Raw genomic sequence first — 72089 nt, forward strand, 5'->3', positions numbered from 1 at the left:
TGGTGGGCAGCGATTGACCGTGACCCGCCAGCGCCAAGACGCCCGAGGCAAGAACGGCCCCTGCGTGTTGAGTAAATACAACCGTGGCGTGTTCGAGTCTTGTTTTGTACTCGTGCCGTTTCGTCATCTTTTGTTTTACAAGCTTGAGAAATTGACTAAAATCCATAATGCGTTTGTAAAACAATTGAACTGCTAATTCACGACCCTCCATTTGGGAAAAATATAGTTTACGTTAAAAAAAAAGAAAAAAAAAGTTATATACCGAATCCCGCGATTGTAGACAGGTGTGGGGGGACATTTATCGATCCCGTTTCATAGTCGGGTTTGGCGAAAAGTAGCGATTTGAAAGCGCGCATTTCATCAAATTCCGTGGGCACTCGTGCAATGCATAAGATAATAAGGGGGTCCACCAACAAGTTTTCCAAATCGGGTGTAGTCTGAACGGGCTGTGTTATCACGCACGCGATCGTGGGGTTGTCGGGAGCGGTTTCGGGATACGCCTTTTCAGCTTCGGGTAACGTGGTGGGTTCGTTGTCGGGTTTGGTCGCGGCCCAGCGAAGCCGCAAGTGATGGACCGAATAAACGGTGCCGGAACGCTTATTGTACCTTATCTGCAACACGGGATTGGTTGGACCGATAGACACTTTGTCAAAATCGAGTCTAACGATAGCGCGTTCGGTATCGCCGATAAAGTGAACGGGGTCGCCGCCCGTCCACACGGGCAAACGGTGCTCGACGGGTCTCAAGGGTAGACCCGAGCCGCCGCTCAGAGATAGGGGCGAGAATTTGCGCCAACCGACCATCCTTTCCTCGTCGGCCGGACCCGGCGGGCCGGGGTTGGCTCCAAAGACGACGAGTCCCCACGGTTCCACGATATACGAGTCGTGGAGGAGTTTCTCCCGACGGGTGCCGTCGGCGCCCAAAACCCACAGACCGACGGACGATGCCGCATCACTGGCCGAAGCGGCCTGGTGCACGGCATCGTGGTGGCGGTCTCCCTCGGCGGTTGCACCCAAAGCCCTTCTCGCGTGCTCGAGCGCCCCACGGTTGTACTCGTTGTAGTGCTCGTAGTCGCCGGGTTTGGGGAGAGAGAGGCCTCCACTTCCCGCTCGGCGTCCAACATTATTTGGCGCAATGCTTTCTTCACCACGGGGAGTTTTGCATCACGGAGGGATAGGGCAAACACGTGGCGACCCCATCCATTCCAACTCCCCTTGAAAGCCCACTTGGGCACTACCGTATCGTGGCAAAAAAAACTCAGGCCGGTAGCTGCTACATTTTGCGGCGGGCGATGCCCGTCCACATTTACTGGTGGGGAAGTGGTGCGGCATATGATGATTTGCGGAGCGGCATTGTTGGTGCTGGTGTTGGTGTTGGCGATGGAGTTTTTCGAAAATCGCACCTCGTGCGAGATCCCGGTTGTTATCGGCATGGCCCGAACGGGTACTAGGACGCTTTGCACGGTGACCGCGTCGTCGTCTTTTACGCCATCCAGTACCACTAGACCGGTGGCTCCCGGCACTACTGCAGTTTGCGTTTGCTCGGTGAGTCCCGTACGGGGTACACTCACCGTGGCGCGGACGGGCAACGGCGACGACGACGACGTTGTACAAATTACTCGCGTTATTCTCAACAGGGTTCCCGAAGAGGAAATGGCCACCAGGTGATCGGGTGGCGGCGGCGATAACGACGTTTGGGTTCGACTCGATCCTCCTATGACTGTAACTGCGAACGGCGGCGGTGGTTTATGCGGCGGCATGGGAATGGGGGCGAGCGCATTGCGGGGTAGCAGGCGGGTTGGAGGTGCCGAAGCAGCAACGGGCGAATGGACCAGGGCGATCAACTGTCCCGTATCCGGCCTCACGACGACGAAAGGTACCATGCCCGTTTTGAAAAATTCGGGAGTGATGCCGTCGCCGGTACTGTCATCGCCATCGCTGTCGTTGTCGTCGTTTGTAAATATCCCCACGGCAGTTTTCGTATTGTGCAAGGTAGTGGATGGCGCGTCTTTGGCTAGGGATTCGAGTGATGATGATGATGATGATGATGATGGGAACACGAAATTAATCCCGCCACCGTCCGGGCCCGCGAAACCCACGCTCCAACCTAGTAGTATAACATTTGGTGGGGGAGAAGCTTTCAGCACCGCATACCTCTCGCCGGGTCGAGCCGGATTCTCGATTACAAACACGCGAGTGGGAACGGAACTATTAGCCTCGGCCAAACTTTTGTATGTGGTTCGATTGAAAGGCGTTGCCGTCGCGGCCGCCGTCTCGCCGTAAATGAGACGAGTAAAAGGTCGATCCAACCCATCGTCCCTCGTGACACACACCAATTTCTGTTCAACGTGTTGCTTCTCTTTGGGCATGCACATGGGAAATTTTTTGATGTACTCGTCGCCGGACGGATAAATAACGGAACCCTCATGTGCCGAGATTTGTACAATCACAGTATCACTGCTAATAAAAATGGTCTGTACATTTGGCGCCGAGGATTTTACAGCGACCTCGCCAGAATAGTAAGTTGATGACGAGCTGGTGATGAGTACGTTCAAACGCGTGTCGGGATCCAACAGATGGTGATCTTGGATCGTGTCTAAAAGTAGGGGGGTGGACAGTGATTCTACCACCAAATCCTTGTATAAAAGTTTGCTGTCTGCTCTACCGTCCGCGGGAGAGAGACTCACATCTAGATTGAGAGGTAATTTTTCGTCGGGCGGAAGATTACCCTCCAACACGTACAGGGCCGCCCTGGCGCCTTGCGATCCGGGATCACCCACCCTGATTTCTATATCACGGAACGGCCATGACGAATTGGTGCCATTATTTGACGAATCGGTGCCATCATTGTTATTATTATTATTATTAGTCTTTTGCTGTGTTGCCGACAACGACACGACAGCTATGATGACGACGATTGCCAAGACTAGAAAAAGAAAAAACAAAACCATTTCTAGGACAATTACAAAAGGATTGCAAAAAACACCTGATTTGAAAATAAAAAATTTATTCCCGATGTGGACTACTTTCCTTACTCCATTCATGTTGGGCCGACAAAAGTATTTTTTCCATTTTTTTCGATGGGCCATCGAACTCTTCGCATTTTGAAAACCATTGTTTGAACGCCACGGCTATCAGTTCACCCCATGACAGCCAGTTGGCAAAGGACTCGTGTCTGTCACCCTCAGCTAGCGTCTCTTGCCAATGGTCATCTTCGTCTACAAAGGCGGTACGAATCGCGTGGTAAAAACCTCTCGGGTCTCTGTCCCCCTCCGACTGCAGGGACGAATAACGACCCCAACGAAAATGGTAGGATACGCCATCTGTGTAGTTACGTTCATACCGATCCTCGGAGTCCCTATGAACAATACAAAAATTTCTAAACTCATACACGGTGTCGGAATAACCATCACAACAACCACACGGATTATTTCCATCGTTGTCAATACTCAGAGGATATTCTTCCGGCTTCGACATCAAGAAAACAAAACTCTTTATAAAATCCCACTCCCCACATATGTATTTTGACAACAAATCTACTATTTTTGTATTGTCACGAAATGCGTTCTGAACTTCTTCCACAGAGATCTCTTCCTTGTTTTCTTGGAAAAATGTATCATATATTACGTTATATAGTTCTCTACATGCATCGATATCGTAGTCCGAGTAATATTCTGGGTTACAACGAAAATAATGTTCAAAGTTTTCAATTTCAACGACGGCGGCTTCTCTACACAATGTGTGTAGACTGACAGAGTCTTCAGTGTCCATGATTTTGCACACTGATGCTCTACACTCGCTGCATATTATATATATATATATACATTGTGACATCGATAAGCTTATATTTCAAAGACTGGGGTTTTCTCACCCGTTGAGTGAATTCAACCATTCTAACGAGTCCGTAGTTTTTTTTGCATTACCAGCCGCCGAACCCAACACCATTTTTTTCATGGCCGAGTTTCCCGATATGGACCACTTTCCCAGATCCGGTCTTTTTGATTCAAAGGCCACTGCTGCTGTTGCTGCTGATGTTGCTGTTGGCCCAACATTCTCATTCAGTTTTTCCAATACAGAAAAGAAATGGGGGTTTGATAATCGCGTCATGTCGAATACGGATCTCAACGCCGTCAAAATGCACAGGTACGCGATATTTCTAGCCGTCCCCTGTCTCGTGGGGTCCTGCTGCTTTAGATTGACAACTAGAGAAATGGCAGCAATGACAATGAGTAACACTTGCCCTCTGACAAGATCGCTCCCGTTCTCGGCGACAGCAGTGATTAGCGTGTCGTCGATTTTTTGGTCGCGGGAGGGGAGCATGTACGAAAGGTACTTGCGAGAAAAGGAAGATACGAGAGCTTTGGATATCGTCGACGGTGGTTTCGAGAGAGACCCGAACGGTATTTCATTACGGCAAGTTGCAACAAGTGTGTGTGGCCGCAATTCTCTAACGGAACCTACCGCCATGGCGGTGATGCGTTGCAATCGATTTACGATGCAATCCACCGTCTTGCCTAGGGTTTCGATATCTATCGTTAATACCCACAATTGTCCCCCCTCGTTCAAAGTCGATAATGTTGTCGAAGGTCTGAGAGGCGAACATTTATGAAACGTTGACGACAGAGGGGTTAACATGGTGCACATTTCGACAACGTGTAACAGACCAGAGGCAAGTGACACGAATGCGGTTAACCCATCGTCGTCTTCATACGAAGGAGGGTTGCCTTCCATTATTGTTTCCAAAACAGTATAGCGACCTTGTTGGTCTGTCGTGCGGAGAGTAAATGAATTGTTTACGAGTTCCCTAAACTCGGGTGCACTATCCACACTCTCCGCTATCGATGTCCACTTCAGTCCTTCCCGTGCATCGCTCACCCCCGGTTTGGGAAGGATCACTTTATTTTTTGTTCCCTCTTCTATTTCGGTCACTACGGCAATCTCGCCGAAATGACTATTCTTGCCGAACGGAGAAAACGTTGATACGAAGACCGGGAGCGTAACTTCAGTGTTTTCTTTAACTACACTTATAGCTTCCAACACACCTTTAGCTATCAATACAAACAATTTGCTAACGTACTTGAACACATTGTTGGTTCTTCCATCAAAGAGGTCAACCAAAAGGGTTGAAATTTCAGCATCTTTAGCAGGCTGGAACGAATTAGGACCGATGCTTTGAATCAAATGATCCATTGTATGATGGGGTTGTTGATCCGCGTAGACTCTAGCCAGTCTGTACCTGTCGCAATCTACATTTGGCAAATCTCTAATCACATCCTTATAATCCAACTCTTGTACAATCGTTTGCTGCCCCTGTCGCTGCCTCCTGTGGTGCATTTCTTGTTCCCACATCCTGTTAACCAAATCGATGAGACTCGAAACCAATTGACGAACAGTCAGAGAAGCTCTATCATTGTCCAAAATGTCATTGGCAAATGTTTGCACGTCTTCAAACTGACCTTTCATTATCAATTTACGCATCTCCTCCCCAAAAGAGCTCGTATCTCCGAAAAACCCACCCGAAGTAACCATCAATCGGTCTACAGCTACACCTTCACTCGCGTCTTCGTCCTCCTCATCGGAGGAGGAGGAAGAGGATTCGGTATCCGCCGCCACGCTGATCCTTCTCATAGGTACGGGCATGGGGTGGATCCGCCCGGTCGTACATTCCAACACCACACATACGGCAGAAAATAGTCCGGGACAAAACACGCCTCTACGCTCGAACGATTTGACGGCAGCTAGATATCTCACGACAGCCAGCAGGTCTGGCGCTTTCAGTACGAGATCTTTGTATACAATTCCGGGTGCCAGCAGCACATCGGAAGCCGTTTTGGGTTTAGAGTATAGCTCGGGCATGTAACCCGGCGTCCTGCCCGGTTGTTTCTGCAACAAGTACAGTTTTTTTAAATCAATCCCGGGAGGTTGTAAATGGGCAAGGTCCGGATCGGCGGATACCGAGGATACGAGGTGAATATTGATGGCCAACAGGAGAGATCGAAAATCGTCTCCGGGAAAGTCATCGTGGATGCGGTAAAAGTCGGCGGTGGCCTCAACAAATCGCACACTTTCGGTTAAGGCGTACCCGATCAACGCTTTTGGATATTGCAGCAGCGACTCGAAACGCGTACGAAAAATCAACGCGGCTTCTTTCCTGAACGTTCCCAGATCGCGGATATGCTCGGACTGCGGCTGATGATTATTTGGTGCACACCGTGCGATTTCTTCGTGCATCAGTGTGTCCAGATTTTCAGATAAGCCCATTTCTCTTGCCATGCCAAACCGCGATACCGCATTCCGATAGGGGTAACTACGAGACAAGAGGGTAGAGACTGCATTTAGAGCTGCTCGAAGCGTACGTTCGCGGTCCCTTCTAAACAGGTCTAGCAACCCATCCTCGTCCTGGCCTATTCGTAAATTTGAAAGGTATACTGCCAAACCCCTGAGGGCATTGTTCATTGACACCATCCATTCGGTGTTGTGTTCTGCCGACTCCAACGTCGCAGTTTTCATCAAATAGTCCGACATGGCTCCACTCATTGTTTTCATCATGTTGATTTGAAACGCCTCAACAATGGCCTCATCCAAATCTTTTTCGGATGGAGGTGGTGGTGTAGACATTTCTCGGTCCATTTTTTCTTTATCCAAATACTTGTTTTTATACTTCTTTTTATTTATTTACTCCAGGTGGAAATAAAAACGCTAGTAAATTTTCAGACAAAAATTTTATTTGACAAAACCCTCGTTAACCTATCGTCGAAATCTTGCCCGCTAAAGGGCTAGAATCACCCTCTCCAAATCGTCCAAATTTATGCGATCGTAGGCCGTGCACAAATTACCGGATCCATCCTCCTCCTCCTCCTCCTCCTCCTCATCAGCGTTTACAATAATCTCTTTGGACGCTTTCGTGCGCCACGCGTCCTCGTCCACCGCCACCAACCTGTCATTGGCAAAAGACTCGCGTCTGTTACCCTCGGCTCTGAGTTGTAGCATTTCTTGCCAATGGTCGATATCACCACTACCGCCGTCCGTCGATGAAATAATATCTTCGTCTACAAAGGCGGTACGAATCGCGTGGAAAAAATCTCTCGGTCCTCGACCGTCTCTATCCCCCTCCGACGGCAGGGGCGAATAACGGCCACCGACGGTCCACTCCGCGGTGCCTTCAATCACGGGACGGATGAGACGATCGTGCCAGCCGCCTCCGTCACACGAAGGTTGCGAACAAAAATCGGCCAGCGCGAGTAGCGAGGCGTCGCTGGCGGGATCGGAAAGCGACACGTGCGCCGATTCATGGTCGAGGGAGAAAAATAGGAATCGGAGCGATCGGCAGAAGGCGTGGCGGCACGTCTGTCGATACTTGCCGCGAGCGGCAATAGATTTGAGACCCGCAATGCACGGCGGCAGGAGCTGGCTTCGTAATGTTCCCACCGGCGTCGTGCCCGCCTTGCGGTAATCGAATTCTGCCTTATCGCCCTTGGTCATCAAACGCTTAACCCCCTTCCGCGTTTCCACGAGGGTGGGCAGGTCGCCGTCCACCAAACAGACCGTGACGGCGTTCATGTACTTGACGATGTTGGTCAGAATCACAACTCTCTCTAAAAGCCCCCCGGCCCGGTACAGGGCGGTGAAAACGGGATTCAGGGCGAGGGCGGTCACCATCAATTCGTTCTGCAACACCCGTTCGGCCGCGGCGGAATCCTTGACGGCGTGGACGGTCGGGGGGTCCATGCAGAGCTCGACGAAGCGTTCGGCCATGTGCCCGGGGTTCGACGGGTCGTACCCGCCGCCGTCCGAAGAGTTCTTGCTTTCCGCGATGACGGCGTCCCGCGCCATCGCGTCCAAAGTCGATTGCTCGTCCGAGTTTTTCCAGACGCCCTCTCCCGTGCGTTCATTGAGATGCACGCTGTCGAGAATCGTGCCGCGCGTAAGACGAAAGGCGGTTTCGAGCGTGTTCATGATGACTTTGATGGTCGCACGCGCAAACGCCACGTCGGTCACTCTGTCGTCCGCATCCGCATTGCTACGCATATAGTTGTACCTGGCCGTCAGTTTTTCCTGTATTGCCCTGATCGTGGTCCGACGCTGCTCGTTCTCTACGGTTACATATGGTACTTCTCGTCTCGGCACTCGACCGCCGTATAGATCGTCGTCGTCGTCGTCGTCAGATTCGTTTTGCCGCTGCCGTTTTTTTCCGGCGCGTCTGCTCTCAGCTACGAGTGCGGAACGGCGCAAGTCGCGGTTATCGGCGGCGGCTTTATTTTTGGCGTCAAACACTTCGATGGTGCGAGAGACTAGCACCTGCAGCACATCGAGGTCCGTAGCCAACTTGTTGGACACACTGCCCATGTTGACGGCGAACGGGATGGAGGCCGAAGCGTTCAATTCTCCAGATAGGGAAGCGGGATCGTATTGACAATAATTGCGAGGCGGCATGGGCACGCTGGAAATCTCTCGAGTGCCGACGGTGGTCGTCGTCGTCGTCGCCGGGGCCGGTATTGGAGTCCTGTTCAATATGTTGGCCAACGTCTGGCCACCGGCTTTTTCTCGCAAGAGTTGTAGGTTTAAAGCCGCGTGTCCAAAAGTGTCCGTCAAACAACTGTCTCTCAAAAAGATGGCAATCAGGGCCGGCATCAACAGTTTGAAAACGAGCGTGCGATGAGCCTCGTAACCGAGCAGGTGCAGTATGTTAAATTTGATGATGGAGAGTAACGAGTGCATCAGGGTCCATGTCAGGATGCGCGCAGGTGCGTACAGCACGGCGTCGGCCAGGCCGGCGCGGGAGGCTGGCAAATTGTTCAGGTTGCCCATGGCATCCCGCTGCTGTGGCGTCAGCACGGTGCGCACGAACGACAAAACCGACTCGCGTTTTGAACCGGCGCTCACGTGCTCGTTTATGGCGTTCAGTAATATGTCTTCCCCCGTACAACGGCGGTGGTAATGATGATGATGCCGATAGCCCGAACCCTCGGTAGACTGTAGTAGCATTTCGCGCCACTCGTCGGCGGCCGTCTCCGGAACTCGAGAGTGTTTCCACGTCTCGCCGCCGCCACCACCGTCGAGCCGCTTGTATTTCACCACCGCGGAAAGCGCGGTCCAAAAATCCGACGTGCGACCCCCCACCACGATATCGGCGAATAGCACGCTCTCCTTTGAAAACGAATCTCCTAAAAACAAGAGGTTGTGATCGTGCTTTGTCTTGACGTGCGTTTGCAACACCTCGGAACCGAACCTCAGCGTTCCCACCGATAGCGGGTTATAGTGTAACATGCCCGCTCGCTGGCACGCCTCTTCCACGAAATCGAGCGATCTCCAAATGCGGGCCCGTTTGTGCGCATTCTCGTCTTCCAGCAACGATTCTGCACCCGCGTGTTTAGACAGGATGGATCCCATTTCCATTGCACTCCTAACCATCGTGAGCCAATTGATCGTTTCCGACCCTATGGGAAACACGATGTGTCTCGGGACGCCACCCGTGTATTTGAACGCGACCATCTCGCCGGCACCCTCCACGGGCGAAAGCGAGAATCGGGTTCGATCGTGTAGTCCGGCGCGCTCTAATCGGCGCACGACGAAGTCGTGGAGGGCCGGGTTGTGCGCCAGGCACCACGGCGGTGCCTCCGCCGTCAGCGCGTTCCGATACTCGTAGATGCAATGGTCGGGGGACGACCATGACAATACCATCCTCTCGCGATCGGACGGGGCTCCGGGGGACACGAGAAACGTGGCAGAAGATACACCGCCAACCGTATGAGTAAAATCTGTAAACATTTGGTGCCCCTTTCCCTTTGTTCTGAAACCGGCAAGCACTGCCGCTCCCCGGTGGGAATCACAAAAAAAACGTTCCATCGTTGAGGTCGAATGGATTGAATGCGTATTTCTTTCTTTTTTTGTAAAAAAAAACTTACGGGAGGTTCTGGAGGAGGCGGGGATCCCCCGCGCCTCGACCCTCGGACGAATAAAACTTTTTTTTTCGATCGATGGGAGAAGTGTATATACAATAATGGAAGAACAGAGAATGAGGATAGCGGCGGCGGCGGTGGCGATTTTGGTGGCTTACGCGATGCTAGGGGCAGTGGGGGGGGTGTTGGGGGCGTGGTCAACTCTTCGTCGCTGTGCGGCCGAGTGAGGGCTGCCCCCCCCCCCATTTTTTTTCGTGAAAATTGGATACCCGGTAACGGAAATAAAAACAATTTTTGATTTTTGTAGTTTTTTTTATTCAACCAAAGCATCGAGAGCTTTTTGAGCCATACCATGTAGTTTCAACACGCTGGTTCGCCCTCTATTTTCATTCTTCTTCTCCCTCGTGTACACGACATTTCTTGGTCTTGACATCACCCCACGGGCCCACGCCATCCACTCCAAACAGTTGTACCTACTAATCTTTACAGCACATTCCGATCCAACTGTTTCTACAAGCATCTTGTGCCTCATACTGGACGGATCGGGTAGGTGAAACAAAAATTTGTTTCTCGCTCCGCGCACATTGCCACACCTCGTGTGTGCTCGAAGAGAACACTTGGCCATATAATTTTGTAACTCCAAAATGGGAAAAAGTACATTTTCATCTCGAAAGGACGACACAATACCAAAAAGTCTAAACTGATTATGTGGTTGGAATTTTTTGGCATCACATCCCTGAATATTGAATTCAACAGCGGTTTTTGAACAATACCCACTCGCTAGGCACAAGTTCCCGTACGACCCTAAAGTGGAAAAGAAGACATTTCTCAAGGCTCGTGGGCAACTCTGGGCCTGTTGAAAAGTCGCCACGACCCCTTCCGGCGTCCTGCACAATACCTTTCGCTTGGGTGGGTTTAACAATAAAATGATGTTTTTTCCATTTTTCAACTCTGGGCACTTTGTCGCATCAAATACACCCCCCATAGACTCGATACGCGAAAATGTCATTGGGGTTACGTATGCGCCAACCCGAGAAGCGGTAGTTAGTAGAGCCGAAACGCAGCCGTCCACTATTCGTCCTAAATTTAAATCTCTCACCATTTTGATTTCTTCTCTATCGAGACAAAGCACTTCGGCTAGACAGCTGGGAACCATGACTGCGCACAGTATGGTTTTCATTGTCGCAAAATCCTTGGCCGCCGATTTGTCCAGGGCACGTTCCAGAGTGGTTTTGGTTATAGCATAGCACGTCGACTTTTGTACCAAACCAAGCACTCGATTACAGCTGTGATCCCCTTCGGGATGAAGCGAGTTGGGCTTGATGAATGTTGATTCAAGCTGGTTTCCTCGCAGCATCAATCTGACGGAATTCTCGGAACACTCTATACCCACCCATGGTTTTGTCCCATCAAACTCTTGCATAAGGCGGTTAATGGTTGGCCGTAAAAGTTCCGTCATCATGGATCTAAGAAGTCCAATAAAAACGCAAGCACCAATGTGTTCTTGCAAAAATGCTTTAACGACAATGTTGTTGGATAAATGCAAAAAGTAACGTTGACGTTTGTTGCTATCCCAATAGTGGTCTAACGTGGGTGAATGAAAAGGTTTTCCCATTTCTGCTGCGGCGTGAAGACAGGGTCCAGGAATGTCGAAGCCCGCGTTATAGGCATCTAGAAAAATATAGTGAGGCAGTAGATTTGCGGCCTCCTCACCATATTTTTGTTTCGCTGCCAAAACGGCAGCACCTCGCGGCGCGCCAACCAACCAACCGTTCGTCAACGGCGCGTCCATCCGTGTGACCCCCTTCCGTGCCAGGTAGCTGAGAAAGAATTTTTTTTATTTGGAGAAAACAAGGAATTGAGGGAAGGACATCATAATGTTGGCAGTCGGCACCCCGCATTTGTTGTACGCAACTGAAAATTCGCTACTCGAAAGAGATCCAAATCTGTCGTCAAGCCCATCATTACATGTAGCCGTGTCACATCGCACCCAAAACATACAGTTTTCACGACCGTGTCCATGCCATTCTTTTCTTTAGCGTCGAAAATATTCTTGAAAATTGTACTGGCAAAATAGTCGGCAGGTAAACGATCAGGTTTTCTCACGGTGGCGCCCATGGCCCTAATCGGATGAAAGTTGATCATGAGCACTTCTCCGCCCTGGCGCCATGGCGCGGTTGACACATCACCGTCCGTGCGCGTAAAGATTGCGAGTTTTGGCACCAACGTGTTTTCGGTAATGTTGATGGCCTCACTGCAAACCGGTGAATCATGCTTCGCCGTTGCCAACCACTGGCGAAACGCCATACACCAGGGGCCGGCTCCACTGGCCAACAACGGGTTGGATGGGCAATCGAGGTTAACGATGGCATATTTGATGTTAGAAGGAGGAGCTTCGGTCCTACAAAAATCCCACAAGTTGGCAGCACGAGGCATGATAACGAGCGGGTGATGGGGTTTGTTGTCCTCCCCCTCTTCATCTTCTTCTTCTTTTTGTGTGAGACTTTCCAATATTTTTGCCCCCTTTTCAGCCCAAAACTTTAAAAGACTTGCCTTCCATTCCCAGTGAATGTGGGGAGAAAGCAGCAATTCCAATGCCGCTTTCAACAAATAATCTGTTTTTATTAGCGACGTGGGGGTAGAAGAAGGGTATCTGAGAATATGGAACGAACGTCTCGTGTCGCAGCTGCACACCGCTTCCGCAAACGTGTTGTCTTCACACGGCTCCCCGATACACGTCATTCTCAAGTCTCGATCATCGTGGTTTAGAAGAATAATTTGTAGTTGTACGGCTTTGCGCAATACCCTGGTAAATTCGTAAACTTGTCGGAAACGGTTGAGCAGCACGGGAGCTTTGGGGTGTCTAAAATAATCCTTCCTGCTTCCACTTAGCGACCATATCTTGATCAGATTGCTGGCTGCCCGATTGATAACACTCGAAGGCACTTCAGGCAACGGATTCTCTGGGTTGCAACAACAATTCAGGATTGTCGTGCGATCGTCGTCTGATAACCATTTGGTCGTTTCTGCATCCCACTTGCCACCCATGGTGTGGTGCACCACGATCCAGGCGACAGAACGCATGTGTGCATCCTTTCTCCCACTCTTCACCGATGTCAAATGTTTTTCCCATCTTTTCAGAGATGCTGCAAGTGGATCCAGTAATTTGTGCACGGCTTCTGGCTTGTTTGCCAAAGCTAGATCAAAATGAGGAATCTTTTTCTTTTCCTCAACAACCGGGGCGATGACGTCATCATTCTGCGCCAACAGATACGCGATGGCTTGACGTGTTTCCTGTAACTCTTTCAGATCCAACATATTTTGGTATGGGGTGGAGGGACGGTGATGTACATTATATAGACACGGAGAAGAGGCGACATTTTCCTTTTTTTTTCCTATCCAAGTTTTTTCACTCTCTTCTTGGTCCGTTTTTTTTTGTTTCAAAGTCAAAGTCGACGACAACAACACAAGTGATGGCGTGCCATTGTTTGATTCACTCACTGGACAGATGGGGAAATTATCTGGTATGGAAGGGTATAAAAAATCATCATCGACCGAGCAGCAGTCACCATAAACATGGACCACCACCACTACTCTATCCATACACGTATTGGGTCGTACGATCCGTCAACGTGCAGGGCGCAAATTGAGCAAGAATATCTGGTGGATGATGATAATTTAGTACCCCTCGGATACTTGTCGTCTGTTGAAGATTGTGTCGTGCCGTTGAATGATACCAATCCAAGCTCGGGTATCAACCGTGTCATTTCCGTTTGGCAGGATGATGGGATCACGCGCACCCTGTGCCCGACAAAAGTGTTGGTCCGTCCTTCCGAGGCTATAGAAAGTGCGTTCAAATCCGCGATAGCCAAACAACGTTCGTCAACAAATGGGAAATCGATACCGTTATCGACCGTGGGTGTGCATTGGCGTACATCCACCGGCAAGTCTATCGTGACCTACAACCCCACGAGTCATGTTACGTTCAACTGGTACAACAGTCAGGTGGTTCATTTCGAAGTGCATCGAAACATGGATTTGCTCATGCTCATGACGGCGTTCTTGAAACACAATGGCGTGTGGGGTGGATCCACCGCTCTCATGTCACTGTCTCGTTTCGATTATGTCGGCGCCTATTTCGATTGGTCTTGGGGTGGATTATCGACATCCTCGGTGTACGACTTTGGCAAGGAGCAAATGCAACTGGCGGCGGCGTACAAGAATTGTGAACGTGAAGTTTCCGAGGCGGCCTGGGATTCTAACAAGAAAAGGTTCAAAAGAATGACGGCGGCGGACGACGACGAAGCGACACTCGGCTGCAACCACACTTGCCCAGACCTCCACGTGGCGTTGGACGAACGAGTCCAAGCCTGTGTAGCGTGTTTTTGCAAATCTTTTTTCACCGAACCTTTTCAAGTAAAACCCAAACCCGGTGGTGCGAATGCAGCCCGAGCGATGATCGACGGATGGTTATCGCGCGCCAGCAGGGCGGAAGAGGGCGGCGAGGCGGCCCCGTGGGCGGGTTTGGTGGACGTGGTTCGAAAGACGCTAGGCAAACTGGCCGATGGCCGGAGTTGGAACTGGCCCGAAGAAATGGATGCCAATATGCGTTACGAGTGGGTGACTCACACTCTTGCCCGATGCCTCGACAAACCGGGTGTCGACCCCTCGCTACTCTATTCTCTCATGAACCCGTTTGGAAAAATGTTGCTCCTCTTCTTGGAAAACGGAGGCACCCTATCCCCACCCAACAGCAACAAAACCGTTCTCGTCTGCGGTCGCTTCTTTGATGTGGTCATCCCGATCGGCAATTGCATCTGGTCGTTTCAAATGTGTCCCGGCAAAACCGTGGCGGTAAGAGCGGGAGAAGGCGGGTGTTTGGAGACGCGTAGACAGTTGCCGCTCGACGCTTCGGACGACGAGTGCCCGAAACGTCGGGTGTACAAAGCTTTCTGTCGAGGCGAAGGAATTACAAAAGCGGGAGAAGTTTTGTCTGACGTGGCGCAATCGACATCGGCATTGCAGCTGCTGTTGAACAACCGCGAGTTTGACGTGGATGCGTCGGGCCGCATAACTTCTAGGGCAATATTGACCGACGATATCGTCTCGCTGGAAGCGACGGGGTATCGACCAGTTCGGGCTCCCGGTACCAAGAATCAGAGCAGGGTCTCTGGACGCCTATTGCAGCTGTTGAAAACTAGAGTGGGCGGTAACATGTGGTACTCGAAATTGCTCGATGCGATTCTAGTGGAGGATCTATCAACCAGTAGTCCCGAGCTGTCGGCCCAAGCTACGATTCGTGCCGCTACTGACAATCGCGTTTTTTATTACGATATTGAAACTACGGGTTTGAATCCTCTTGATCGGAACGCTCTCGTGACGGCGATATGCGGCACCCTCACCACGGGTGGCGTGGTTGAAGGGGCCGTGCGTGCCGTGTTCGGGCTGGCTACCGGTACGGGAACACCCGACGATCTGGAATTGGCGGTTCGCAAGTGCTATGACGACGACAAGAAGAAGAAAAAACACGTCACGGAGACTCTGCCGGATCGCGTGCACACGTACGCGAGCGAAATTGAGTTGCTCATAGGCTGGGGCGACTACTTGGGGAAAGAGGCCCGACCGCACATGATTTCTGGGTGGAACAGTTTTGGTTTCGACGATTTTTACATTTTTGCAACTATTGTGCGGTACCTGGTCGAAAAACCCTGGGGTGATGCGAGTCCCGACCCCCTTCGTGCTTCCAATGTACAACAACGACTTTTACTGGCCCGTGGGGGCATGTACGACTTTTCTGCCTTTGTGAATCCGACCACCGGTTACCTGTTTCCTTCTGTGGCTACCATACTCTCGGGAATGGTTCGCGAACATGCCGGCGCCGCATCGTCGTTCAACAACAACGGCGGCGGCGGAGATTTACAGAGTCTCATGGGCAGTATGGCCACGTGTCTGCGATTGGACATGATGAAAGTATGCGCCAAGGCGTACCGAGAACAACTTTCTGAATTTAACCTCAACGCCATGATGAGAAAGGTTTCAAAGGACGGAAACAAGGAGGAGGTGTTGAAGGATCCAATCGACGTCAAGTACCATTTGCTCAATTATGCCGAACGCACACCGGACGAACAGGCTACGGTGCTACGGTACTGCAGCAAGGATGCGCATTTGGTTGCCATCGTATCGTCCGAGATTAATAAAGAAGGCGAAATATTCCAGTTGGCGCAAGAATCGGGGCTCAGTGTAGCCACCGTCGTCACTCATCTCGACCGGCCCCTGTGCATCATCGAGGGAGCACTGTACCGGTGCCTGGGCACGAAACGGGCAGATGCGAGAGGTTGCGGTATCCGTCGCCACTCGTTGGCTACCGACACCAAGGGCGGAATGGTGGCCCAACCTCTGGTCGAACAAACGCCGTGCCAGACGGTGGACCTGTCGAGCCTTTATCCTTCGCTGATGCACGATTTTAACTTGTGCACCACCACGTACGCCACTCACGGTCAGGTGGTGGAGCTGCGCAACCGGCGAGTAAGGACCAGAATGCGGGAGGCGGGACTCGATCGTCCGAACCTCGCAATCATGGATGCGGCCAACACCGAGGTGCTCGCCAGGTATCAGTGCGTGGATATTGTCGTGCCCAGTTGGGTGGTGATACGACCGACGGGCGAAAACAGTAAAACGCGTCTCGAGAAAGAATTGGATTTTTCATGGTGGCGGCAGGGACGGCGGCCGCGGGACGATTGGAGCGATAACCGATCGCCCAATGCGCTCCTCCGGTGCGGGGGTTTAGACTACGCGCCCGAAGTGCCGTGCAACGACAAGATCCAGATGGCGGCCTACTCTGGCGACGACGCTCACATCCAACCGACCGGACTGGAATATTTGGTGACGGTCCTCCCCGTTCTGGCGTGGGAATCTCCGCGGGTGGCTGCACACGTCACGGCCGGAGAGTGCACGGATGCGGAACAGTTGTGGGCCATGATGGAACAAGATTTTAGCGTCGAGGAAGACGAGCGTCTACGACAAACTCGTGGCGACGCGGCGTTCGTCGGCGGCGGCAGGGAGCCCGGGGATCGCGGCATTTCCAATCCCGTGGCTCTTCGACTCGGGGGCGGCTGCCGCCACCACAACCATCGGTTGGTGGCCCTGTGCGAACGCATCAACCGTCGCGTCAACGCATTCGATTCGGCCGAGGATGGGGCGGTGAAGCGCTGGGCGGCGAGAATGTTCGATGTGGGAGCCTACTGCCGGACTTGGAATGCGCGCAAGGACGTCCTGCCCGGGGTCGTTCCCACAATGCAGCTGAGGTACCGAGCGCAACGCGTCGAGATGAAGAAGCTGGTCAAGCAGTATCGCACCACGGATCCCATTCTGGCCGACAGGAACGACGTGGGAGAAAAGGTGTTGAAAATATTCATGAATTCCCTGTATGGCGTGCTGGCACTCAGGTCGTCCACAAAGACGGAGGTGAAGAAGTCGACATGGCGGCATGCCATGTCGTACGAGCAAATCATGCGTGCTAATGCGGCGGGAGGTGTGGGCGGAGGTACCAGACACACGCCCATGGCTAACCAAATAACACAATTGGCCCGCCGCGTTTTTGCCAACATTGGCGCATCGCTACGCCAGTTTCTGCCCAACATGAAACAGGCGTATGGCGACACGGACTCTACGTTCTTGGTGCACAACATTCCGGGCGACGGGAACGAAATTGTGGTTTCGGGGGACGGACGACGACACTACCTCCTCGTGGATCTCCACCTCAAGATGAAGCTGGCAAAACTCGTTCCGGCAATTATCAACCGTGCAACAAAGGGTATCGCTCGCGGGCACATGATGAATATCGAACACGAACGCACGGCCCTAATGTGCCACCTCTTTGCCAAAAAGACGTACCACATGCTGCACCTGAGCGAGGGGTCGCCGGCCTGCAAGGCCCTGTTCGAAGGGATCGTCCGCGCCAACAACAACGACGAATTGGTGAATGACGACGACGATCCGTTGGCGGGGAACGTGGGCAACCTCAAGAGTTTTGTCAAGATCGTACCCGCACCGTCATCCGCACACGGGTATGTGGTTCCGCACAACCCCGGCTTGATTCTGAGACTCGTAAAGGGGTTCGATTTTGACGACGAATTTTCTCTCGGTCAATGGCTGACATCCTCCCTAAAGTGGGTCGCTTTCGATCTCGAAGCTTTGCGCGACCTGTACACCAGCAAGATGCTGGACGCCACGGAATGGGTGAGCGCCAGGACGGCCAGGGCCATCAGCGATCCCGAACAGGAGGAACGGGTCGCGGCCGCCGAAAAGTTGTTGTCTCTGTATCGAAAGGGCGCGTTCGTAAAGAAGGGTATCGTTTCTGCGACTAAACTCAAGAAACTACAATCCGTTTTCGACCGCGCGGATGCGCTCGCTTTCGGCCAACTGCCGTCTTACGAAAAGACGATGAAGGAACATGCCCAGAATTGTGCCTCGTTCCAGGTTAACCCCGTTCTCGTAGTATCGTCGGCACGCGTGCATACGGTTTCGGCGGGGTACCAGAAAAACCCCAACCCCGCAGCTATGGCTATAAACAATCACCTGAACCCTTCCAACAAGATAGATGTCGACGAAAAGTTCTTGTGCGCCACGGCCGTATCCGGCTGGGGCCTGACACTGGATAAAGAAGTTCCACCGGGATACTATATCTCTACGTCAGTTCGATGGAACCCAGAAAAAATGATCGGGTTGGTAGCTGGGCATTCGGTGAGGAGTTTATCTGTGGTCGCCAACACTATCAAGAGTGTATACGACATGGTCAAGGCGGACAAGACCGATTTGTCCAGCATGTACAACACCACGTCGAGCGTTCTGGAAAAGATGAAAGCAAAGGGGTTCGCCGTGTTCCCCGGCTCGATGTCGTTCGCAACGGGAATCACGGTGACGGATGTCCTAGCGCGTTCTATAAAATCTATAGCATCCAGCGATGAACATGGTGAACGCGCGATTGAATTTACGACAACACCAGATTTTGACGAGGAGGAGGAGGAGGAGGAGGAGGAGGAGGAGGAGGGAAGAAGAGGAGGAGGACAAATTAGACTGGGTCCATTCACGGACACAACTTTGGACGAGGTGGACCCGCGTGTTAAATCACAGCTCATGATTGTTTTGTCTCAATTGAAGGCCGCCAAAGCGATTGTAGAGAAAAAGAGGGGCGAGGGTTCAAGACTCGATAAACTCGTGGCCGCCGTCGAAATTGAGCCCGTGCAATTATTTCGTCGGATTGTCGAAAGAATGAAGAGCCACGAAAAGCAGTGTCCATTGTCAATCACCAATAACGAGTTGATGGCCAATATTCTAAAGGCGTTGGGGGGGTTGATGAAATGCACCGCGACCTGCGTATACGCGTGCTGCCAAGCCCTTGATTTTGTTGCAGGGTATTGTGTAACTCTACAAATGGAAAACAAACGGAGGGAAAGGGCAGGAGCATCCATAGTGCGACAATTTTTTTCAGATGCCTCATTACAGAAACTTGCTATTGATCGCATTTCCGAGTGTAAAGAAGCGCAGCTCGTTGCGAGAATTTTCGAATCGAGATACCTGCGTGATGCCAATGCGGTCGTACACCTATTTGAACTCCCAACGGTGGGAATGACAACGGACCAAGTGGTCCAAGCGGTGCGGCACGAGACGTCGCCGTTTCGAATGAACGTGGCGACCGGCACGGGCGCGATTTGGAACGAGAAGAGTGATGATTTCTTTGGCCCGTTACAATCGGTGGAAGATTGGGCGAGGAGGACGGCTGAGTTTGGTCGAGAGCAACCACTCCCGTTTTTTACAGGGGTGTATCATGTGGATATTTTGGAAATAATGGCCTCTGTGTTGAGCCTCATGTGGTATGAATAATGTCATTTTTTTCTTTGCTCGATTTGAGCCAATTCCCCAGAAGAAAGAAATTTTGTGTACATAAACGTTTTGAACAAAGTATGAATGAACCAATTCTACTTTTATTACCCTCTGGAACTAATTTCCTATACTCCTCCTCTCCAGTAGAGGTGGAAACAACACGAATGCCGGTAATTTTCAAATAATTATCGAGTCGTGAAGCTAAACAGGCGGCTGCTTCTAACTCTTTGAGTGTGTGTACGATTTCTTTTTGTTGTAAATTCGTATAACACCCCACGATTTCAACGTTTTTGTTTTTCAAATTTTTCAAATTTTGCATGATGTGGTATAATACTTGATTTGTGGAGCAATGAGTGGTTTGGTTCAAATATGGTATCGGAGAGTCACAATCCATCACGAGAAAAATTCGCTGCATTGGGATTCCAAAGTCTCTATTAACATACATCAGATTTATTAGGGTATTGAAACATACAATTTATATTCATAACTCCATGGCATCGAAAGGGGTTAGACAACCACTCCCTGTGGTTGCTTTAGCGCGTTTCATCACCTTATTCATAATGATATCTTTTCTTCCTCCTCCCACTGTTCAGATTTCATTTTCAACGACGTTATCACGATAATTTTGATGATAACCGTTATGATAAATGCCCCACAAAAAATTTTTCTTCTTCTGGATTTGCCTCCGTTGGCTGCTGTGGTGGATGCTGCTGGTGGTGATGGTGTTGGTGGTGGTGGTGGTGGTGGTGGTGGTGGTGGTGGTGGTGGTGGTGGTGGTGGTGGTGTGCCTCCTGCCGCCCTCACACACACGGGCAGCAGCGGCGCGTGCATCTTGGGAATTGGAAGAGAAGAACACGGGCGACGCTTTGCTGGTTTGGGCCCAGGAAGGCTTCGTTACGACTGTGGTGGTAGGAGCAGGGCGACCCTATATATACCCCTCCCTCCTCCTCTCCTCCTCCTACTCTCCTCCTCCTCCTCTCCTCCTCCTCCTCTCATCCTCCTTCTGTCCTTCTCCTCCTCATCTCCTCCTCCTCCTCCAGGCGGTTTGGGAAACCCCCATGAAGCATGGTCGATCCGAGGGTTGATCGATTTTTTTTTGTGAATTCCTGAATCCCGATCCTGCCCTCGGATGAGTTCACCAAACTTTTTTTTTCGAACGACTCCCTCCTCGGATGAGTTCGACAAGTCAACCAAAGCAAGAGGGGCGAGGGTTCAAGACTCGATAAACTCGTGGCCGCCGTCGAAATTGAGCCGCATTGTCAAAAGAATGAAGAGCCACGAAAAGCATTTTTTTCGAACGACTCCCTCCTCGGATGAGTTCGACAAGTCAACCAAAGCAAGAGGGGCGAGGGTTCAAGACTCGATAAACTCGTGGCCGCCGTCGAAATTGAGCCGCATTGTCGAAAGAATGAAGAGCCACGAAAAGCAGTGTCCACCGTCGTGTTGGTGGCCAATATTCTAAAGGCGTTGGGGGGTGTGTGTTGATGAAATGGGCTGATGGATATTCAACAACATCAACAACGACTGAACCTCGCGGATTAATCGTCACCGAATCGACGCCGACGTCCTTACCTGAAGATCTTCTGAATTCTATGACACATTACCCTGGCGTTATCCGCCTATCTGGCGTGGGAGAAACAACTTCTCGTGAGTTTACAAATAAAATTTGAAATGACATGAACTTCTTTTGCTCAGAACATCCCATTCAACTTTCTTTTTTGTAAAGAAGGAATCAGCCTCGGTTATTGAAACTCGCGGCACGGGTATAAATAATTTTCCCTGTGCGTTCTTGTTGACAAAGCACGCAAGGAGGCCTCGTTGAGCGGAGGTGCTCTTTAGAATTAATTTTTGATGTTGTCTAAATTCAAGTCTTATGATAGTTTGCGTTATGAGAAAGAACGTTTAGCCACCTTCGTTAACTGGCCCGTGGAATGGCTTAGTCCACAGCAGCTTTCAAAAGATGGTTTCTACTACCTTCGCACAGAAGATCACGTGGCTTGCTTCTTTTGCCGCGGCATTGTTGGATCTTGGGACCCGGGCGATACTGCAAGAGGGGAACACATGCGATACTTCCCACAATGCCCTTTTGTGAAGGGACATCCTGTTGGAAATGTGCCCCTGGAAGAAAGTGAAATACTTGCACGCATCCCAACTCCTGCTCAGCAGCCCACTATTTCAAGTTACGATGTTTGTGGCAGTGGTCGACACATGCCAGGGTCTTATCCAGAATCCCAGCCTAAGGAAGGAACGTGGATGGGTCTCCCACAACACAGCGGTCCCAAACGAAAAGATTTCCTTACGAAGGAAAGTAGAGTATCGTCATTTTCCAAATGGCCTGAACGGGTTCAACAGAGACCAGAGGAACTTGCAGATGCAGGATTCTTCTATTGCGGACTCAGTGACCATGTGAGGTGCTTTCATTGTGGCGGTGGTCTTCGTAACTGGGAAAATGATGACGAAGCCTGGGAAGAGCACGCGCGTTGGTACCCAGATTGTAATTTTGTACTTTTGAAGAAAGGGCAAGATTTCATAAATAAGTTTCAGCCACCCCCACAGCCCAGTAAAGGAGGTGCGACATCAGCCAACTCTTCTAAAAGTATTGATGGGGTCATATCGGATGCAGAACTGGAGCGCCTTCTGCAGCTGGACATTGCAAGGGCCGCAATGAATATGGGATTCCCTCCTGCCACTGTGAAAGCCACACTCAGGAGGAAGCTTGAGCAGACGGGTACTCCCTTCTTCAGTCTTGAGACCTGCATAGAGGCAGTGTTGCAGTACATGGAGGAAGAGACACGCCAGACTCTGCGGCAGGAGGAAGATGTTCCGATGAATGTAATCCAACACCAACGACTTCAGTCGCAAGGTGAAGATATTCCTCCCAGCTCTACTCGATCATCTTTTGGAGTATCTTCAGCTTCTGTGGACCCGACAGACCCCGAACCCCAATATTTGCAATCTGAAGAAGAAGAAGAAGAAGAAGTGGTCAATATGCCACAAGAGAACACGTTTGTGGAAGATAGAAGTATAACCGATGCAAATGTGGAAATGAAGGGCTCTCTTGCTCCCACTAGAGAAGTGATAGTAGATTGCAAAGAAGAACTGGAACGACTCAAGGAGTCAAGGATGTGTAAAGTTTGTATGGACTGTGAGATGGATGTTGTGTTTCTGCCATGTGCACACATGGTGGCCTGTGCATCCTGTGCTGTGGCTCTTAGTACGTGTCCCATCTGTCGTCGGGACATTAAATATACAATTAAACCTTTTATGGTTGAATAAACTTTTTTTGTGTCAATTTTGTTTCCATAACCGTGACTTTTTTCTATATAATGCTAGTAAAAGATGTTGTACACTAACGCCATCCCCGACACGATGAAAAACGATGCTGACACTGCCGATAGGGGCGCCCACCTTCGATGGATTTCGTCGGTGGCCCAATGGGTGGTGACTGGTTGCACACTGGACACATATCGTTTGTTCTCGACGTACAATGCGCCCATAACCGACAATGAAAACAATCTAATGTGTGTAAACATGGCCAAACACATGAACGCCGATAAGGCAGAAGCATTCATGGCTGCAACGATCGACCGCTTCTGTTGGCCCACCACGATTGGAGAACGCAACAACCTCAACCACATGAAAAATTTCGGGGCAGTTTTCGACCTGTGTAGTGTCGACACACTGTGCACAATGTTTGTGAGACTCGACGACACGGCGAGAGACGAGGAGGAGCAGGAATTGGTGAGGGATTACGTGATGCATCCGCGGATTGATGGTGTTGAAGAAGAAGGCGTGTTCTCTGACCCGCTGTTGTGTAACGTCTCTTTCCTATTCTATTTTGCCAAGTTGGACAAACTCAATTTTGCTAAAGTACTTAACCCATTTTTCCTCGTTCATCAGTCAAACCATTTTTCCTCGCTTTGGGGTTTCCCACATGCTTTGAATCTCGACATTTTCCCTAACCTATATTACACTGGACGGAATAACGTATACGTTAATGACAAAGCGCCCAAGGAGTGAATCGATCAATGCTGACAATGGCAGCAATCAACCATTGTCGTCGACTTCAAAACAAGAAAAGGAAGAAGAAGAAGAAGAAGAAGAAGAAAAAGGGTACTCAACTGTGAAATGTGCTCTATCGTCCATACTGAAGAATAACGATACCATCAGATCGCGGATAGGTGAATGTGTTGAGAACGTGTCCAAGATGGCAAAAAAGGCTTCGTTACTGTGTCACATGTTGATTGAAGAGAGTTTGGGTCAAATTTACGATCGTCTTATTGTTAGCAAAAATTGCAAAGACGATTACGATAGACTAGAAAAAAATCTCAACAGTTTCAATTATTTCTATCAGATGTACACGAAGGGATGCGAATCGAGGAAACAGAGTAAACCCAACATGGAACTCGATGCTTTATGGAGGAGACTGTCTGACGAGTTTGGCATACTCTTCAAAAAGGAAAAAAGGTTTAATAGTGATTATAGTTACATCAGTTACAACGCCCATCAATTCAAGGTGTGTTTTTCAAACAATATACGGCTCAATTTCGATAAGAGGAGAGAAAAATTCCTTTACCGACTAATCGAAAACAAGTACGGAACAGGGACACTGGACAGGAGCACGAAGGGAAAATACATGCGTTTCTTGAAGAATAGCGTTTGGTGTGATGGTAAGAGCGTCGTGAAAACCACTTTGGGCGATGAGGAACGGGAGAAACTTTTGAGCGATTTCAAAGACGAGCTCGCATTGCAGAAATTGATTTTGATTACAAAAACTAGATACAAGATTGCACCGAAACTGATGTTCCACTACCACATGAATCGGGTGTACTCGACGATGAGTGCGACGACGACGACATACAAACCCGTGCCGGTGTGCCCCCAAAATAAAATCAAGATGAGGTTCATCGCCATCGATGCGGCGGGCGTTAAGGGTATGAGGACTTTGGAATCGCGCAAATCGACCAAAGATTCCGACGATAGGTTAACGAGAGAAGGATGGAACGAAATCTTCGACATGGACAAGATAAATGGTCTCCCCAGAGGGAGGAAAAAAGGGACCGTCGTCTTCAACAGATACATTTTGACAGACGGTGTGTCTGCGTGTATTGTATTCAAGAATCCGGATTACAAGAAACGTAAAAAGCAAGATAGTCCAGCGGAGGACGATACACTTCGTGCACAGACGACACGCACTACTCATTTCAACGTGATTGGGATAGATCCGGGAAGGTCCAACATTTTGTATGCATCTGAAGTATCCAATAGCGATTTTGTCAACCCCGTCCGCAACAGTAAGATTACCGCAAAGGAGTGGGGCCACAGGAGAGACAATAGAGGTTTTTGCATCAAAAGACAAAAGTGGCAGCGCGACGACGAAGATTATTCTAAAGCAGAGGCACAACTATCGATGACCGATAATGTATACGAGTATGCTAAAGTTTATGTCGATAACATGGACGTGTTATGGAGACACAATTCCCAGCTAAAAATACGTAAAGAAAGTTTTAGATCGTACGTTCGCAAACAGAAAGCGTGCGCTTGGGCCGCCAACAAGATCGTCCCGCCTTCGACCCCGTCTTCGACCGTAATTGCTTTCGGCAACGCCAAGTTCAACTCCTCGGGCAAGTACGAGGGTCGCTGTGCGGCCCCCAATGCCGAGTTGAAGAAGGCCGTCCGGAACGTGGCACGCGCGAGAGGGGTGACGTTCGTTGAAGTCGACGAACACAATACGTCGAAAGTCTGCAGTAGGTGCGGATCCGTCCTGCAGGGTGTTGTCGTCCCGCCCAAGAAGAAGAAAAAGGAGGAGGGTGGAGTGTGGGAAGGCGAGGTTCGCGAAGTTAGAGGTTTGAAACGTTGCACCGGCACCAGGACCGGTAGAGGGGGAGATGACATCCCATCACAGCAGCGTCGAGAGTCTCATCGTCGTCCGCCATGCCGAGAATGGACTTTTGTCAACAGGGATAAGAATGCGGCCGTTAACATTGCGAGAAAGGTTTTTATGAAACTTTCGGATGAGGTCATGCAATCGAACATCTCTTTGCAAAATGGGATTTATTTGGAGAAGACAAAAAATTACGTAACTAAGTTGGCGCGTGAGTTTTTGAAACGTGCCAAAGCAACCACGAAAGGGAGTGGTTGTCTAACCCATTCTGATGCCATGGAGGTGAACGGTAGTGGGTGAAGTGCTACCTGGTATCGAATGGGTTAAAGACAACCCCAGACATGGACAAGATTAACGGTCTTCGCAGAGGGAGGAAAAAGAGGACCGTCGTTTTTGGTAGATGCGTCATGACAGACGGCGTGTCTGCATGTATTCGATTCAAGGATCCTAAAATCAAGAAAGAACGTGACGCGGCAGAAAATTCGAATAACGCCGGGTTGCGAGGAGGCGTGCTTGGAACTAAAAAGAGAAAAATGTCGAAGGTCACGACCACGTTTTCCGTGGATGGTGTCGATTCCATGGCCGTGGCCTCTGGAAACCATCCGCCAGAGAATACTGCGGATAACGATACCATTCGCAAACTTCGTGCACAACGCACGCCTCATTTCAACGTGATTGGGATAGATCCGGGAAGATCCAACATTTTGTATGCGTCCGAAGTATCCAATAGCGACTTTGTCAATCCCATCCGTAATAGTAAGATTACCGCAAAGGAGTGGGGACACAGGAGAGACAATAGAGGTTTTTGCATCAAAAGACAAAAGTGGCAGCGCGACGATAAAGATTATTCTGAAGTAATGGAACGTCTGTCGATGACCGATAATGTATACAATTATGCTAAGATTTATGCCGATGATATGGACGTGTTGTGGAAACACGCTTCCCAGCTAAAAATACGCAAAGAAAGTTTTAGATCGTACGTTCGCAAACAGAAAGCGTGCGCCTGGGCCGCCAACAAAATTGTCCCGCCTTCGACCCCGTCCTCGACCGTAATCGCTTTCGGCAACGCCAAGTTCAACTCCTCGGGCAAGTACGAGGGTCGTTGTGCGGCCCCTAATGCCGAGTTGAAGAAGGCCGTCCGAAACGTGGCTCGCGCGAGGGGAGTGACGTTCGTTGAAGTCGACGAACACAACACGTCGAAAGTCTGCAGTAGGTGCGGATCCGTCCTGCAGGGTGTTGTCGTCCCGCCCAAGAAGAAGAAAAAGGAGGAGGGCATAGTGTGGGAAGGCGAGGTTCGCGAGGTTAGAGGTTTGAAACGTTGCACCGGCACCAGGACCGGTAGAGGGGGAGATGACATCCCATCACAGCAGCGTCGAGAGTCTCATCGTCGTCCGCCATGCCGAGAATGGACTTTTGTCAACAGGGATAAGAATGCGGCCGTTAACATTGCGAGAAAAGTTTTTATGAAACTTTCGGACGAAGTTATGCAATCAAACATCTCTTTGCAAAATGGGATTTATTTGGAGAAGACAAAAAATTACATAACTAAGTTGGCGTGTGAGGTGATGAAACGCGCTAAAGCAACCACAGGGAGTGGTTGTCTAACCCCTTTCGATGCCAAGGAGGGTGAAAGGGGTAAGACCGTCCAACGAACAATTATTGCATGCCTTTATCGAGGGCAAGATTAGTCATTTTGGTGATGACAAGAAGTGTGAGTTTGCAAAATATTTATTTGCAAAGTATGGTTTCCCGACACCGCCTTTCAGTAAGGCCGATGCCGTCAAGTTTCTAAAAATGATGTACGGACACAAGAAGTTTATCACGACGAGGTCGACGGATAAGGAAGCAGAAGAGGATTGCGCCATATGTTTGACAAAATTGGGCGAATACCACCACATCACTAGTTGCAAACACTGTTTTCATGCAGAGTGTTTTGACGAATCTCTTCGTTATTCGCGCTCGTGTCCACTCTGCCGTAAAGGTGGGCAAGAACCTCCCAAATTTGATATCGTAGAAAGTGAAACGCTGCCCCCCAAACCGCCGACGCCACCGTTGAACAAGGTGGAAGTGACAGTGTGTAGACCACGAAAAAAGCGACTCAAGCCGAACGCCGCTGGAGAAATTGTGACTCAGTTTTTTGTCGATGATGAAGGTTGGGTGTTTGAAAATTTGTTGTAACCGACTTTGGGGAAAATGCTACCTCACGCGCAATAACTAAAAAAGGGGTGTCATCCACACATTGTACATGAAAATGGAACCCTTGCTGCAAGACAACCCCAGCCGTTTCGTCGTTTTCCCTATTCAGCACCATGATCTTTTTTCAATGTACAAGCGGGAGGTGGCATCTTTCTGGACCGTCGAGGAGGTTGACCTTTCAAACGATATTGTCGACTGGGAAAAACTAAACGAAAAAGAAAAATTTTTCATCTCCCACGTACTTGCATTTTTTGCGGCATCTGACGGCATCGTCAATGAGAATTTGGTTGGACGATTTTGTAATGAAGTGCAAGTGACCGAAGCGAGGATGTTTTACGGCTTTCAAATTGCCATGGAAAACATTCACAGTGAAATGTACAGCTTGTTGATCGAAACCTACATCAGCGACCCAGAACAAAAGAAGAGTTTATTCAACGCGATTGAAACACTGCCGTGCGTTAAAAAGAAGGCTGACTGGGCTTTGAAATGGATTGCGGCTGAAACTACAACCTTTGCAGAACGTCTCATCGCGTTTGCTTGCGTCGAGGGTATCTTCTTTAGCGGATCATTCGCCGCCATATTTTGGCTGAAGAAACGAGGTCTGATGCCAGGTCTCACATTCAGCAACGAACTCGTATCGAGGGATGAAGGCCTCCACACCGACTTTGCATGCTTGATGTTCCGCAATCACATTGTGAATAAACCTTCGGAAGAAAGAATTGTGGAAATTGTGCGCGACGCCACAAAGATCGAACAAGAGTTTCTCACAGAGGCTCTGCCCGTGAATTTGATCGGCATGAATTGTGAGCTGATGAAACAGTATATATTTTTTGTCGCTGATCATCTTGTGGTGGAGCTCGGCTATGGCAAAGTCTATGGTGTTGAGAACCCGTTTGATTTCATGGAAAATATTTCATTGGAGGGAAAGACGAATTTCTTTGAAAAGCGGGTTGGTGAGTACAAAAAAATGGGTGTCGTGGATGGTGGGTCTAGGAATTTTACGTTGGATGCGGATTTTTGACATGTGGAAAAAATAAAGTTTTTCAATTTTTTACTTTAGTTTTTTTTCTCTCTTTTACTTCTAACCCATTCGATGCCAGGGACGGACGGGGCCCTGCTTGGAACGAAACGAAATTTTTCTTTTGACGGTCGGACGGAATCATTGAAAATTGGAATAAAACGAAATTTTCTCTGCCGACGATCGATCGATCGAAAAAAAAATCCCAAGATCGAGTCGGTTGGAAAAAAAAGTTTGGCTGATTTCATCAGAGCGATCAGATTTCGTTCGATTCGTTCGTCTGAACTTTTCCAACATACTCGATCGTCTTTTTTCGACCCTGATGATCTCTGATGATCTCGAGGAGTTGCGATGTAATCCACGTTTTGTGGCTCTACACCATGGGACAAAGGTTTTGATAAAAACGTCAGGAAATGTTTAAAAAACTGAAAAACTTTATTTTTCTATAGACTTAGATCTAAAAAATCAAATTGACAACGAAAGAAAAACGAAACGAGCAGCACCAATCTCCAAATCGTCGTCCGTTTTCCCTATATTCCAGACCAGCACGTTTTCAAACTTTTCGTTGGCAATGGCCGTCCTCATCTGGGCACATGTGCGGGGCCACGAACCGCCGTGCGCCACCACCACTCTTGCGCTTTGGAACGGTTCCATTTCCTTGAACAAACGGCCAAGCGGCATGGGCTGGTCACAAAAGAAAGCCATCTGTTTTCTCTTCATGGAATCGCACCCGCACGTTAACACACCGTCCAGCATCGTCACACCTGGAGGAAGAGGTCCGGCTACCGCGGGCTCGACGATAACGGTGGAAGCAGCGGCCATTCTTAGATTCCATACAATCATTGCGGACAGGTTCGTGTGGGGACGCGACGACGACGAGTCGTCGACGGCGTCGGGATCGAACGCCACCACCACCGCCCCGTGTCTTTTCAGTCCACAAACTTCTGATGGGCGACAGTATTTACCTATACGGCGACGATTATAGAGGAAACAGTTGCTTAGATCGACATTTTTTTCTCCTCCGGCCAAAACCTCATCCACCATTCTGTCGATTTGCGTCATTTGGATACGGCATGCCCGTCGGCCGCAATCCCCCGATTCTGCAAAACCTTCCGATTCCCACTCTAGTCCGTTCGGCGTCGTGTCCTGTCGCAAACATCCATTGACCGTGGACGCGGCCGCCGGCAGGAACGCAAACGATGCGCCATGCAGGTGTATCAATTCGTACACCACAAAAAGAAAATGAGCGTAAACTCCGAACGCGAGTGCCGACAGCGAGTGGGGGAAGATATCGTAGAACAGCGTTTCCAGCTGCCGTCTCGTGAGACTGGGCGAGACGAGGAGATTGGTTGACGACGAAGCCGTGGCCTGATAGTGTAGCATTGAGCGGTGTACCGCCATAAACAAGTCCAAAAGTTTCGAATGTCCAATCGCATCATCGAAATTTGTCAAGGCACCCAATTCCGTCACAAGCGATCCCTTCTTGATATTATCATGAGCCACATTTACCCACGTTTCGTTAAATGCCAACACATTACCGGTCCGGTCTAGAATGTGGCGTTGGACCAAACTGACGAGCGGCGAGCCACTCGTCAGTTTGGAAAAGGTGTCACCACCCCACCCGGCGACGCCTCCACCCAACGGAAATACAAAAGTTTGATCTTTACCCATTTTCATGTTATTCCTCAATTGCTTCACCAACTTGAGATCCGACGGAGTCAAAGACAGAATTCTCAGCAGCCGCACATCGCTGTTTCGAGTTACGGCGACATACATGTCTTCGTACGAAGCATTCATGGGATCCACCAACGTGTTCCGAGCAAACGTCCACCCCTGGCTAGAATAAATGGTCAGGGTATGCTGTGAAGCCAGGGGTAGGTGTACCACCTCGGCACCGGCTAACACGACACCGTTCATCCTCGGTCCCAACTTGATTCGACCTGGATGAAGGTTGATCCTCTCACCCGTTTCTTTGGTCACCGTTACCACTAGTTCGTTTTTAACGTACATTATTTTTGTAACCACCCCCTTTTCTGTCGCGTAGAACGGCGCGTTCGTTCCAAAAACGTAGGGTTTCGAATTGGTGGTGGTGAATGCAACAGCTTGATGCGGAGTGAGTACCACCGACGTTACTTTGGTCACGCTATCGCGTATCTTGATCAGTTCAGACGTAAAAGCCTGTCGAGAATGTCGCGTTGCAAGAAGACGAGAATCTGTTCTCTTGTCAATAAAGTATTTGCCCTTGGATCGTCGTTCGTCCACCTGAGCGATAATTTTGTTCTTCGCGCTGTCGGTGACGACCGACCCTCTGTTCAAATACTCGGTCACGTCCAACCCCCCGACCGTGAGTCTGGTCGTGACACAAATACTGGGAATTCTGCTATTTATCGTCGCCACGTCCGAAATTGTCCGTTTACGCGACGCGCATTTGACCGATACGGTTTCGACGATCCTCGCAACAGCATCCTTGGACGCGTTGCTTTTCATGAGCACTAACGATCCCTTGGAGGCAGCGGTCTTGGCGCGTTCAAATTCGAGCTTGGTCTGTTCGATGTGAGTCACGAGTGCCCTGGCTGTCAAGACTTGCCGTTGATCCGTTTTTCCCATTTCTCTCACGACTTGACCCCAAACGTCGTTCTCGAGGTTATTCGGGGTGAAAATCCGTTCGCGCAATGTAATTTCTCCTTCGGTGATTGCAAAATACTCGTCCATCATATTGGGGAATAACGTGTTCAGATACTCGTTTACATGCACTAGATTAGAAACGGTCGACTCGTCAGAATCGGGAATGAACGACTCGAGGGAACGGCAGTCTGTTTCGTTCGAAGCGGAGGTGGTGAGGTTATGCAGGGAAAGAGCGTACATGAGCCCGTAAGCGTGCGAGTCGATCGATATGCGCTTCAAAGAAGCGAGAAAGAACGTTCTCGAAGTCAAAGATAACATTGACGAGTAAGCGGGTAGGTGAAGCGCAGAGTCCCCGGGCATCGATAATGCCCTCAACCAATATGGTTTGTTTAGCTTGACACCGCTATATCCGAACAACGAGAACAACAACCCCTCATGTTTTTGTTGCCCCAAAAATCCGACTTGCGCGAGTTTGGCCAAAAGGTATAGATGCCAAAACCTCCATCTCTGTTTTTTTTGGTCATCATCATCATTATCGGCGCGCAGCCAATTCCTCCACGAGATCTGATTCTTCACACACATCTTGGCTCGGGTTGCAATAGAATCGGTCAGTTTGATTTCCGGTGGCGCATCGGCTCTACAAGAAATGTGCTCTTCGTCGTCCATAAAATCAAAATAGTCGTCATCGCCGTCATCGTCTTTTACAGCAACCTGAGCGATTTGTGAAAAGTTTTTGGCCATGGTCAACATGTCCTGTGCAGTCAAGGCGGGGTCCGATAATCTATGCATCAGACCCGGCAAATTGGAAAAGAGTACAGATGCCAGGGGCTCGAACCCCTCCACTTCGTTCCCCGTCCGAAAGAATGCATCACGAATACATTCGCCCAACCATTCGTACTTTTGGTCCTGGTGTTGAGGTAGTTCTGTGGCGAGTTGTACGAGACACTGATCTGCGTTGCACTCTTCGACCGCCATTTTGAGAGCCAAAATCTCGTTGATTACCGTGGCCGTGGGCGTCTGGCTACTATCGTACTCTCCGATCTGAGATATGACGTACGATTTTTCTCGACCCGTCCCGACGATTTCGTCGAACGCGTCCCGTACAAAATCTAACACACACTTGCACTCGTTGATCAAAAATTTCCTCCTAAAATCAGAGGAGGCGGTGATATTCCGAAGACGGTTGATCCGAAGGCGTAGACTTTCTTCAACTAACACGTCCAACGAAGCGTTTCTCATATCGCGCGAACCCCCAGTGACTTGGGTCAAACGCGCAACGAAATCAGAGACCGACATTTTGGCCGACCTCTCCTCCCTTTCGGTCGCTTCCACCGACGCGAGGATACTCTGCATTAGTTCGGGTGACCACCTTTCTTCTTCGAAATCGGAACCCCACACATCATCTTCACCACCCGGCGGTGGCGGCGGTGGTGGTGGTGACGGCGCGCGCGATTTTATTGAACTTGCGACGCGACTCGTTACTTTGGCTTTACGTTCGACCAGTTCTCGCAATACCGCGTTTGCGATACCCTTTGCACCTCCTTTGGCCCACCAATCGGCATCAAACGCGGCTTCGATAATCTCGGTCAGCACGTTGGCCACATGGCGAGCATGGGAATCGGTCACGGGATACCTCCTGTCGTTTTCCGTGGGGATGGAAGAATTCTGTCGGTTGTCACCAAGAAAAATTACCACGACTCCACCAAAAGGGACTTGCGGACAATGGTTCACGATTCTGAGAATAGCGTCTATGAAAACTGTTTCCAAAGCACCGGTTGTCATGTACTCGTCCAAAACTAACAACTCCAACCGGCCCAAACATTCTTCGATGCGACGACGAAGCGTGGTGGGTCGAATGTCGTTGGGGTCCGTCATGACGTCGATGACGGGAATTGAAAAAGCTCTGTTCACCGTGCAAAACTGTTCGGGAGGCATTTGTGCGTGAATACGCAAATTTTGGGTTGCGGCATTCGATTTGCTGCACATGACAACGTTCGTAGAAGAAATGATCCCGCACTCGACGAGGGAAGCGACGAGGGATGTTACGCAGGCCGTCTTTCCCGATCCGGGCGCTCCTCCCAGATGGTAGGTATTTTGATTTCCCGTTATGTGACTGAGGACAACATCGTTTCGCAAAGCGGTGATGGCCATTGCTTGGTGAATCGATGTCGCCATGATAAAGACTAAGGATCGAGTCCTGGACTCGTGTGCATTTTGATAGACGAATTAGTCGGTATTTTCCCACGCACACACACGATAAAATATTTACCCAAAAAGTTTAGGGTTTCGACTCACGGGAGTCAGGAGGAATGAAAATTTTCCCACATCTTGGTACATTGGAGAAATGTTGGAAGCCGCCACAAAAGTTCGACCGGTAATGATCTTTTCACGAGGGGCGACAGGTTTGGCCCGTCTATCCTCCACGAAAAACAAGGAAATATCTTTACCCGTAACGGCAATCATCGAATTGGGGCTCAACTCGGTCGTCTTGCGTCCAGTCTGGCCCGTATTTTTTGGACTCCAAGGCTTTTTTGAATTCAGCGGCAGACCACCACTTTTGCATTTACCGGTAGCAGCAGCGGCGGATGGTGGATTATTGTCGTCGTCGAGTTTCTCCAACCAGAATCCAGCAGTCGGTTGGCCACACAGTGTGGCTTTTTCGTCCACGTAATGGTCCGGATAAATGAGATCGACATTCAATCCCTCGAATGGGCAACGCCATGCCCGGTGCATGGCCGTTTCTACCACGCCGCCGCCGCCGCCGCCGCCGTCGCCACAGAGACAGGCGCGAGCTGCCTCCAATACTTCGAGGGGAGGAGGTGTGGATCTCTCCAACGCCGAATTCCAAATCTTCGTAGCGTGCTGCTGGACTTGGAGACCCACTCTGGCGCGCAAAAACCTGTCGTCGCACCGAGCTTGAGTGAACATGTACGAATTGAATTTGATGCACATATTCTCAACGATTCTAGCCATGGCCGGCATGTTACGTACCCCCTTCGCCAATCTCGCCAGGGACGGTTTTGTCATAGACATCAATCTCGCCCTGGCTGTTTTGCCAGCTTCGGTTTCGACCCCCGATAATAAAAACTGCACCAGATTCAAATGGTTGATGGCGATGGCCGCGTTCCATTGATCGAATAACAGACGTTCTTTGATACGTTGGGTGCTCGGATCACTATTGGTGGACAAGGGGTGTTGGTATCCGCATTTGCCAAACGTAAATGACAGCACCGGTTCCGCCGATAGAGCGCGTTCGTACACTTTTTCTTTTATCAACCGCCTGGCAGGACACGGATGAAATTCCATTCCCACCAGGCTAGACCCAACGTGGCAAGAACAGTTGCAACCACCGTCATTGGCGGCGGCCTGATCATCATCGCTTTTGAAAAACCCGTCGGCAATATCCTCCAAACTTTGCGGCGCCTGTGGTGGTGGTGTCGGCGACGGCGGCGATGACCGTCTCTTCATGAGAGGTCCAAGCCCATGCAAGAGTAATCGGGCGACGTATATCTCTAACCTTTTTCTAGTTAGGCCAGAACCAAACCCCGCTACGGGCAAGACCAATCCCGAAGCTTTGTCAAACACCACGCCAAAGATCGAGGCGAATCGGGACAAGAAATCTTTCCTCGAAGAGTGTCCAGCCGCCCAATTGACCAAGAGCAATTGCGCGTACTGCACAGTCACCGGGCGACCCAATAGTTCAGATGTGTTTGTCACCAACCATTTGGCCAGGATGCCGTCAGGACTCGCCTCGGCAAAAGGGGTGGTCATGCGAGCCAGCGCGTCTTTGTCTTTGAACTCAAACTCTACCAGTTTGGCCAACTTTTCCTCGGTGTCGAGGGAACTATTGGAATCAGCGTTCACCCCCCCCAAGTCACACACTGGATACCGAATTCGAGCTCCGGGTGTCGGCGGTTTACGTGCGAGTACCTTTTTCCTCACTTCGGTTGGCGTCTCGGCAAGTTTCGTCGACGCGGCCAAAGCAAAACCGCGCTGATACGCCTGCATGCCGGCAAACGCTACTCCGAGCGACGACGAGACGAGATAGGCCACAATTAAGCCTCTGACATAATTCTTTCCTTTATTTTTCTCGCTATCCAAAAAATGCTGTAAAGATTTTGAAATTTTCGTTTCAATATCCGTCGTCAAACAATATTTCGTATTGTACAATTTCGACAAATCATTTGTGGGAACGGAATGTTCTGCAGAGTATACATATTTCCAATACAACTCGCGTGCATTCTTGCAGGTTTGCCGAGGTGGTGCGCTTTTTGATTTGACACCGGCAGAATGGACCACCGGTCCGGAACGCACGTGTCGCGCGTCACCCATCGGATCATTGGGGAGGAGGTCCGAGACCGAACCAAAGGCCTCTTGCACCACAGGGTCGACCAACCCCCGATGCTGTAATTCGCGCGATATTTTCTTGTCCGGATCCGTGAGCTCTTCGTGACGGTTTGCCAGAATGTTATTTGGAATGGCGCAAACCAATTTGCACTTGCCCGTGCCGCCGTCGATGCAGTCCGGAGTTTTGGTTTTTCGAACCGAGATGATCTTGGCTGCCAGTGGTGCCAGCGCTTCGTTCACACGCGAACGACACCAACCCTCCTCCGTCAGCCTGGATCGCAAGTACGTGCAAGCGGTGGCCAAACCAAAATTACGCCGTTCCACGGTCAGCTCGCGCAACTTTTGCAAATTGTGGTAATGTGCATGATCCAGCGCAATGTCCACATCTGCAAAATCCATTACAGTGCTCGATCGCCGGTGCTCATGTATATTTATATATGTTTCCGGAAAAATACCGGCAGGAAAAGATTTCAGAAAAGCGAGTGGGCCATAGGAAAAAACCTCGATCCTCCAATTTTTTTTTCACAGCGGGGACTCGGCACAAAATTTCGTTTCCATGCGCTCCGGGTGTTCCATGCGCACAGGTCGTACTATACAACTATCAACCATATGTTGAACAAAAGTTTTCACGGTAGTAATCTTTTTTTTTATAAATTTGAGTAGAAAATGGTTGCCACATTGCTTTGCAACAAATTCAGCATATTCAAAGTTGATGTTGTCAAAATCACTACACAGCTCGAAAATTTCTGAATTGCCAGTCTTGATTGCAGAAAAGAGCAAATAGTGCTTGCCGTACCCTGACATGAACCTTTTGCCTACCCTCAACAAATATCTAACAATTTCAATATGTCCTTTGAGTGTAGCTTCTATCAGTGCACCGTCTATACCATAATTAGCACCCCATGACCAACACAATTCGACAATTTTCAAATGGCCACCTACAGCCGCAGCAATGAGTAAAAAATCGTAAAGATTTCCCGCAAAAATGTTGAACTTGCGTTTCGAAATTCTGTAGAATTTGTCATCGGACATTGGGTGGTCAGATAGAAAACGTGGATGTACAGGTGGCAAGTGATATGTGATAATGTCTATAAACCCACATCGAGCTGCAATGATCAAGATCTCTGAAAAAATGTCCGAAAGGATACGATATGGTCGTGGATGTAGTTTCGCCTGCTTCAGAATGTTGAGGTGTCCGCCCAAGGTCGCTGCAATTTGTGCTTGGTGAAACACTGAATAGAAAAATGTTTTTCTGACACACCTTGTTGTCTTGTACACTTTGTCGTCCACGGTACAATGTAAATGTGACTGTGACAGTATTTTTCTTTTGCAGAGATGAAACATGTCTTCTAAACCATCGCCGGCTGCTACGACAAGGGCTTCACCCAACGACCAATTTTGTTCACCGACGATAATTCTTTCTCCATCGACGTGTACAGGACCACGCCCTTTCCACCACAACCCGAGGACTTTCCGCATGTGATCAGGAAGTTCCAATTTTACATCAAAACACACTTGTCTGCTTTTTTCTCTCAGAGATTCCATCCTCCTTGTGTTGGTTCGCGTGTGTGCAACCGAGGTGCTGGTGTTCAGCGCATTATATACTTTCACTCCGGGGTCTGGCAGCACTAGCTCCGCCGACCGATCGAGGAGGCGACCGAAAGAAAAAAAAATTGGTGAGCTCCGATCGAGACTGCGAGCGAAGCGAGGAAACACAAATAAAAAAAAGATCAACTTTTGTGTTTTTTTATTCAAACTTTGCTAATCAAAAAAAAATATGGGAATTATCTACATTTGGGGCACAAAAATTCAGGGTTTAGACTTTCGCCAATCATCTCCAATACGGTCTTGACGATTTCTGTATGTTGCGTGGCAACTCCAGTCCGTTGAAGTGCAACCAGAGGTTTGTTGCTGATCAACAGCGGGAACGTTTTCATAGCTATATCAGCAGAAGAAGGGGCGGAGGACGACGACGACGACGACGATGCTCCAAAGGCGGCATACCCCATTTTGTACATGAGTGCGCGGTATAATAACACAACTACAGTATGCATATATTAGCCTTACAGAATACAAATAATTGGGGCACAGGAATTCCGAGTAACACCAGTCCGCTGAAGCATACCCCATTTTGTACATGAGTGCGCGGTATAATAACACAACTACAATATGCATACATTAGCCTTACAGAATACAAATCATTGGGGCACAGGAATTCCGAGTAACACCAGTCCGCTGAAGCATACCCCATTTTGCACATGAGCGCTCGGCACACCAACACGACCACGACCATTCCGATTCCGTCGGCACGAATGCTGTCGACGCAGGTCAGGCGAGTGTTGGGTAGCCTGAAATGCTGTTCGACAGCTCCTTTGAGTGTAGCCTCTATCAATGCACCGTCTACAAGTCTTGTTACACAGAATTGGAATCATCTGTAAACGGCCATGGTTGTAAAATAATCGGTTACGGGCATCTGTGTTTCGAGGTTTATTTTTCCTCTTCTTCTTCGGGTCTGGGGTCGCCGCCGCCACCTTCTTCTTCTTCTTCTTCGGGTCTGGGGTCGCCGCCGCCACCTTCTTCTTCTTCTTCTTCTTCTTCGGGTCTGGGGTCGCCGCCGCCACCTTCTTCTTCTTCTTCGGGTTTGGGATCGCTGCCTCCCACTCCTCATCCTCCTCCCACTCCTCATCCTCCTCCCACTCCTCTTCCTCCCACTCCTCATCATCATCCTCTTCCTCCCACTCCTCATCATCATCCTCTTCCTCCCACTCCTCCTCCTCCCACTCTTCATCTTCCTCCTCACGTCGTCTCTTCTTCGGATTCTTCAGTTCATCAAGTGTTTGCTGCAACTCGGGTCGCGCCAATTGTAGTTTTTCAGCTCTCGTTCTGCCGCTGCGTGTCCTCATTCTGTTGTCGACCGCACGGACAAGATCTCTGTAGTCAGGCAAGATCTCTTTACAACTGTGGTGGTAGGAGCAGCTCCTTCATATTTATACCCATTCCAAGGTGGCACCTACCGGTAGCTGCCCAACACTTGTACAAGACGGTTTTCTCGTATTTGTTCACCCAGGTTTGTAACTGATTCGTGACCTATTGGTTTTGTACGTGCCATCCGCATTAGCAGGCGCGGTTGACCAAGCTCACTCTGAGACTGCTTGATCGATCCATAACCTGCATGTAGTCTGTTTTGCACAGATGTTTTTATGAAATTACCTACATTTGGGGCACAAAAATTCAGGGTTTAGACTTTCGCCAACCATCTCCAATACGGTCTTGACGATTTCTGTATGTTGCGTGACAACTCCAGTCCGTTGAAGTGCAACCAGAGGTTTGTTGATGATCAACAGCGGGAACGTTTTCATAGCTATATCAGCAGAAGAAGGGGCGGAGGACGACGACGACGACGATGCTCCAAAGGCGGCATACCCCATTTTGTACATGAGTGCGCGGTACAATAACACAACTACAGCCATTTCGATTCCGTCAGCCCGAATACGATCAACGCAGGTCAAGCGAGTGTTGGGTAACCTGAATTGATGTACAAGTTCAAAGAGGAGGAAGAGTTGGTGGCACGAGTAACACGCGTCTCGCAAATCGTGCGAGCCCCAGCCGTCGACGAGTTGTTTCGAGATTGCGGTGCCCGCACCCATGGTCCCACACGTAGTATCGTAACCTTTTACTCCATCGTCCATGTTGGGCAAAACTACAGGTCCGTACCAGGAAAGGTACCCTTTGCCATCAGCTAATCGGGCACGAAGAGTCCCCCCTTCCCCAAACAAACCATCGGTTTCAACGAATGGGATAGGGGTGAACACGACACACTTCAAGGCGGCTGTTACCTTTTTTAGAGCTCCCCCCCTGGCGTTATCCGTTGCCATCTGAAAGGTGGACAGACTTTTGGGATTGATCGAACAGAGATGGTGGTGCGCCCTGGCGGATATCGCCGTGCCGGCTTTCTCGCAACCCAGTTTTTCGGAAAGTTTTATCCGTTTTCGTTTTGGTTGATACTGCCGCCGCACCTCGAGCGAGGCCGAGCAGACACGCATCAACAAGGAAATGTACATGGTGAAAAACGTGTTGGCCGACTGCACCAGATTGGTGGCTGCTGCATTATCATTCATCTCGAAGGTACCGTGCGCGAGAACTTCTCGCAAGACGCTGCACGGCAAAGCTGCGGCCACATCTTTGGTGGGACCGTGTTTGGATTGTCGCTGGCGCTGGCGGTCGCGTACAATCCCATCCCACTCGGCGACCCAACGTTTCAAGTTGTTCTTGCAGGCGACGGCTTGAGGAGCTCGCTTAGCGAGAAGCTCGGCGTGGATGGCGCGACTGCCCGTGCGGTACAAATCCACGAGCCCCGCCACCGAAGAATCGGACGAAGTAAAATTGAGTGTCGTGTCGCACGAAAAAACGAGCAACCGTTTCCACATGGCCACGTCCACGAAAAACTGAAAGATGAAACTATTCGACATGAACCACATGGAAATGGCCGAGCTGGACGTGCGCGGTTTCTCGTGCAACCCCCTCACGGCCAGAGTCGATCCGGGCGTGGAATTGTTTTTGATTATACCCGAGTTGAACTGGCCAGGCAACATGGCCTTTTGCATGAGCCCGACCATTTCTTCCACGCCCTCTGTATGGACCACGCCGTACTGCGCCAGAGCCGCGACGAGGCCGTGGTCAACCTGAGCATTGCTCGTCGCCGTCATCGCCGCCGCCGCCGTCGCCGCCACCGTCATTGTATCAATCCCTGTAGCGGCAGGTCTCGTTTGAATCTCCATCATCGCCAACGACCCAATAACATTCTTTGACCGGTCGATGCGCGCAAGTTGTTTGAGTGCGGCATCGTTTCCGTCGACGTTCATTTTGAAGAGCGTGTCACCATTTAGACTCAAACTGGGGCGCCAATATTTATTGGGGTACCTCAATAGATTGAGAATGGCGCGATTGATGTGTGTTTCGCAATGTCCAGGTACCGGCGCGGCCACCTTGCTAATTTCTCCTCCAAAATTTCCAGAGTATATGGAGGATGCCACCCAAGTGTTATTGCTGGCGATACGTCTTTTCACCGAATCTGGAGTGATGTCATCCAAACTGTTCACCACCTTCAGGTTGACAGCATGGCTCCCCCCGTTGCTCAATTTCAACGCGTCGCCCAACGGTAATACATGCATGGCATATATGCACCCATCCCCCTTGCCGGGGGAAAAAAGAGAAAGGTTTCTGACGGGAAAGTTGACGAGCAGATTTAGTAGCACCATCCGTCGGGACATGTCGGAATCTTTGTCAACTACCGGCACCATTAATGTTTTTCTTATGCACCAAACAAGTCCCATCCTGTCAATATAGTTTTCCTTACCGCTATTTCTGATTACATCCCATCCTTCCTGGACCTGACAACCGAGTGGGCCCGCTTCTTCGTGACGACCGCGGCTGGAGCAGTATTGCCTATGAGGACAATTCCTCACTCTCATCACCATTTTTTGTACATCATCTTCTGATTTACATAATGCTGTCGGTTCATTTTTGATGCACATTAACAATTCTTGGATATCCACATCCTTGGGGTCGCGAGACATGATATATTTGACCACGGCTCCTTTTTGGTGGAGCAGTTTAACATAGTTTTGGTTGTACGCGTGGACCGTGGCGTCACTTTCCATCAACCACGAATTATTATCATTCACGATATCTTTGTTTTTCAACACGTGAGGTGTGTCATTCCGCACAATGGCGCTATGCACAATTTGACTGAGATCAAACTCGTACAGTTGAGCTCGACCCGAATCGCTCCACCAACAAACCGAAGAAGAAAAAACAAAATACATTGTCGGTTCCTGCTGCTGCCGCCGCCGCCGCGGCGACGGTGATGATGGCGAAAGTGGGGGGAGGGGTGGTGCCGCCGGTCCATCATCATCATCATCACCCATTTGCTGTTCACACGATTTGATGAGCGCTTGTCTCGAACAATCTTTTAACATTTTCCATATCTCATCGGCAGCGGGTGTGTTTTTCGTCGTAACCGAATGACCCTGGTACCCAATTTCATCTGCCACGGCAATGAGTTTCTTGCCTACAATGTAGGATAAATTGGCTTGCGTAGATCCGGTGGAACCGCCGGAATCATTGAAAGCCGAAATGTTGAGATTAGCCACCGATTCCCAAAGACATTGTTCAAATAATTTGGTTGCCGACGTTTTCAAATTATTCCCTTGGGTCCCCACGAGAACCGTCACCATTTTCTTGGCTAGATTCAAACCCACCATCGCCGCCGAGTACGTCAGGTGATGAGCTTTAGTCCCGTCGGCCGTAGCCACCACTCCGACAAACCCACCATAGTTGAGCATGGCGCGCATAACGTGGAGAACGTGAAGTCGCGGGATCCCCGTCGCCGTATCGACAATGTCGCGATAACATTTTCGTAGCGCCAAATGACCCACCCGGTCAACTTGAGAAGTTGTGGTCAAAGAGGAGGGGTCCAGACGCGCCACGCCATACATGGCGGCAAGGAACACGTACGTTTCGTCGTCGCAATACACGGACGGTGGTGTGAGATTGGTGGGTGAGGGCGAGGGTGAAGACAGCAGCGGCAAGTCATCATCATCATCATCATCATCAACATCGTCTATGGCTGACCAAAAATCCATATCCAAAATGGAGCTTGCTTCAGCGTTATGCAAACGACTCAAATGTTCCAGGATGGCCAAACCGCGACTCCCCGACGGTCCTTCAATAGCGGAAAGTAGCATCGCTGTAGTAGATGCAAAGCTAAACAGCGAAGAAAAGATAATCTGTTTTTCCACGGTTAGTTTGGTGCGTGTATGTGTATCGCTCATGATGGTCCGCATGTCAAGTCTCCCGCCCAACAGGTACTTGCCGTCAATCAAAAAGTACCGATTTCCTTCCAGGGATAGGCAGGTGTTGGCCGTCGATGCCATCTTTATCGAATACATGGTTCCGTCCCTGATCAACACTTCGCACGTTTTCTTTGCTTCCTGTGCCGCCACGGCTCTCGAGGCACAAGCGATGCCACTGTTTGTCAAAACCCGCTCCAGTTCGGGGCGTCGGTTTACCAACCAGCGCGGGTAAATGATGGGATCCGCCAAAAACACGGCCCGGGGGTGGTGGTGGTTGGTAATGGTTGGACGTCGACTGGCTGGCAGATTCCACCTGAACCCTTTCGTTGGAGAACTGTAAGCTTCCTTCGACCGGCATATACCCCCTCCCGAGATGGACGCCATGTCAAAACACGGATCGGTGCGCCACTTTTGTTGGTTGCGCCTGCAACAATCCGCCGCGGCGGCGGCGGCCCTGGCCACCCCGGACGAGCAGGCCGAAGCCGTCAAACTCCAAGACTCGAAGAGTGTAGGACACGGCTCGCCATCGGCGGCTAGACGCGCCGTATTCCGCAAATGTGTCATCTCGCGGAAAGGGTGGCATTTCAATTCTCTTTCACACAGGATGTGGCCAAGTCTTGCACCCAAACCTTGGGCAAAGGTGCCGCTCAACCCGTCCTGGGCGTCCACCATCGGTGCCAAGTCTACAGTCTTCTCATCGAGCTCCATGTTCCTCGTCGTCATGAGAAGACCAATCGAATCTCCCGAATCGAGGGCTGACGGTCCGAGTTTCACCCTTATGGATCGCGCGACTACGTTATCTTCTGCCAAAAACACGCCCGTGCGGAATGCCCGAAATATCTTTTCGTACGTGACGGTAAAAGCCGTTGTGGACAGTAACTGTTCGGCCCCGACGAATGTTTGGTCTTCACCCCCCGTTCCTCCAACGAGATTGGCGCCCGGCGTGTATAGCAGGGTGAGCGAATTGGTGACATAGGCGGGTCGAAGCTCTCCCTTGTCGTCAAAGAGTGCCGAGAATACTTCGCGAGCAACAACACTCGACCGCGGGCAATTGTCGTTCATGCGTTCGATGAGTGATTGGATTTCTCCTTTCGAAACGAGTCGAGCTTGGAAAAGGGGGGCGGCATCCTCCGGCGCCGATCTAACCGCCGCCGCCGCCGCCGCCGCGTTTTGTAAACCAAAGTAGGGTTTTGTGAGGTTACGTTCAGATAACCAACCCCACCGATTCAGACGACCCACCATGCGCGCATACATTTTGGTCCACAATCTGTTGTAGTTGCGGAACATGAATTTTTTCAAAGACGTTGCTTGATCGCAGGGGTGGATGCCGCTATGACACAACCACAATTTCTGCAACGGAAAGAACCTATCATTTGCCTCGTCGGTCGATTTGCAGTTGAGGAGCACGTACAGGTCTTCCTTTGCACTCAAACTCAACTGGGTCGGTGCTGTTCGTCTTTCTTCCACTCGAGAAACCGATAATGTCCGTTCGTTTCCACCCTTGGCGTTATTCGCCATGACGATTTCGGTATTGCGCGCAGAAATAATGTTGGCTACACGGCGAGCGTCGTACAGGGGGCTAGTAGTTTCAGTTCTGGCAACACCCTCGATCGTAAATCCAGTTGGGAGAACATTAGAATTGAACACGATGCGACGCGATATTGAATTCCGCGATTTTGCCGTCGCCGCCGACGCCGACGCCGACTCTCGTGTGGTGGAACCCGAACTGTAAAAGAGGGCACGGTGGCTCTTGGAGTAATCTTTCGGCTTGACGACGGTCACGTCGTAGGCGTCTTTCGGGTTACAGCGTCGGCAATCCCGCTTGAATCGCTCCGCCATTCCTTGGACAAACCCGTTCCATTGTGCAATGGCTTTTACGCCAGCATTCAAGGCGTTCTCGCTCAACAACTCGACGGCCGCACTCCCCGCCTCGAACGGTGTCGTGAGCATCAAAAAACTCGCGAGGCGGTCGATGGTTGTTGCAACCCCGTCTTTCACATCGGCGGCGCGCAACAGTTTTTCCAACAGGCGCATGAGCGTGTGGCCTTCGGGCAATACCACTTCGCGTCTATGACCGATTCCGTCATCTGGTCCGATGGTGGTGGTAGGGGAAGGAGGAGGAGGTTCCTTTTTATTATTATTATTATCTTTCTCCCTTTTCGACGGCGGCGGCGGTGGTTTGGGTGTTATGACTGATGAGGCGGGATCCTCTTCTTCTGTATCCAATTTCAAGTTTAGGGGTTCTTTGGAAAAGTTAACTCTGGTATCCAATATGCGCATCGAGTTGGTGGCGAGAGCTAGTTTGGCATCGTCGCACCCGTTGCTGTATAGACTGAAACCAATAGGCGGGCCCGCCGATCGTGGCACGGCGCCCATCTTCTTGTAGTATGAGGGTAAATCCATTTTGCATAAATCTTCGTCGCACAGCACACAGCATTGAACAATATCGGCGGGCGACATTTGTTCCGAACTTGCGCATTTGACCAGCAATAATGAAGCCAAACGTGCCATCACGACCTCCACGCGCTGCTGGGCGACGGCAGAGTCGACCACGTTCACCACGCGGCTCACGAGACGCTTTAGGAACGACAGGGGTAAAGACATGAGCCGGGCGCGTTGACCCAGCACGACTTGGCTCCAGTGGTTGTTCAGAAACTCGTCCCATCGTTCGGTTGACTGGCCGTTAAAGTCGTACGAGTCGTGGATGGTCACGGCCAGGCGTTCCACGTCCACGTCCGCCGAGATGCCCAACCCGAGGGAGAAGGCGACAAAGCGGTAAAAAAAAGTCTGGTCCCGGGCCACGTCGACGAAATGGTCCGTAGACAGACAGTCGAGGGCAAAACCGGGTTGCACGCGTGTCAGGAATTGGTCGGCCCACGTCTTGCCAGCAATATCCAGGGCCGATAAGATGGGGAGCATCTTTGAGGCATTCCACGGCTGTTGCAATGTCAGGTCGTACACCGTGGCCCGTTCAAAGAACAGGCGGTACAAACACGCGGCTGTGACGACGAGCGAAAAGGACATGTGGTCGGCCACGTTGGTTTCGGTCGCGTGCAGCCACCGGGATCGCATACAGCCGTCATCTTCTTCTTCGTCGTCATTCTCATCCTCTTCCTCCTCCCACACCGCCAATCGACGTTTTTCCTCGGCGGTCCTCTTGAGTTGTATTTTTTCGGCCGTGCCGTTCGATGTGTGAAACTGGCTTCCATCTATAAAATTTTCCATCGGTCTAATGTCACTGTTTTGCAAGAAACGTTCGTACACCCGCGCCAGGTCGGCTAACCAATGATCGGCATGCAATAGTCGAACCCATTCGTCGTGCCCGAGAGTGCACTTTAACGAGTGACCAAAAAAAAGACGGCAGCAGCATGTGAGGAATCGAGCGCCGTCAAAAACCGCACCCGTCTCGTCCACGTTGGGCGTGCCGGTGGTCAAACCTCCAAACACGACCTCCTCCCACTTTACCACGCTAGTCAGATCTACAGGAAGCGAACCTCGGAAACAATTGGCGAGACCGTTAAACACTGCCATCAGGCAAGCTCCCGGCGAGTTTTCAACGAATCCGTATTCCTTTACCATCTCGGAGAAAAAGTCAATGTGTGATGCGCCAGTTCCTACCGTCCCGCATTGCAACATGTCACTCATTTGGTAAAACACTGACACCATACCTCCTTTCCCATCGTATACCGGTTTGATTTTTGAAGCCAAGGTTTGCAGTGCCATCTCTCTGTATTCCCTGTGCTCGGCGGCGGCGGCGGCGGAGGAGGCATCGGGCGGGGGGGACAATACGTGCACCGGTCCACGCTGGTCAACTGTTGACGCCAGCACGATCCGTTCCAAATTTTCATCCGAGTGTCTCATCGCCAACGTGACGACGCCGTTCACGAATGCTGTGGCGCCTTGCGTTATGGCATCGCGGGCCAAACTTGTTGTCTTCGTCGTCGTCCCCACGCGTCTGGCCGAGGCTATTAGCCTCGCTTCGGTGCGAGGACGCAGGGTGGTCCGTTCTTCCAATTCCCGCAATACCATTCGCTCGTACAGCGAACCTTCCTGCCCAATCAATAATACGTCACCAATAATTTTGGATTTGTTCTGCAAGACACTTTCCCAACGAGGTTGTTCCTGCCGCCGCAAAAAGACGCTAATAAAACCAAGAGCAAATCGGACATCTGTCAAGAACCGTCTCTCCGTCGTGAGGACGTTGTATTTCATATTCTTGGCAAGTGAAAGCGTGCATTCCGACTCGGGCACGGTCAGCAATTTGAGACACTTGTTGCTGCTGCAACAATCATCATCGTTGGTCGAATCACGAGCGGCGACCACTGGAAAGGAGAAGGGCACGGTCCATTTGGCGGCGATCCGGGACCGATCCCTCACCTGCTCCAGCAAGTCGTTGTCTTTCTTCGCCGGGGCTTCGCACACTAACATCTCGGAAGCGTAATCCGACAAGTACCGCACGAGTGCGAGCGATACGTATTTTTGACGGTGGCAGAGAGCGCGATACACGTTGTGATTTTTCACTTTACTCACGAGTGAGAAAAAGTGTGACATTGCCCCAATCGCCGCGTTGCCATCATCGTCGTTATCGCCATCATCTTGGGAAAACAGGGTTGCTGCCTGCTGCAGACTCTGCCCGCCACACTCGAATTTGTCGTAGCGAGATAGCGACGCGATTAAAGCACTCTCATGACTCAATACTACCTCTCTCTCCTTTAATTTGGCATTTAACAATTTGGTATTGTACTCGTTCTTGCGCTCTTCCGCAAGCTTCTCGTATTGATCAACCACTCGACGACAAACAAGGTTCTGATCGCCGTGGGCGACAAAATCTTCGAGGGCCGGAGCCAGTATTTTGCAAGCCTTTTCAAAAGCCGGTTTTCCGCCTTTGAAATATAGCGGCGTCGATCCGGCCTCCATCACGTCGTCGTAGTACTCGCTCGGATTGTGCACGGCATTGTACATGGCGCAAAACCGTTCCGCCAGAGCCGTCACCATCCACAGAAACATGCAATCTTTAGGCTCGGCCGAGGATAAAAACGTGGTTGGTGTAGAATTGATGAGCGTATTTAAGAGTACTTCATCCTCCTCCTGGCCCTGCTGCTGCTGCTGCTGCTCAGGAATGTTCAGTATTGGGTCTTCGGTGACCGGTTCGATCATCGTTTTCCACAAAATTTGAAAGTCAAAGTCACCCCACTTGGGCAACGGCATATTTAGTACACTGTCGGTGGTGCGAGATGATGATGTTACCGCTTGCCATCGCATAACATACTCTACAAGGGCGAACGCTACGATGAGATCCGTATTGGAAAGTGTGAACGCCTGGTTACTAGCCAGAATCAAGGTGGGAATTATGGTCCTGATGAGACGTTTCACCTTTTCTGGTAAATCTCTCGTTGCATCCTTACGTGCCTTGATGGTGGTAGCTCTGAACATTTTAGCTCCCTGGACGCTTAAATGACCATGAGGCCAAAATATCTCACCCTCTTCCGATATTGCCCCTTGGTTGACCAACGCGATTGTATTATTCAATAATACGCTTTGTTCTAGTATATCGTTGTACAATGTCGTTATCTTTTGGTCCAATGTTGGTATTGGGGCTAAAACGTTATCACCAGTCGTCTTGGAACCCGTGGTGGTGGTGGTGGTGGTGGTGGTCTGTTCGGGTTCCTCTTGGGACAATGATGATGATGATGCCGTTGTCACCAAACCGGGATTGTTGGCAAGGTAGACATAACAAACACCACATAAAAACACATCCTGGTCAACGATGAAATCCCTGTTTCTAAATGCGAGTTCATGCCCCCAATTGCTCCTAAGAAGTTTTCTACGCCACTCGTTCCAACAAAGCCCACCGTGGCACGCCGAAGCTACTCTCAAGGTACTACTGGCCTTGGAGAACACGGCGGGTAAAACATCTTCGAGCCACTCGATAGTTTTTGAGTCGCATTTGAAGACTCCCAGTGTGGTAACCACACTGGTATTCGATAGTACAAAAACGTCCCGTTCGGGACCGTCCAAACGCGCATGGTGATAAGGTGCTGCAAATAATTTAGGCTTCGTGTGACCAGGCAGCATCCAGTTGCGTGAACCGTCAATGTCCAGTCGGAAATATTTTAATCCCTTCAATTCGAGCGCCGACGATACGGCGTCGACAATCGCGGACATGGATCGGAGCAAAATATCGACACTGAGGGCGAGGGACGTGCAGTGGGCCACAGCAGGGATCGAAGCCTCCATGTTTAGATTACAAGGAAAAAATACAGCCTTTACACCCATGAGTGCATAATTAGCAATGAACGCCACGTCAAAGAGGCGCGACTGTAATGGTTCGCCTGTGGCGCGCATCAATTCTCTCACGCTCGGATCTATCGACAGTGCCTCCACCCTATGCGTCTCGTCTTCCACGGTGCGCATGATGGTACAAATTTCTGACAAGAGCGTGCCCGTGCTGACGAAAATGGTCGAATCACTTACATTCTCGCACGACAACATCGTGGGGTCAACATACACAATATCGTTTTGCTTCACCAAATCAAACTCTAGTACTAGACCACCACTGTACAAAAGGTTGGTGTCGGTATATGCACCGGCCGCGTAATCTTGTACCGTCAAGTGACCCCTTTGTATGGAAAGCGGGTCTTTAGCGGCACGTAAGATTTCTGCGTAATACACGTTTTCATTTTCACTCAACAACGGCACGGGATGATGACCAAACTTGGCGGACGACGGATCCAATTTCAGAGAAAGTTGGCGTGGTGTGTTGCCAGACCATTTTATATACTCGCAAATATATGGTCTGATGTCACAATTATTTTGAACACAATCGCCCGACGCCGCTGCTCTATCCTTCGGTTTCAAGTTTAACACAGTTTTTGCCGTCCACACCTTTGACTTGTCCATAGGGGGAAAAAGGTGGATATGGATGGCGGTATATATTTCGTCACTTTCCTTACCGGGTGGCACTTTCCCTGTTTGCATGTACACCGAATCAGAAAAACAAACAAAAACAAAAGATTTATATAACTAGAGTCACTCGAGTTCGGTACGATTCCCCATTTCCTGTCCTCCTCTTCCTCTTCTTCTTCTTCTTCTTCCGGATATATTAAAGTTACCTCTTTGTCCGTTCTCTAATGTTTGAAAGAAAACGATGATTTCGATTCGAATACACAGCCACGGGCTTCCGGTGTGGTGGACGAGGGTCCTGCCTCCTTGACTCGACAGGAAATGGCTTGTGCTCTTGTTGTTGTTGTTGTTCTTCTTCTTCTTCTTCTTCTTCTTCTTCTTCTCCTCCTCCTCCCCTTTCTCCTTCTTCTTCTTCTTCTTCTTTTTTCCCTTCTTCTTCTTTTCCTTCTTCTTCTTTTTTTCCTTCTTCTTCTTCTTCTTCTTCTTCTTCTTCTTCTTCTTCTTCTTCTTCTTCTTCTTCTTCTTCTTCTTCTTCTTCTTCTTCTTCTTCTTCTTCTTCTTCTTCTTCTTCTTCTTCTTCTTCTTCTTCTTCTTCTTCTTCTTCTTCTTCTTCTTACTCTAAGATTCGGTTCTTAGTCCATCCTAATTTCAGCTCAACGGGGAATTGCCTTCCCAAAGTACGAAATCTCGCGTTCTATTCTTGAGTTTGAAAATCTCGATGTTTTGAGCAAGATAGCCTCGACGGAAACGTCTGAGACTTTAGATTTTTTTGTTCAGTGTGTGTGTGTGTGGAGCCAGGAGCACAATTCAAACTCCCGTCCGATGGAAATCCCTACGCTTTGGTGGCTAGACTCTCGCTTCGGCCCAGAATATTCTTTCTCGGTCGAAATGAAAGTTCGGTCCGGAAGGAGGGGAATCCCGCGTAGTCCATCCGAAATGTGTGTTTAGAATGCGATTGAAGCAGTCCGTCCGATGGAAATTCCTGAGGCGTTTCCTGTAGAACACTTTGGTGACGAGACGTTGGAGATTCCCGTTCGCTTCGGCTCAGAGGAACACCCCACCCCACCCCCGCTTGAGAACTCAAGAATCACACTCGCAGTTCAAAAGCAAGGGCAGCGACAAACGAAGGAGAAGGAGAGAGAGAGAAAGAGAGAGAGTGCATGAGGGTGATAAAGTTATTTCCGGTCGGCCGAAGTAGCGTTCAACAAGGCTCTATACGTCGAAACACACAATTGACTTTGAACACACAATGGGACTTTGAGAGGAGGAGGAATCTCGCTTTCCTGACCCTCTCAATGGTGCCTTTGCTGAAGTTCTCCTCCCTCCTCGAATCTCAGATCCATGATTTAATAGAGAAACCCACTCGTCTCACAGTACGCCCCACCCCCTTCTGTTTTCAGAACAAACTCATCTCAACTATCAAAGATCCCTTTGCAAGACCGTTTACTTTTTCCATGCACCGGCCGATTCAAATTGTGTGTTCAAAGTCAATTGTGTGTTTCGATTCATACCCTTGCCTGGCTCTGGCACGTATTCTCAAGAGCCTTGTTGAAGCGAAATCTTTTGTGGCGGGAGGAGGAGGGGAAGGAGGTAAGAGGATGGGGAATGCTGTTCAGCAAAGGCATCAAAAGACTCGTCATAAATTTCAACATGCAGTAACAGCGCCGAGCTCCTTCGGCCGACCGGAAATGACTTTATCACCCTCATGCATCCTCTCTCTCTCTCTTTTGACTTCTCCTTCGATGAAATGTTTGGATTACGACGCTACCCTTGCTTTTTTTCATGTTGAAAGAATGATAATTTTTCTTTTTGCGATGTTCAAAAGTTCTCCTCCCTCCTCTTCCCTTCTCGAATCTCAATATCTCTTTCCCTCCTCTGAAAGCTTTTTCCATGTCGAAGATTTCGTTCATCTCTCCTCGCTAAATTTATGATACCTTTTTGAAACCTTAACGTATCGTCGGAATCTTCGGTCGGACAATTTGCGATATTCAAAAGTTCTCCTTCCATCCTCCTTCATCCTCGAATCTCAGATCCATGATTTTATAGAGAAACCCGGTCGCCCCTTTCTGTTTTTCAGAACAAACTCATCTCAACTTTCAAAGATCTCTTTTCCCCCTCTGCAAAGACCGTTTACTTTTTCCATGTTGAAGATTTCGTTCCATCTGAGCGAACGTGAGTGTAAACGGCACGGCTCAAGAAAGCAGATTTTGGCTCCTTCCCCTTTTTAACCCTTTATTCTTGCATATAAAGGTTTTTTTCCTGACACCCACCGGTACTCTAGTCTTCCGATGTCGGGCACAAAACGAAAACTCGACGACGACGACGATGACGAAGAAGAAGAAGGAGGTGGAAAATTTTTCAACGTGAAATGCTCCCTGAGGGCAATTTTGAAAAACGACGAAAAAAAGGCGATACTGTTGAAACTTTTCGAGAAACGATGCATCTCCGTATCAAAAATGATGGTACGTGGATCGACGCTTCTACGGCTCATCGTTGAAGATTTGTTGTTCGAAGACACCACCGGTGAAAAGTGGCCAAATTTCGAAAACTATAACGTATTTGTTATAATTCTACGAAAAGGGAGCGACGCCAAAAAGACTAAAGCCGCCGACGCTTTCCCCGTAATTGGGAGAGTGTGGAACAAGGATTTCGTACGTGAAACTTTAGGGCAGGAAGAAATTGCGCGATACGACGGCGACTACAGCATCATAGCTTACGCCGCGCAGCGGCTACACACTGCTTTCGCCAATAATCTTAGATTAAATTTTGTGAATCGTCAACGGTACGCCATACGACACGTTCTGAATGAAAACGATAAGAAGATGGTGTACTTTTTACAGTCAAAGATCAATAATTGGAAATATATGGGACGGATGAGCCAAGAGGAACAAGAATGCTTGATTGAAACGCACAAAGAATTCATTGATGAAAATCGTAAACATTTGGGGTTAGAAAACGGTTCTTCGAAGGAATTCTTTGCCAAATCGGCTCCTCTGGAAACGCTGTTACGGTACTATGGTTTTCTGAAGAGGACCTTTACCGATGACAAAAAAATCAAGAAGTTTCCGCTAACGCCGACGCACAGTATTGCTGTACACCACGTACAATTTGACCAGTCGGGAATGAAGGGTGTTTTGAAGGATTTACATTTCGTCAAGAAATATGTAACAACGCGGAAATTGGAGACCGCAATCCACGAAGACGACATCGAGAAAGAAGTTTTTGAAGATTTTTCAACGGCCAAAAAGCGTTTGAGAGAAATGGAAAAACGTGTAAAGAAAATGCGTAAAACACACGTAGAAGAATTGGAAACCGGAAAAACAGAAACTGAAACAGAACAACAACAACAACAACACTGGGAAAACCTTTTCGACATGAAAAAGGTAAAGAAACTGTGCAACAAAAAGGAATGGCACCCTCATATGTTTCAAACGGACGGCGTCAGCGTTTCGGTACTGTTCAAGAAGGGGTATGGGAAAAAAGTGTGGGGAAAAATGAACCGACCGAAAAAGAAGAAGAAGAAAAAGGACGATTCCCGAGAGAATCGAGACCAAAAAATACCAGCTAACGCGTCCATAGTAGTCGGCATCGACCCTGGGAGAAGAAATGTTATGACGTGTGCCGTCTACGACGTCGAAAAATCACGAGTGGTTCAAAAAATCAAACTGACATCGGGACATTATTATGTGAAATGTGGCTTCACTCCTCGTCGTAAAAACATGGAAAAGTTGAAGGAAAGAGAAAAAGATTACAAGAAGGCTTTGGAAGAATTGTCCAATAACGAAAACTCGTACGAGGATTACATCAAGAAAAGACACGAAAATTCCAAAGAGCTCTGGCGTGTGAAAAGTTTCAAAAAGTGGCGGGACTGGGGACTACGCGTCTACTCCCAGAAACAAAAGTTCGTGGCCAACTTTTGTAACAGGATTTGCAATTTGGTAGAAAAAGGCGGAGCCTACGTCGCCTTCGGCGCTGCCAAATTCGCCGCCACGGGCAAGAACGAGCACTTTGCCAGTCCCGTTGGCGCTTTCCGGCAGGTTCTGGAGAAACGTTTGGGTGGAAAAATCTTTTCGATAGATGAGAATTTCACGTCCAAAGTTTGTCATCGGTGTCTGGCTCCTACGAAAAAGGTTATGAGAGAAGTCGAGGACAAAAATGGAGAAAAACGCATTAGGCAAGTTAGAGGTCTCGTCAAATGTTCGCTTGTGCGTCAAGAATCATCTTCTTCGACCATTGGTGAGGCTTCTGCGCCAACATCGTCACGGTGCTGCCACATTGGCGGATTTTTCCTGGATCGAGACGTCAATGCTGCAATCAACATCGCAAAAAAATCCATCGGCATGTGGCCTTTGGATTTGGTAGAAAAAAAGACGAAGATGGAGCAAGGTCATTTTATTCGCGGTAATTCGTCTCCGTGAAAAATCAAAGCAGTAACCCGCGGTGGTGCACGGGATTTTCGACCTTGTTGATGACACGAGGACGAAATCTTGCCCGCTAAAGGGTTATCCCAGTCAGACACCCGGCTCATCTCTTCACATGTGTGTGTGTGTGGGGGGGGTGATTACAATGGTGCCTTATATTTCTTAATGTGATAATTGACCAAGATAATGTGTGAGTAGGAGTGGAGTTGACTAAAAAAAATCCACTGACACTATTTTTCTATGCTTATGCCAATTTTAGATCGCTGGCATTTTTCTTTCACATTTCACAATAAATCTCACTGGAAACCCCTTCTTTTTTTTCGCGCCTTTTTTATCGGATTGATTTCTTTGGATGTAAAAGTTTTGACATGAATTCCCGCGTTGTCCATCGCTCGGCCAAGCACGCACTTAAAAATGTGTGTTTAGACTCGTATCCGAGGCGAGAAGGTCTTGCTGGCTCGACAGGAAATGGTTTAGTCTAATACACAGTCACGGGTTCTCCTTGTCGATGTGCAAGGAGTTGAAGCGAGAGGATGGTGCCGTGGATGAGAATCCCTGACACATTTGGATTTAGTCGCTCCGGCCAAAGGAGCCAAAATCTGCTTTCTTGAGCCGTGCCGTTTACACTCACGTTCGCTCAGATGGAACGAAATCTTCGACATGGAAACTTTGCAGAGGGGGAAAAGAGATCTTTGAAAGTTGAGATGAGTTTGTTCTGAAAAACAGAAAGGGGGCTTACTGTGAACCGACCGGGTTTCTCTATAAAATCATGGATCTGAGATTCGAGGATGGAGGAGGATGGAAGGAGAACTTTTGAATATCGCATTTCGGTGGAAAGCAAGGCCGACGGCTGAACAGGAAATGGGGGATCCCGGTTCAGATCTTCAATTCTCTCACCAACCTCTCTTCTTATAACTTTGGTTAAAGTGTTCATGAAGAAATCTCGCTTTGCTGAACCGTGCCGTTTACATTCACTTTCTCTCAGAACTTCATCTCTCCTCGCCAAATATCCTTGGAAGGGGGGGGGGTAAGGAGGAGGAGGAGGAGAGAGAAGTAAGAATAGAGGGAGAAAGAGGAGGAGGTAGAAGAAGGAGAGGAAAAAGGAGGAAGGCTTCGCCGACAGGAAATGATTTTATCATCACATTGGCATACCCAACGAGGCGATTTCCGGTTAACTTTCTCAAGCTTATTTGGTTTCAAAAAATTTCGATAGCCTGCTCTCTCGGATTCAAATTTATGACAACGAGTCAACCTTCTCCTTCTCCTTCTCCTTCTCCTTCTCCTGCGTCTGACTGGGAAATGGGAACGGAGGAAAAAGAGGAGGATAATAAAGAGATAAGCGTTTCCGGTCGAAGCGAGAGTGCGTTTCTGGTTATAAATCGTGTGGCGGGAATGAGGCGGAGGAGGAGGAGGAGGAGGAGGCACCTTTGAATAAGAAGGAGAAGAAGAAGAAGAAGAAGAGAAGAAGAAGAAGAAGAAGAAGAAGAAGAGGGAGAAGGAGAAGGAGAAGGAGAGAAGGAGACTCCTCCTCCTCTTGTAGCAGGATTTCATATTTGTGGTTCAGTGTGTAATGTTCTTGTAAGAGTTTATCACCCTCTCTCATTTCCAATTTTCAACCACCATCTAAACTGGCACGCGGGTTCAGAATTTTTCAACCTGGCAATCGAATATCCTCTCAGATCCAAACCCGCTCGCCCCTTTTGTTTTCAGAACAAACTTTGGACCCCCCCCCTCGAGCGGACACTAGACAAAATCGACCATTAATAAATTTGAACAAGGAATCGCAGCGCTATTTCCTTCGGCCGACAGAAACTGGTGGGTTCAGAGTTTGGTTTTTCGTCGGAATCTTTGGTACCTAGATGTAGGGCCATATCTTCACTAAGTAACATCTCAATCTTATTCACATATTTGCCTCTCGAAGTCACATCCGACGAAGAAGTGGAAGAAGTATCGTTTTCTGTCTTTTATTTCAAAACAACAGAGAATGGAAAAGGGGTGACTTTAATATTTTTTCCTCCTCTCTCATCCGAATTTTGGAGTCAATTATTTTCCTAAATAGATTTTTTCTAAGATTTTGTTATTGTCTGAAACATTGTAAAAATCCAGCAAGAAGATAAAGAATTGGTTTTAGATTTCCAATTATCTCTTGTATAAGCATTCCCACCTACGTCAAATGCATGTGGAATTAGTCAATCGTCTATTTTCACTGAAAATATTATTTGTGATAATGCTTTGTTTTGCATGATTTGAAGGGCGTTGTGGGGGATGCCACTAGTTGAAGAAATGAGGGTTAGGAATGAGGAACTTGAGAAACAGAAAGTTGGTGATAGGTTGGCATGACCAACGAGGCGATTTCTGGTTGACTTTCTCAAGCTTCAGATTGTAGACATAATTCTCTGGAGTGAACAATCGTCAGCAGCGACCCTTAAAACCTTATTATTTTTCAGTTTCGATGTAATTCTCCTCCCTTTCTTCCTACCCATTTTTCAAAGGATAATATGACGCAAAGCATTGTCGTTTTATTCTATTTCGTTTATTATTTATCTCGTTTATTAGATTTTCGCTAGAGGAGGAGGAGGGGGCGGGGGAAATTTTTGAATACCTTCTCCTTCTCCTTCTCCTCCTCCTCTTCTTCTTCTTCTTCTTCTTCGACATATGAAATTTTTTTTTTCAATTTTGTTATTGTCATTGTAGACACAACGTACGAAATGGGTAAAAGACATAGACGGTATAAAGTACCAATAGAAGTACCAACAAGGGGGGGTGTCAACGATAACTATGCTCTTCTGGGTGCGATGGTGGAAAACACGACAGACTTGCCGATTGGTGAGAGGGACTTTTGGAATAAATCCCTGGCGAATCATCTCAAGTTTGTGCAAATGTCTAAGGATAACAACGCTAAATTCAAAGAGGTGAAACAAAGGGGGGACAAAACTCCAAAGGGGTGTCGTAAGAAAAACAAAACTAAACGTTTGATACACCCGAAGCGATATGTGTATGAGTACCGTTTATCGAAAGAAATGAAGAAAAACATCGGCGACTTGAAAAAACAATTAAAAGAGGATGGATTAAAAATGGCCAACAACTTTAAAACAGAAAACCCAAAACTGACTAAACCATCATTACGTGATCCTAGAACGGGAGGTCCTTTATCTGAGGCCGATACAAAACAAGTAATCGATATTGCCAAATCGGGTACGAAGAATCGTAAAGATGTGCCAAAATTTGTATATGATTCTTTTAGAGGCAAAATACCTAAAGAAGAGGACATTATTGACCCTAACCTCCTATTTAGAGGAACTTCAAGGAGAAAGTTGAAATCGATAAACACAAGTAAAAAGAATGTTATAGAGGAAATGGATAAACTTATAAATAAATCGGAATTTAGGTTAGACAAAGAAAAACCTGTTGTCACGAATGCACAAAACGTCTACATGGTACCTGTAAAAAGAAAAAACAAAAAACGACTGCCGACCCGGCGACCTTCGGGGCTCAGTGGCAAAAAACGACAGCATAAAACGGCTGAGCCGGAACCGACCCCGGGGCCTTTGGGTGGCAAAAAAACGTTGGGTTATGAAAAGTGGAGAAAAGGAAGGTGTCGGCAGAAGAAAGCGGTTGAGCCAGAACCGACCCCGGGGCTCAGTAGCAAAAAACGACGCCAGAAAAAAACAGCTGAGGGTGGCAAAAAACGACGGCAGAAAAAATCAGCTGAGTCGGAATCGATCCCCGGGCTCGCTAAAAAGCGACAAAAAGAGTTGAATGACTTCGTGGGTTTTACCCCAGACGAGGTGAGAAAAAATAATCCGATGAAAATAGCGCGAAAAAAGGTGTCTACTGGGGATGCGGTAGCCAATGCTCAATTCCATGACACGTTACCCTGGCCACACACACCCCCTCCCCGGTCAAACGCACACACCCCAGACGCCCAACTCCGATCCTCTTTTTATCCTCCTACGCCACCGACGGAAGAATTGGGTTATTGGTACGACGACCCCAGATCAACGCCGACGTCCTTGCCCGAGATTTCGCTTGAACAATTGTTCGAACTGATGCCCCAGGAAGATTTTGAGGAAAATTATTATCCTCTTTCGCCACTGAAGCCCGAACTTGAAAAACAACTGGATGTTGCTATAGAAAACACAAAGTGGTGGTGATGAATCGAATCTCCCCTCGCTCAACGGGGGAGGACCTCCCGATCTCATCCATGGTGTATGATATCGAGGCACATGGTCATAAAAATGACAGGAAATTTCCGCCTTTTACCCTAACCTATATCATGGACAAAGTGAAGGGTATGCGCAAATGGCAAAGAGGAGTAAATGTGGCACGCCATCGACTGTGTGTTTGTCAACTTCGAAACAAGAAAAGGAGGAAGAAGAACAAGGAGTTGGAGTAGGAAAATATTTCTTTGTGAAATGTACCCTATCGTCTATACTGAAGAACAACGGTATCGTTAGAGCGGGGTTAGAGAAGCGTGTTGAAAATGTGTCCAAGATGGCACAAAAAGCTTCGTTACTGTGTCATATGCTGATTGAAGAGAACGTGAGACGAATTTACGATCGTCTTGTTAGTGAAATGGAAAAAGAATCTTTTGATGGTTGTTATGAATTAGAAAATAACCTCAAGAGTCAACTTTTTTTCTATCAAATTTTCACTAAAGGATGTGAATCAAGGAAACAAAAAAAACCCAATTTGGAACTCGATGTTCTATGGAAGAAGCTGTCTGACGAGTTTGGTGTAATCTTCAAAAATGAAAAAAGGGCCAATCTCGATTACAATCATATCAATCATGAAGCAAAAATATTCCAGGCGTATTTTTTGAATGACATACAGGTCAATTTCGATAAGAGGAGAAAAAAATTCCTTTACCGACTAATCGAAAACAGGTACGGTAAGAAAACACTGAACAAGAGTACAAAGGGAAAATACATGCGTTTCTTGAAAAGTTATGGCGATGTGAGGACCAGTTTGGATGATAAAGAACAAAAGAAACTTTTGAGTGATTTCAAAGATGAACTTGCATTGCAAAGATTTATTTTGACAGCCTCAAGGTTTGCAATTGCACCCAAGCTGATATTCCACTACCACATGAATCGCGTGTACTCGATGATGACATGCAAACCCGTGCCCCTATGCCCCCAAAATTCGATCAAGCTGAAGTTCATCACTATTGATGCAGTTGGTGTTAACGGGATGAGAACTTTGGAATCGCGCGAATCGACAGAAAATTCCGACGACACACTAACGAGAGAAGGGTGGAACGAAATCTTCGATATGGAAAAAATAAACAGTCACTGCAGGGGTAAGAAAAGAACCTTTGATAGATGCGTTATGACAGACGGCGAAATGGCGTGTGTCAAATTTTTTGAACCAGAAGCAAAGAAACGTAAGCATCCAGTACCAGCGGACGATACAACGTCACATTTTAGAATTTTCGATTTTGACGCATCCGAAGTGTCTAGCGACACCCGCAACATTAAAGAGTGGAGGCGCAGGAAAAACAATGGTGCTAAAAAGGTCATGAAGAAACTATCGAAAACTTGTAATGTATACGAGTACGCTAAAGTTTATGCTGACAACATGGATGTGTTGTGGAAATATGTTTCCCAGTTGAAAATACGTAATAAAACCTGGGAAATGCTGTTGTTCAAAAAAAGACAAAGAACAAAAAGAAGCAGAGGGATATATTTTTTCCGATTCGTGCATAGATTCGGTCACCGGAACGTACAGGAGGAGGAGGAGGAGGAGGAGGAAGAGGAGGAGGAGGAGGACTTGGGGTATATATCTCTATATCAGCACAGAAGGGGTGGATGAGTACATTGCTCATCGACAGTTTCGTGACGCCTTTTCGGCATCAAAAAATAAATGTGTTTTTTCGTTCAATAAAAACCCACATGGTAAAAAAAAATGTTTTTATTCCCCTGTGCGGGACTTCCAAAGAGTTGAATTGTCCGGTCCCAACGATTTGGAGCAAGAGCCGTTGATTTTTCATAATACATGATAAAGAACAACACAAGGAGAACGGCCACCAACCTTCGTTGCCGCGCCTCTTCTAACCCTTGTCCTCATGTTTTTCGTATCGGTTCGATCAAACTCCGCCGGATCCAAACTTTTTTTTTCAATCAATCTCGATTGGAGTCGATCGCCTGCTCTCTCGGATGTGTTCACGAAAAAAAAAGATAGTCCGAGGGAGCTAGCGATCGAAAAAAAAGTTGGTGAACTCCGATAAAAGTGATCTGAGATCTTGTTCAAATTTATGATGAAGGAATCGAACTCGCTTTCCTGAATGGTAGTGTGTAAGATGAACACTTCATTCATCTTTCCTCGCTAAATATCCTTGGAAGGTGGATAAGGAGGACTTTCTCAAGCTTCGAGTCAAAAATATCGTCATTGCAGGGATAAGAATGCGACCGTTAACATTGTAAACTTTTTTTTATTGGAATAAAAAAAAACAAATACCACGAGGGGATGATGCGTGGTTACTAACTAACTTGCTATGGAGGTGAACCGGTGGCACGACGGTTATGTGTACATTTCAAACATATTTTTCAATGTACCGTACTCCTCTTCCTTTTCTCTCCGGTCATTGATCAGAGTGTGGATTATCCTGGAAAACGCCATAACTTCATCCTTCAACTCGTCGTCGACACAGTCATTTTCATAATATTTGTGAACGCGAGGACCCAAACCATTGTCCATAAGTTTTTCCTTCATAACCTCAATCTGAGCAATATCATCTCCCTTTTCCTTTAGAGTTTGAGATGCAACCATCTTTGCAGATTTCTCAACCTTTTCGTCGTTACCCCCATACCAAAACAACTGGGGTTGCCCTCCGTATGTACTATGTAAAATACCGCACATTTCACTGAAAGCGCGTTTGGGTTGTATCACCTGAGTCGGGCTCTGCCGAATAGTGTCCATCAACTTCGCCTTACAAATCCGTGTATACAATACAGATCTCAGATCACGAGTCGGGTCGTTAGTTGCAACTCCGGTGTACGACATTGGCAAGACGAACTGCCACATTTCTCCGACCCTATCACTATCGTTGAATTTGACGGGGCAAGCCTTTGGTGCGAGTAGCCGCGGTGAGACTACTGTGTGTACGGACAAAACACATGATGCCTTTGGGGGGCTGTACATTACACATCGGGCCAACTGCTCAGGTAATTTTTCTGCCTGTAGTGATTTTGCCAAAACTTGCTCACTAAATGGCAATTTATCAGAGTTGGCATAAGCATAGAAAATATTCACATCCACAGAAAATCTCAGTGGAAGGATTTGAGTTAACATCACACTTTCCACATCTTTACCGTGATTACTCACACGCACAGATTCGGCGAATCTTGTTTTGTTCATCTTACTCACTGGACATTTTTCTGTATGGCGACAGAGGGCCAAACACGTGGTGTCGTGCACTAACTCAAAATTTTTGTTCTTGTCCTTGTCTTGGCTAAAAAGAGGTAATACCTTTTCTTCTTGTTCGGGATCACCTTCGCTTTTCTCCATTTCGGTGCCTTGTTCCTCGTCGTTTTCTTCAATCCACCCTTCCCAATTCTCGTTCGGTGTATTTAGCACGTGGAACTCATCGTAGAACCAACCATCATTTGTTCTATCTAGAACTGATTTGATTTTCTGTTGTCGCCTCCTAACGTTGGCGTCGGGTTCGATACAGCTACATGGAGGTATGTCATGTGGAATATTATCACTGCCACCTTCGTGGTTAACGATTAACCCTTTTGACCTGTGATAATCAAACACTGAGTTTCCCATCGTCTTTGCGAGGATATCTGGCCGTTCATAATTTTCAGCTAAACGTAATGCAAAGGGCAAGGTCAGGTTATCAAAGATACCTTCAACTTTGTTCGGATCGTACGAGTTTCGTTCGAGAATGCAAATCTCATTGGCAACCAAACGCACATCTTTCAGAAACTTTTGCACGAGCCTCTGACGCAGAGAGATATCCAGATCTTTGGCATTTAGCCAATTGGCCATACGATCAATGCATTTCTTGCAATGCTTCATCTCTCCCTTTTCGTAATGCACGGTTTGTGGTGGTTGTTTGTTGAAGATTTCATCCACGTATTTTTCCAAGACTTCATGTGTCAGATTTGGCACTGTGTTTCCACCTGGAGTTGGAGAGGAGGCTTCGGCACCTTGCTCTTCGTCGGTGCACGGTTTCTTATTTTTCTTCTTCTGGGGGTCGGGGCTCGAGGAAATAGAGTCCTCTCCACGTGGAGCTTCATCGGTGCAAGGTTGCTCTTCTCCACCTGGAGTTGGAGTTGGTTCTTCATCTGGAGTTGGAGTTGAAGAGGTGGGGACCAGAGGTGTGTTTTGTGCGTCCATCGTAATGGTTGTGAATGCATGGCGTGTTTGCCATGATATATATAGCCCGCTGGAGGAGGTGGAGGAGGAGGAAATCCCCCAGGTGAATTTTGCACTCACTCGAACGAAATCTTCGACATGGAATTCCGATTCTCACTCCTGCAGATTTGTCGCAAATCCTCCTTGCTCACAATAGATAAAGCCCTTTCACCTAGAATTCTGCTAGACCGATTAGCCTCACTTCGATTGTAAAGCAAACTGCGGTTACTTGGATCAAAAAATGCCCGCTAGCATTTCCAGGATCGTTGATTTGCACAATTGACGCTCGTTTATTTCAGATCGCGACACGGGCACTCCAAACGTAGATGAAACATCAACAGTCGGCACGTTCGATTTGTCCTTATGATTATTTCTTATCAGCGCCAGCAATTCCATAAACTCTCCGTGCACCGTTCTATCGTTCAAAGCTACAGTGTTTTTCAATTGTCCCACTTCCATTTCGATTCGATCAAAGAAAGCTCCCAGATTCGTTACGAGACGGTATGTGTTAAAGGCCGTTCTTTTCACGATGGGTGGGCACACGAGGTTACAGACCGGCGGGGAATATGGAACACTCGACGGTTTCGCCACGTCGATGGGCATTGAGTCGTCCCACACAAACGGTACATCAATTCGTTGGGATCTGAGTTTACGCAGGTGGTCGGCCACATTCGTTTCGTCCACCTGAGATGGAGGCAGAACGAGTTCCGTCGCATCGCCGTGCACTCCTCCCCCTTCGACGGCCGCGTCGACGGCCTCGTGTAAACGATCGCCGTCGCATTGTACCGCACCTTTGGATAAAGCTGATTGTAACACGGATCGGAGATTGACTACATTGCCACCGAGAGAAGAAGAACGACAAGTTCGTTTCCTCGACCGCTTCTTCTCCTGTTTACAAACATTATTGCGGACCTGGTCGTTATCAGCCAAACGCTGCTTTACTTCGTGTTGAAGAGATTTGGAACAAGATTCCTGATTGAACAGTTCACTTGCCGTCGGTGATGATGGGTCATGTTTACCCCCTACGCGAAAGATGGAGTAACGACAGTACAAATATTCGCCACCGCCGATTACGCGCACGCACAGGGGTGAAAGGGCAAAAGTTTCCGGATCGCGTGCCGCCAGTGGAGCCATCGCGTAAAGGAGATCAGAACACACACATTGCTGCTGCAACCTCAGAGAACAACCGACGGCGTTGCTTATGAGAAACTCGCCATCGACGCCACAGTTTCCGGCTTCATCTTCCACCAACACCAACGCTGTCCACGACCCGCGAAACGTAGACGGTTGGCATTGCTGGTACACGGATCTGCCACACCCGCCCGAAGCCGATACGAGAGCGCTGTAGACGCTGCGCAATTCTCGTTGGAGGGCATCGGGTGTTTGCACGTGCTGTCGCAAGAAAGTGGGAAGGGTGACCGGTTTATTAGTGTCGTTGGAGGTCGCCAGCGCTAGCGAGCATTCGGGGCACGTTATCCTCAAACAGTTGGATTCCTCCCATACCATCATACTGGCCACATTGTAGTTTGGCCCAATTGCATTACACCCGCAATATATCGCCCTCTTTTCCAACCCAAATATCGTCATGATAGTGTGTGGCGTCGCGAGCGAACGCTCCAATAACACTCCAGACATGACTTGCGCCACGCGATCCGGGAGGGGGTGTTCCTGCTGCGCCACTGATAAAACAGTGGCGGCCGCACCGGTCGAACGAATCTTGGAAGCACTAACGCCTCCACCCAACGACCCAAACAAACGTTGGAGGCGCGACGAAGTCGAGCAGGAACAGTTGAATGTGGCGTACCATTGTGATAATTGCGCGGCCGTGTGTGCGGATATGGACAACATTTCATTTTTTTTTACATGTATGTATATATCTGAATATTTTATTTTATACCTTTAGCGGGCAAGTGTCCTTTTCGGGTCTTGCATATAAAGGTTTTTTTCCTGACACCCACCGGTACTCTAGTCTCCCGATGTCGGGCACAAAACGAAAACTCGACGACGACGACGACGACGACGATGACGATGACGAAGAAGAAGGAGGTGGAAAATTTTTCAACGTGAAATGCTCCCTGAGGGCAATTTTGAAAAACGACGAAAAAAAGGCGATACTGTTGAAACTTTTCGAGAAACGATGCATCTCCGTATCAAAAATGATGGTACGTGGATCGACGCTTCTACGGCTCATCGTTGAAGATTTGTTGTTCGAAGACACCACCGGTGAAAAGTGGCCAAATTTCGAAAACTATAACATCTTTGTTATAATTTTACGAAAAGGGAGCGACGCCAAAAAGACTAAAGCCGCCGACGCTTTCCCCGTAATTGGGAGAGTGTGGAACAAGGATTTCGTACGTGAAACTTTAGGGCAGGAAGAAATTGAACGATACGACGGCGACTACAATATCATAGCTTACGCCGCGCAGCGGCTACACACTGCTTTTGCCAATAATCTTCGATTAAATTTTGTGAATCGTCAACGGTACGCCATACGACACGTTCTGAAAGAAAACGATAAGAAGAAGGTGTACTTTTTACAGTCAAAGATCAATAATTGGAAATATATGGGACGGATGAGCCAAGAGGAACAAGAATGCTTGATTGAAACTCACCAAGAATTCATTGATGAAAATCGTAAACATTTGGGGTTAGAAAACGGTTCTTCGAAGGAATTCTTTGCCAAATCGGCTCCTCTGGAAACGCTGTTACGTTACTACGGTTTTCTGAAGAGGACCTTTACCGATGATAAAAAAATCAAGAAGTTTCCGCTAACGCCGACGCACAGTATTGCTGTACACCACGTACAATTTGACCAGTCGGGAATGAAGGGTGTTTTGAAGGATTTACGTTTCGTCAAGAAATATGTAACGACGCGGAAATTGGAGACCGCAATCCACGAAGACGACATCGAGAAAGAAGTTTTTGAAGATTTTTCAACGGCCAAAAAGCGTTTGAGAGAAATGGAAAAACGTGTAAAGAAAATGCGTAAAACACACGTAGAAGTGGAAACCGGAAAAACAGAAACTGAACAACACTGGGAAAACCTTTTCGACATGAAAAAGGTAAAGAAACTGTGCAACAAAAAGGAATGGCACCCTCATATGTTTCAAACGGACGGCGTCAGCGTTTCGGTACTGTTCAAGAAGGGGTATGGGAAAAAAGTGTGGGGAAAAATGAACCGACCGAAAAAGAAGAAGAAGAAGAAAAAGGACGATTCCCGAGAGAATCGAGACCAAAAAATACCAGCTAACGCGTCCATAGTAGTCGGCATCGACCCTGGGAGAAGAAATGTTATGACGTGTGCCGTCTACGACGTCGAAAAATCACGAGTGGTTCAAAAAATCAAACTGACATCGGGACATTATTATGTGAAATGTGGCTTCACTCCTCGTCGTAAAACCATGGAAAACTTGAAGGAAAGAGAAAAAGATTACAAGAAGGCTTTGGAAGAATTGTCCAACAACGAAGATTCGTACGAGGATTACATCAAGAAAAGACACGAAAATTCCAAAGAACTCTGGCGTGTGAAAAGTTTCAAAAAGTGGCGGGACTGGGGACTACGCGTCTACTCCCAGAAACAAAAGTTCGTGGCCAACTTTTGTAACAAAATTTGCAATTTGGTAGAAAAAGGCGGAGCCTACGTCGCCTTCGGCGCTGCCAAATTCGCCGCCACGGGCAAGAACGAGCACTTTGCCAGTCCCGTTGGCGCTTTCCGGCAGGTTCTGGAGAAACGTTTGGGTGGAAAAATCTTTTCGATAGACGAGAATTTCACGTCCAAAGTTTGTCATCGGTGTCTGGCTCCTACGAAAAAGGTTATGAGAGAAGTCGAGGACAAAAATGGAGAAAAACGCATTAGGCAAGTTAGAGGTCTCGTCAAATGTTCGCTTGTGCGTCAAGAATTATCTTCTTCGACCATTGGTGAGGCTTCTGCGCCAACATCGTCACGGTGCTGCCACATTGGCGGATTTTTCCTGGACCGAGATGTCAATGCTGCAATCAACATCGCAAAAAAATCCATCGGCATGTGGCCTTTGGATTTGGTAGAAAAAAAGACGAAGATGGACCAAGGTCATTTTATTCGCGGTAATTCGTCTCCGTGAAAAATCAAATCAGTAACCCGCGGTGGTGCACGGGATTTTCGACCTTGTTGATGACACGAGGATGAAATCTTGCCCGCTAAAGGGTTATATTCATTGTCAGGAACATGGCCTTCACTATAATCGCCTGTGCTACCGGTTCCCATATGGAAATGTCAATTGGTTCACTTGTTACATTGAAGAGATAAACTTCTTTTGTACGCGGTTTTAGTGTGGTCACGGTGGGAATCAGCCCAAACACTGAGGATACGACCCGTACATAATACATGAAATCATCAGAAGAAGATTTTTGTTGAGGTTTGACGACTCCGTTGACACGTACGGGTACGCACGATTTGGGTGGGATTGTTACTGATTCCTGGGATAGCAACTCATACCTACTAGCGTAAGTTGAAGTATGGTTCAAATCTATAACAAATTCTTGACTTCGTCTAGAAACAATTGCACCCCACAAACCTTGACAGTACCCGAGAAAGTTTTCGTTTTCTTTCTGAGAAATAATCTCCACACTGTTCTTTCTGTCGTAGAAATCTAACTTTATATCTTTGTTTGTAATGTTGTAAAGGTTGAGATTAAAATCCTTGTATGTATCATCAGCTATCAAACCTCCCGGTATATCAATAGCCCCCTGAGAAAAAGTGAACAGACCAGAAGACTCAATTTCCGGCGCGATACCAATTCGAGCGGGTGCAATGTGTACTTTCTTATGTGAATTAGCCGAAATGGTTATGGAGGTGGGGTAATCCATCACAGAAACTGGATACCAACTCTCCTTACTCTGTTCGAAAATGAACCCGAAATAGTCTTTGTCGTGGTTGGTTACATTTATAAGATTGTGAGTACCACTGACCACACTTAATCTGCACCCGTTCTCACTGCAATATTCGCCTACGAATGTTCCGCCAGTGGGCACCAACAAATATTTGCTTAGGACTTGTTCGCCATTCACAAACCGGCACGACATTTTGTCAGAGTATAGGGAAGCCCTCTGGGCCTCTATAGGAACGGAGGTGGGGTTTCCAGGGTAAATAGAAACATAATCTCTATGATGTTGCCCAAGCGTTGTTAAACCCACACCATAAACCGGCGTGTCATTGTGTAAACGTTTCCACTGCATATTCGGTTCTCGGGAAGGGGCCAGTCGAGAATATTTTTTCAGATAAGCCTCGTCGGGTTTCTGAACATACACAAGGGGTTTCTTTTTCCAGTTCCACACGTTTAGACGGTTGGCTAGACATTCCTCGTCATCGCAACCTTGACATGTTTCGTAATTGTGCATTTTACTTGTACACACATTTTTTCTATTGGAATAAAAAAATATATTTTTACAAATAGTCTTTTATTTACATTTTTTTTCTTTCATAAAAAAAAATCTGATCCATCATACAGCCCAATGAAATCGACCGCGTTTCTATTTGTGTTCATCGTGGTCATTGCTCTCGTCGTTGCTGGCTTCGCCTCGGTCATCACAAAACCCCTTTCCACCAACGCCCGTGCCTATGTTGAGTTGGAAAAATTTATCAAACTCAAGTTTGCAGAGGGGGTGACTGGAGAAGCCGTTCTCAAGGCGTACCTCGAACGATACGGCAGACTAACTTACACGGACGATTTATCGAGATTCCCTCCTCACCCCACGATCGATGATGTGACATCGCCGCTACCATCTATCGCCGACGCCGCGGCAGAAAAATGCGGTATTCGTAGTCTCGCCGATTACGTATCGGCACTGATGGGCAGAGGGGTGACCGATAAGGTGTCCGCTTTGAGAAAACGCGTGATGGCCAGCGATTCGGAAAGTGCGCGGCGGTTGTTTACTTCACTGTTCGATGATGATGACCAAAAACATGAACATGTGCTGCGCCATCCCGGCGGCCACTGTACCGACCCCGTAAAGGTAGACAACGGCGGTGAGGATTGCACGGCCGTTTGCGGAAGTTTGAACGCCAAACACATTCGCCCCCCTTTCATTTTTGGTGATCGCTACATCCACGTGGATCCCAACGAACCCGATGCCAGTTACTGTTGGTCCGGCCCCGCCGCCGTCGTGGCCAGCAGCGGCCGAGGCGAACAACACAGGCGGTGCAGCCAGACTACGGGACGACTTGTTTTCACCGACGACGGTGGATGGCAGTGTAGACCCATGTTCCCTCACTTGTTTGGAGGCACGGACGGTACCGAGAGGACCGCGTGTAAATTTTCGCCTTCGGAACATTCCGGCGATCGTGAAAGTTTCGAAACGATCGTGGGTTATGTGGACCTGCTATCCAACCGCCCGGTGCCCGACCATTTTGCCTTTGCGGCCAATACCACGTACAGCAGAGACTTGGCAAAAGCTGCCACCCCAGAGGAATTTACAAAAATGGCATCCGATCCCGATTTTTATTTCCACCGACCCGTCGTGTGCGACTGCCAGTCTGCTACCGACGTACTGGAAAACCCGTTCGTCGGCGGCAGCGTGGCGGCCCACCTCAAATTTTACGGACTGTACAGGTGCGTTTCCAACCCTTGCGCGATGACGACACTGGCCGACGACGTGGCCGTCTTTTCACCCACAGACGGCACGTGTTCCCCGGGTCCCAAGGCACCGGAAGGTATGGTCAACGCCTTCCTCGGCGAAAAGCGGTCCCCCCTGGCGGGCATGACACCCGCCATGGGTTTGAGGCTCGCCGATTACACCACCAGGGTAGATGCGCCGTCACCGGGTGCTGGTGAGCCGTACGACGAGTCTCGGGCAAAACGGTTGACGCGACACGCGTCCCCGGTCATTCCGGCACTAATTCTGGACGATACGAATCCGTCTCGCCACGTCCTGTACGTGCCCACCCAAAAAATGGTCCTGACCGGACAACACATGGGCGCCACCGCTCACCCCTCCTCGGTGTTACACGCCGAGTGCCTCCCTTCGCCGCTCAACGGACGGTGGGGAATCGAACCGCCAGATCCTTTCAGCACCGCAGCTTTTTACGTGGAACCCGTGGCCGACGTTTTGGCAGGAGCCGTCCCACAAAAACCTTACGAGCACGATCTGCTGGTGGTGGAAGCGCTGCGCAATAGCAGGCTCGTCTCGGGCAACGTCCTCGGGGGATCGGAAATTTTATTCTCCACCCTCCTGGCCGCCAACCGTCCGGACGTGAGCGACGAACCGAGCGTGGACGGCAAGGATCCCGGGGAGGTCCGGCTCGCGCGCATCAGACGGTACTATGCCCAGATGATGACCAAGAGGCGCTTGTCCACGTACGAACACTTGCGCCTTTTGAAGGAGGGAAAGGACGACGAAAAGAAAAAATATTCGCCGTGGGATACGGAATTTAGAATCGGAGATGTGAAAAACAGCGGCATTCGCAACCTGGCGGAAACCTTTGCAATCAGAGAAGGGTTGTTGCTTCGTTCGTACGGTGCTTTTGGTGGCTGGGTGGTTTGCGGCGACTCGAAGACGTACGATTTCTCGTCCTTGAATAAGAAGGACACCACGGATCTCGGTCTATTCAACCCGGCACAGGTGGCATTCCCCACCAATCTTCCAACCATGATGGATTCCGGCATCTTTGAAGTGGACCGTCGAGTCTTGTTCGACACTAGACCGTACGCCGCTCACTTTGAACCCGACTTGGATGCCGATCCACCGCCTCTATTTCCAGACCGAGGTGTCAACGGCGATTATCGTCTCTCGGTTGATTCCGAGGCGTGGGGGGTCGCACGATTCAGGTTCTTGCCGAGCTTTAGGACGAATATTTTTTCTAAACTGGACCCAAGAGTCAAGTACGATGCTAAAAAAATAAAAATCGAGGGCAATCGTTTGCCACTGTCTCTGTTCAAAAAAAGTCTGATCGAATGGGGTCACCCCGACGGCGACATCGATCAAGGCAAGTGGTTGCGAGAAAAGGTGGACACGAGCCGCATTTACTATAAATTTTTGCTCGAGGTGAGCCGAGTCGTGCGGCCCTTGTGGTTTACCGCCGCCTGGGAAACTTCTAACTACCACTATCGGGACGTCGATCACGATCACGAACAATAACTGGGGGGCCGTTTTGGAATCGGCAAGTTGTGGCGATTCTCCGCGGGATATGCCACAGTGAGGGGGTGGCTTTGAAATATACCACGGAGGAAGAGTGTGCTGGGCATGGAATTGATCATTTTACAAAATGACAATTCTCTCAGCAAACCACCGACTAGTGGGTTACTAATTGAGGTGGAGGAGGATATCAATTCTATCTTGCAAAAACAAATGTTATCCAATTTTGGAAAGATGGAATTTTCTCTTCTCCCTTCGGCAAAGGATCGGTGGAAAAAATGTGTTAACCACGTTTTTAGAGTTTTCGAACAATCGCTGGATGCGGCTTGGGCAAAACAATGTTCTCGTTGTGGTCAATGGGGAGGCGAGACCAAGATTGACATGTCATCTTGTCGCCCGGTGGAAAGAGAAGTCGTTTTAGGAGATGTGTTTACACATACACAACAAGGTTCTTATGTGAACGGCCGTTTCGTTTCTTTGCAACGGGGGCCGTATATAGAATGGAGCAGGTTTGGAACAGGCAAGAGTAGTTTTTGTTGTTTGTTGGACGTTTTTACAGAGTATGCGCATTCATCATCATCACCAGTGATTAAGGTTCATGGAAATGACATTGAATGCATCACGGTTGCCGTTGTAAATCGGAAATAGAAAGATTGTATTGATAACTTCTTTTTTTCCCAAAAACAAATAATATATATTATTTATCTATAGATTTTCCATGTAGTTTATTTTCAGAAAATGGAATACTATTCCATAGGACCACAAAATGTTTTCAATGATGAAAATTGGCTTGATGAAGTTATCCGACAACAAAGGGCAGAAGCAAATGTTGTAAAACTGAAAATTACTCAAATGAGAAATGACATATTGCAGATATGCCGTATGAAACATAAAGAAGAAATACCAGACTTTTTTTCAAAGGTCGCATTTGAGAGTGCAAGAGATATGTGTAGGTACTGTAATGTAGACACATACCTTGCGGGAATGGTGAAAAAAAGGCAATTATGCAATTTGCGCGACGCAAACCCAAGGCATGTTATCGCTTCAGCAATAATGAATGGACTGATAGATCGATGTTTGCAATTATTAGATAAAAATTTGACAATTGGTCAATATAACGCAAATCTTATAAAGGAAATTGAAGAAAATGCGAGAAACGAGTTGTTTGGTGGGGATGTAACGCAAAATGTACCTATTAGGATAAATATGTTTTATAGAAAAGACGACACGATAGTACTGCGTCTCAGAAACTCATTTTGGGATACTCGCCCATGCCTTCATTCTGCAGTAATTTCTCCGCAACTCTTAGATCACTATAGTATCACACATAATAGAAATATCGATAAAAAAAATAATTTGTTTGTTTTTACATTGGGTAGCACTAATCTCTACATTGTGCACTTGATATCCACAAAACAAGAAATCGATATCTATGTTGGTACGATAGAGTTAATTTTGAATCATCCCCAAAAAAAGCTATCAGAAACAAACGGAGAAAGGATCGAATGGATGACAGACCACATGGGTGACCAGTTTACCGTAAAAGAAATGAAACTTTTAACTTGGGATCATCATCATATAATTAAAA

General features: G+C 48.6%; 2 protein-coding genes across 2 annotated transcripts; both read left to right on the forward strand.

Annotated features, from left to right (window-relative positions):
• The first annotated feature begins 21631 nt into the window (after positions 1-21631).
• LOC143023973 (baculoviral IAP repeat-containing protein 7-like) lies at positions 21632-23056 on the forward strand. Its single transcript, XM_076182657.1, has one exon. The coding sequence runs from the start codon at positions 21632-21634 to the stop codon at positions 23054-23056; it is 1425 nt and encodes a 474-aa protein (XP_076038772.1).
• A 4853-nt stretch (positions 23057-27909) lies between these two features.
• On the forward strand, positions 27910-28881 carry LOC143023968 (ribonucleoside-diphosphate reductase subunit M2-like). Its single transcript, XM_076182640.1, has one exon. The coding sequence runs from the start codon at positions 27910-27912 to the stop codon at positions 28879-28881; it is 972 nt and encodes a 323-aa protein (XP_076038755.1).
• Positions 28882-72089: the final 43208 nt, after the last annotated feature.

The sequence above is a fragment of the Oratosquilla oratoria genome, unplaced genomic scaffold (genome assembly GCF_046742065.1).
Source record: "Oratosquilla oratoria isolate Oo_2021 unplaced genomic scaffold, ASM4674206v1 SCAFFOLD74, whole genome shotgun sequence".
Classification (NCBI taxonomy): Eukaryota; Metazoa; Arthropoda; class Malacostraca; order Stomatopoda; family Squillidae; genus Oratosquilla; species Oratosquilla oratoria.

Excerpts from the sequence above, each read along its gene's own strand:
- LOC143023973 (XM_076182657.1), top strand. The coding sequence starts at position 21,632 with ATGTTGTCTAAATTCAAGTCTTATGATAGTTTGCGTTATGAGAAAGAA.
- LOC143023968 (XM_076182640.1), top strand. The coding sequence starts at position 27,910 with ATGAAAATGGAACCCTTGCTGCAAGACAACCCCAGCCGTTTCGTCGTT.